Source organism: Ovis canadensis, chromosome 3, assembly GCF_042477335.2.
Source record: "Ovis canadensis isolate MfBH-ARS-UI-01 breed Bighorn chromosome 3, ARS-UI_OviCan_v2, whole genome shotgun sequence".
Lineage (NCBI taxonomy): Eukaryota > Metazoa > Chordata > Mammalia > Artiodactyla > Bovidae > Ovis > Ovis canadensis.
In genome coordinates, this window is record NC_091247.1 from 131,897,606 (window position 1) to 131,969,694 (window position 72,089).

A 72,089-nucleotide genomic window follows, 5' to 3' on the forward strand; every position below is an offset into this window, starting at 1 on the left:
CATCTTATCTCTGACTACAGCAGCAGGAAAGAGGAAGGAGGCAGAGACAGGCACAGCTCTCATTAGAAAAAAAAAATAGAATTTTTTCTTTTTTTTGTAAGAGCAGGTTTAGGTCCATGGCACAACTGAGTGGAAGGTACAGAGATTTAGCATATATCTCCTCTCCTCACACATGCGTTATCAACATGCTCCATAGTCTCCTCATTTTTAAGGACATTTTCTAGAAGTCTCGGTCAACATTTCTGCTTACCTCTCATTTGGTGAGAGCTTAGTTGTATGGGGCACTCATATATCTATGGTAGATTGAGAGGTGGCATCTTTTAGCTGTTGGGTAATGCACCTAGCTAAAGTGGAAGATTCTATCGTAAAAGAAGGGGAGAGTGGCTGTTGAGGGCAATGAGCAGTCTGTACAGAACTCTCAAGGCACTTCCAACATAGAAGCTGGTTGGCCAGTATAAAGAGAATGATAATAGTAGTCATCATGAGAGAAGGATGATAAGAGAGGTCCATACAAAAGACAATGGGCTTCAGAGAGCAAATGCAGTTGGGAGTCCTGAGATGTTTTCACAGCAGGAGCCATATCTGAAGACAACCTAGTCGGTGGGCAGTGGGTCAGACCCTATTGCCCACCTCAGTTCTTTGTGCTCTCTCATTTCTGGTTGGTAGGCCACAAATTTGAGGCCCCCTGCTAACACGAAACCCCTCTTAACAAGCAGCTTTTCCAAAGAATGGAAAAACTATGTCAGTTGTAACCTAAGCCTCACTTAAGTTGAGAACTGGGGCTTCCCAGTGTTTCCCTGGTGGCTCAGATGGTAGAGAGTCAGCCTGCAATGTGGGAGGCCTGGGTTCCATTCCTGGGTTGAGAAGATTCCCTGGAGGAGGGCATGACAACCCACTCCAGTATTTCTGCCTGGAGAATCCCCATCCACAGAGGAGCCTGGCAGGGGCAGTCTATGGGGTTGCAAAGACTCAGACAACTGAGTGACTAAGCACCCATGGGGCTTCCCAGGTGGTGCTAGAGGTAAAGAACTCACCTGCTAATGCAGAAGAAGTAACAGTTGTGGGTTCGATCCCTGGGTCAGGGAGATCCCCTGGAAGAGGGCATGGCAACCCACTCCAGTATTCTTGCCTGGAGGATCCCATGGACAGAGGAGCCTGGTGGGCTATGGGCCCATGGGGTCACAAAGAGATGGACATGACTGATGTGACTTGGTAACACATGCTGCAGTGCAAGCTGAGAACTAAACATAAAATGAAAATCTTGAAGAGAAGAGCCTTTTAAAACACATCTGAAGGGTTCAGGGGATCTTGAACCCCAGGTTGAGAAACTGTGGTCTAAGACCATAAGAAGGGACAAAATATTTTCCTAACTATCAGGGGCAGTATGTTATGGTGCTGAAGAGCTCGGTCTAAGGCCAAACTGCCTACATTTAAATCTTAATCTTGTCTTGACTAACAGCAGGTTTCTGGGCACAGAAGTTAATGTTTTTATATTTCATTTTCCTCATCTTTGAAATGAGGATAGTAATAGTGTCCATTTCATAGGTTAGTATAAAGATTGAATGAGCCGATATTTATGAAGTTCCTAGAACAGTGTCTGACATACATTTCGTGCTACATTGTACGTGCTTAGTTACTAAGCTGTGTCTGACTCCGTGACTCCATGAGACTATGGAGGCTCCTCTGTCCATGGGGTTTCCCAGGCAAGAGTGCTGGAGTGAGTTGCCATTCCCTTCTCCAGGGGATCTTCTGGACCAGGAACTGAACCCACATCTCCTGCACTGCGAGCAGATACTTTACCCGCTGAGCCACTGGGGAATAAGTGTTAATTAAATATATTAAAAAAAACCTTCAGATTGTTTCCCCATCTACAAAATCTGAAATCCTCAACATTTTGTAAAGTCTGGTTTCTTTAATTCATTTCATATCCTCTTCTCCCTTTGTGTTTTCTGAGAATAGAAGATAGAACCTTTTGCTGCCTCATTCCCCTTAAGGCCTTACTTCCTCAGTCATACGAAGAGAACCTCAGAGACTCTGTGCTGAACCACTGCCTCTTGTTCTTCTCAGATTCTGCATTGGGGAAGAGAGGGAGTGGTTCATTCCTTTTCTTTGAAAAATGAGCAGACCTGGGTTTGAATGCAGGCTCTGCAACTTCTATCTGCAGGTTCCCTGAACCTTCTATATTTTAGTTTCTTCGTATGTCAAAGGGAATAGCAAGAACTCATAGGATTTGTGCTAAGAGTTAAATTAAAAATGATTCAAAGGGTAAATAAATAAATAAAGTGTGGCACCATCCACAGCATGGAATATTAGTAGGTACTAAAAACAAACAAACAAACAAGCTATCAAGACACAAAAATGTGGGAGAACATTAAAAGCATAATGCTACGGTTAATTCATGTTGACATATGACAGAAATCAAACCAATATTGCAAAACAATCATCAGTCTATTTAAAAAAAAAAGCTATGGAGTGATGTCAATTAATTTGTCCTTCCAAATGCTAAGCATGCAGTAATAAGTAGAAGCTGGGAAATCACAGAGACGTCAAAGAGAAATCATGGTAGCTAAGGAGATGAGACATTGAGGGAAATCCTGATGACAAATCTGCCTTACAAATTGTACACTCTTAGCTTGAATACTAAACGTAAAAGGAAAACTGACTGCTATATTTTTTTCCAAAGAGAAGTTTTGAAATTATGCAAAGATCAAAACTGAAATTTGGGCAAAGTGAATTTCTGATCATTTCACGAAGTGGAAACAATTGCTATGATGCATAATATGAAAACTCCATGCAGAAATAATGGACTTTAACAACATATGAAAGTGACATTTCAACTTCTATCTTGAAATTTCTGGGCAGAAGTGAGAATACCCTCAATATAATAAATTATGTAAGGAAATTAAAAAGGACAAAACTGTCTTCTGCATAGCTAATGAATTCCTATAATAAACAGATAACTCCATAATGTGCTGTAGCTTTCTTTCATTATTTTGGATTCACAGATCCTTGTGATATAGAAACAGATACCATTCTCCTTAGTTGAAACCAAATATTGGTCTGCTATTAGATTCAAGTTTTCTCAGATGGCATTGGAGAATTAAAAGTGACACAGTGTACCATACTATCTAATTAATATTTTCTTTCTTAAGTTCAGAGGGACATTTACAGAACTGTATCTTTGGAAACATCTATTGCTGTGATGAAAGGCTGTCACCATGGGATTTCCATCATTCAGGGAAACAGTGCACATAGTAGCCTGAGGTAGAGGCCCATTATTTTCTTTTCTGCTTTTTGATCCATGCCAGAAATTTCTTGGGGGAGGTTTAAATAATATTCAAGTTCACTTTGTTGGCAAAGGCAAGATGTTAATGATTGACACAGACACGTAGTGTATAATTTCTAAATTTTTTTTTCTGTATCATCTCCTTGAGTTATTTTTGACAAAGAAAAATTAATACAAAATTTTATTTTCTTATTATTTTATGAAGAGGTGACTCCTAAAACATTACATATTTTTGGTGCAAAAAAAGCACACGTGAATTTGCTCTGAGTAGTACATCTGAGCTTACGATGGCATTCGCCCTACAGAGGACAAAATGCCCAAACTATTCTTAGATCTCTATTATGCAGCAGACAGGACAATGTTAGTATAAAACACATGGTTAAAGCTGAACAGAAACAGTCAGAATAAACTGTTGTGAACCTTCAATGAACTAAGAAGTAACAATTTCCACCAAGAAATTGCTCTGTCTGGGGCCAAAATGATAGTTTTGTTAAGGAAGAAAGAGTTCACCAGATGGGAGGTTGCTGGAATTTACAACCATATATATCTTTTTCTTCTGCAAGAAAGAGGCATTTGTTTCCTGACACATTATCAGAAAAATTGTTCATTTTTATTCTTCATCTGTCACTCAAAGTTGTCGCTACATTTAGTGGCTATTTATTCTGCACATCATGCCTACCTCTAATAGCGCTGTCAGCCTGACTGGTATTCATATGCCAATAACACATTTCTTTCTACTTCAAACACAACTTCTGGAGAGTAACTTCCTCCTTCTGTTATAAATCCTAAACGAGTCATTGCAAGAAGTTCCAGTCTGTTTACCCTCCTTTCTGTTCCTCATTTTTAATCAAAATAGGAACTAGTGGCATTTTCCATGATTAGTGGGGCTTTGTTTTAAATTGTTCTTTGAGTTGAAGTGCTTGATTCAAACTAATCTTTCCATGCATTTCCGCTGAGTCTTCTTTGGGACAAATGACACAAATTCAAATTTGAGTAGTGGAGGCTAAAGCTGCAAATTGATCTGTAATCTTCATATCATAAATGTTTAAATCAACGTAGCTCAATAGAAAATATTCAGAAATGGTAATATCAGCTTTTATTACTCATTTCTTTCACATTATCTGAGAGCTCAGAAGCATGCCCTCCTAGGGTGGATGTAGGCTGAACAACAAGCTGGGCATTAAAACCAATGCATAATTTAAAAGCATTTGCTTTGCAAAATAAAAGCAAACAAAACCAAAAAACCAAATTCAAAACAAAACAAGAAAACTGAGTACTGGAATCCTTTCTTTACCACTAGTGTACTGCATGATTACAAATAAGTTAATTAAACTCTCCATTCCAGTAATTCTTTTGTCAATGAAGGGAACACCAAAGTTACTACATAGAACAAAAATACTTATTAAGATTTTTCTTGAGAGAGTTTAAGATTTCCTCATCTAAATGTCTGTTATAATAATCTGTTTACCAAGACGAAGTCTTAACATAATTATTTGAAGCAACGATGATAATATTCTGAAATGTATTATCTAAAAGAGCTCAAAAGTAAAAAATGCCAGATGGCTTTAGAATTCCCACTTCCAAAATGGAATTTTAGTGTTTGATCTTGTCTGCCTCAGAGGACAAGTGTTTCATCATATATTACTGTAGCAGTTATTTTCTACCTTATGATTTAGTGAAACTGGTTAGCACAGTCGCTAGATACAGAAAGGCTCAGGTTTGTCCTTAGAAAGAAATACTCTGCCAAAGAAAAATTGAGTCCTTCTCATTTACATAATGGTTGCGTTGTGCGATGCTGTAAAGAAGCAGTGGAATACCGGTCAGGAGATGGAGGATCCAGTCTACTCCTGTCATTACAGAGTCCCTGGACCACTTTGGGTCTCACTTTCTTCATGTGTAAAATGAAAAGGTTGGGCCAGGTAATCCATAACATCGCTTCCAATCTAGCTGCTGCTGCTGCTAAGTCGCTTCAGTTGTGTCCGACTCTGTGCGACCCCATAGACGGCAGCCCACCGGGCTCCCCCGTCCCTGGGACTCTCCAGGCAAGAACACTGGAGTGGGTTGCCATTTCCTTCTCCAATGCATGAAAGTGAAAAGTGAAAGTGAAGTCGCTCAGTCGTGTCCCGACTCTTAGCTACCCCATGGACTGCAGCCTACCAGGCTCCGACGTCCACAGGATTTTCCAGGCAAGAGTACTGGAGTGGGGTGCCATTTCCTTCTCCCTTCCAATCTAGAGATTTTATTTAAAAATTTGGAAATGGATTTATATTGCATACAAAAATGGAAAATATAGTAATAATAATAGTGTAAAATATTTAAAATAATAATTTAAATAATTAAAATTATTTGAATAATAATTTAAAAAGTTGAGATGGTAATTTTGAATGTAAGGTGAAACAAACTGTGTTATATGACTGGTATGTAAATGGTGGTATTCTCAGTCTTAACAATAAAATCTATACTTTGCCTCAGATAATAAATTGGTAAACAAACCAACCACAAATAACACAGGCAATGCTGATAACCTGACCTCAGAATAACTTTTTTCCTGAACCAGGATTTCTCAACTTTAGTGCAACTAACATTTTGAAATGGGTACTTCTTTGCTGTGGTTGTGGGGGGAACTGTCCTGTGTTTGGGTGTGTAGGATGTTTAGGTAGCCTTCCTGGCATCTGTCCACTACATACCAGTAACATTCTTGACTCCTCAAATTGTGATAACCAAATCTGTCTCCAGATATGCGTCTCTACTTGATAGTCACCGCTATAAAGTGAACTAACCTTCTCTGGCTTCCTGCCTTGTCCTGTGCTCAAGGTACAAGAGTTGTCAGGATATTTCAAGACCTCCTAAATAGGTATTTCTATGAACCAGAGCACCAAATATGAGAATTATTACTATTAGTATGGGAGTTATAATAAATGGATGCTTACTTGTGCCAGGCACCAAACAATCTTTACTTCTTCAAGCCAGTATCCATTCAGTTAACTCCTCTACTAGATGGGAAAGAGAAGCTTTATCCCCAAAGACCTTACTTGATGGCATGGGAGACACACAATCCCTGAATATACACTGGGCCTCAGACCATCTACAAAGTAGGACACTGATGAAGTAAGTGTGACTACAGAGGGTGCCGAGTGAAGGGCTGATAAGAGTGGATGGGAAGGGAGGTGGCCGAGAGGAGTAGAGTGACCCTTACCAGGGAGGTTCCGCTGGAGACGAGCCTTGCATTTTATTTTCCAGGATGGCAGTCCCAGGGTGATTTTGTAGTGTTTCCTTTCCACTCCCACCTCAAAAGGTGATCAGTATGGAAATTTATGAGCCTAAAAAAAAAATAAATAAATTTATGAGTCTAACAAGCCTTATACACAATCGTTTCAGAGCAGCTAAATGATTCTGCGACCAAGACTGTGCAGTAATTATGTCTTTGTTGCAGGATGGTGGAAAGTGCCACACTTCTTGCCAAATAAATGCCAAAGACAGCAATGCCAGAGTTATTCAAAGCAAGAAACCATGCAGAATACTGACCAGAAAACAAATGGTGTGGTCATATGGATTTGGTCTCGAGTCCCGACTCCCATCACGTGCTATTTGTGATCCTCTATTTTTCCTTCTGTAAAATGGAAATAAGAGGTACGCTTAAAGGACTCATAGTGCATTGAAAATATTAGATAAATCGATTATATATAATTTATACTATAAAGCATTTAGCAGAATCTCTGGTGCCTACTAAGGAAACAATAATACAAGCTACATTATTATTCATTTTAAAATGTAAATACTTCTCTTTCAGGGTTCTACATGTGTACCAGAATCCCCTTGAGGTTGCTTTTCACATGTGAATATGTGAATCCACAAAATGAGAAATTTTTAGTATATGTTCTGCCGAAGAGAGTATGAGAAATTTTTAAATAAAAACAAATTGTATGAGAAGGAAGGTTTCAATTATGCTTGGAGAATATAAAGTGATCAAAAGGGCTTTCTGGCATAATGAAAAGGTTAGAGAAGGAATGAGCAGATCAGGTTCTGAGTTCCTGAGAAAGGGTTACATAGAGAGGATAGGCTGAGGCAAAGCTGATGCATTGCAGTGAGCCCAGGGCGCATGTGGGATGGTGCAGTCCTGCTGAGGGGGCCATCTTTTGGAAGGACTGTTAACTGAATTCAGGTTCAACACTTGTAAGCCCATCCTCTAGAGATAAGTGTGAGTAGGAAAGGAAAGTCTGCTTTATTCCGGAGGCCAGCAACCTGGGAAAAAGTTGGACTCCTGTAGGCCAACTCCCAACTGCTTTTTAAGGGGAATTTCAAGGACTTCCCTGGTAGTCAAGTGGTTAAAACTTTGGGCTTCCCAGGCAAGGGGGTGTGGGTTTGATCCTTGATTGGGGAACTAATATCCCACATTCTGCCTGGTGTTACAAAAAAAAAAAATTAGTAAAGAGGAATTTCAGGGTCAGGAGCGTACAAGTGGAAGGAGGGGACAATGTGCAGAATAGCACAATCATCTTGGTTATGCGGTGGTCTAATCAGCATCACCTTGACTGTTTTAATTTCAGTTCATCTTTAGTTCTGGGGCTGGTTTGTTTTCATTTCTCTAGGGACAGTTCTTGAAATTGTGCCAGGTGGAGCACACACCATGGCTACAACCTGGTCATCGTGTAGTTAACTTCCATCTGCTTCAGCTCTGCCCCACTCTTTGTAACATTATAGACTGTAGCCTGCCAGGCTCCTCTATCCAGGGGTTTTCCCAGGCAAGAATACTGGGGTGGGTTGCCATGCACTCCTCCAGGGGATCTTCCCGACCCAGGGATGGAACCCACGTCTCTTACATCTCCTGTATTGACAGGCAGGTTCTTTACCACTAACACCACCTGGGAAGCCCCCTCTAACTGGTGGGAATTTCAGTATTTGTAAAACAGCTCAAAGGATATGGCTTAGAATATTATCTATAGCCCTTGATGAGGAACCAAAAGGTCCCTGACTTTGTTTAATGCTAAATTATTATGATTTTCATTGCTTGACTATTTTCCTTTGTTTCTACATTTTTTCTAAATTTACTCTTTGACTAAGGTGACTTCCCTGGTGGCTCAGACGGTAAAGCCTCTGTCTATAATGCGGGAGACCCGGGTTCAAGCCCTGGGTTGGGGGGATCCCCTGGAGAAGGAAATGGCAATCCACTCCAGTACTATTGCCTAGGAAATCCCATGGACAGAGGAGCCTGGCAGGCTGCAGTCTATGGGGTCACAAAGAGTCGGACACGACTGAGTGACTTCACTTCACTTCACTGACAAGAGGCAGGTAGAGCAAATGGGGAGTGGGGAGTGTGCTCTGTCCTGGGAAGGCCCCTTTGGGTTCTACTCTGTTACAGGCGTTTTCAGTACTTTTGGGCATCCCTGAGGGTACTGTTTTCTCCATATTGTTTTCTGAATCCCCTTCTTCCTCAACTCCAAAATAAATAGGAAGGATTTTGAGCTGCTCAAACATATCTTGCCACTTTCAAACCTGGGAAAGAATGTTCTTGTTTAAAATGAGCTAAAGACATATAAGATGGAAAGGAGTGAGATATCTCTTGCATGAGTGAGGAGGTGGCTTTGGATATGGTAGTTTCAACCAGAAATCCAAGGATTCTATGAAGAATATAACGTGAGTCAAACTCATTAACCAAAAGGGCATCTGGCCTGCTGTGAAACTAGAGAATGCGAGTTAGGGTAGATAGGAGAGAAAGACCCAACTCCAAGATCAAAAAGTTGCTGGTTTTCAAGGAGTTGAATGAGAGGTGCTGGTTTACCAAATCCAGTGCCTTCATCTTTTACAAAAACTTTTTATTTAGTATTGGGGTATAGCCAATTAACAATGTTGTGGTAGTTTCAGGTGTGAGTTTCAGACTCAGCAATACATGTGCATGCATCCATTCCCTGCTCCCTGCCCCCCCACCCCGCCCAAACTCCCCTCCCACCTAATGCATTCATATTAATCTCTTGGATCTATGTCCAAGCTGCCAATCTGTGGCTCTTGAGTCATCAGGAGGGATAAGCAGTATCCTTCCATTTGAGGCAGGTCTCGTTTCTTCAATAGTGCCTTATCTTGACCTGATCTCTCGGGTTTCAGGTTTTTTGTCTGACTTTGACTCCACAGTTGCTTCTATCTTTTGGTTTTTATATATCTCTGTCTCCAGGATGTCTGTTCAGTGTGTTCTTTTAATCTGGTTCCAGCTTCTTCCTTAGTTCATTTTCTGCTACAGTTCTCCTGGCTCTGGTTTATAATCCTTCATTTCACAATCCACGGTTGCTCAAGTGTCGGCGTAACGAAGGAGGAGGGTCTATGGAACCTCAGAAGAGACTCTTCAGCGTTGCACAAAAGAGGAACACAGGCTGATCATCATGAATACTGAACTTCTGTGTATCCTTAACACTGCTATAACTTAGTTGAGTCCATGAACTGACAGAGTGTGCTAGCCTACAGTGTGTAGAACTTGTGATGGGGGGAGGCAGTGGAAGAGGGGATCATTCAGGAAAGACCCGATGAGACAGAATTGTGTGGTTCTAAAGGGAAGAAATCTTCCCTACTGTCCTTGCCCTTTCTGCCCACCTTCCTTGCACTCTGTGATGGTTATGCTGGAGCTCACTTGAGCTCAATCTGGAAATGAGATGGACTCCTTATCTGCTTTATTACTCAGATGTCATCCTGCCATTTGATGTTCATTAAGTATGGCATCTTGTTACTATAGAGGACACTTTCCAGAGACCAAGTGTGACAGCAAAAGTTTGTTCAGGTCTCACATACATCATTATTTTGGAAAGAATATAACCTTTTTCACTGTTTAATTCCTGTCCATTCCTTCAAATGAGTAAATACTCTCTGACTTTCTTAAGATGTTTTTAACTTACTTAGAAGTACAACTGTATTGTTATATTGTCTGACAGCATATAGAGATAACATGATTCCATGCTGGCCCTGTATTCTGAGCTGTTACCCTTCATCTCTTTCTCCTCGTTATCCAGTCTGTAAGTATATGTCATGTTGGTCAAAATGTTGCTTTTAACTAAAATACATCATTCTCATTGGCTAAAGTTCTCCTAAAAGTGAAAAACTATGAGTATAAATATAAAGGAGTAAGAATAGGTAAGGGGTGAAATTCAGTTATTATGCATGTATCTTATGGATAACAGACAACCATTAAAAATCACGATTTCAGAAAATGTTTAATAGCATGGAAAATGCTTATTATATAATCTAAGAGGAAAAAAAACCCCAAGGTGCAAAACCACACAAATTGTATAATTTAAAATAGGCAAAAACATAGATTACGTATGAAGAAAAACATTGGGAGGAAACACCAAAAGTTAACAGTGTTTATATCTGATAAAATATGAGCTGACTGACTTTGTGGCTGAGTTTATGTTTTTTAAAAATTTTTTCAAATTTTAAAGTGTGCATTGTATCATAAAAAAGCAAACACAATAAAATTTTCCTTGATCAGGTCTTACTTATAACAATACCCTTTCAAGTGACAGTTTCTTGTTCTACAATATTCCTGGAAATCTCCTCTCCTTTATATTAATTGCCCTTTATATATTTTAAATAGGCAAGCATTTATGTATATCTAAACAACTTTCACAGTAATATATTTAATGCTATTTCTTTGTGTAAATAGTTTCATGCTTCTTTCATAGTAAACATTTGCTTGGTATACAGTCATCAGAAGGGCACTTCTGGTTTTTTGTTTGTTTAATCTTGGTGTCTACGAAGCAGAACTGCTAAGGAGGTGCAGGTTTTAACTTGAGTTGGCAGTCAGCAATCAAAATAAAATGCCATGTGGAGAGAGAATGGGTGGCTGTGGGGTGCTCTACACTAGGCCCTTCCATGAGTGACCTCATTTTCTTTTTAGACCCCACTCAAGAGGTAGATGTTCACGCCTAATCACATATGAAGCTCTAAGACTTAACCGAAGGCACACAGCTAGCAAGGGCTTCCTCTTCTAGGCCTGTTTTCTCGATTGGACTCTTCTGCTTTACCTGTTCGTAAACACATCTGTCTAGCAATATCTGGATACTGAGAGAGCAACCACATAACTGAAAATGTAACTTTGTGAATGCATGACAGGAAAGTATATGTACATATAGGTTTTTAATGCTTGTCATTTCACATCACAGCAATTTGTTATGTGCATCTTGCATATAAGTTCCTTGTTGTCAGAGGACAAATATTTTTGTTCCTTTTTAACTCCCTACAGTTAACAGTATAAATGCCTTCAATCTAGATTCTCAATGGGTAATCCCACCTAGCTATTAAATACTTATACTCATGGCACACTGCTATTGTGGATCCAGAGATGGTTTGATGAATTTCATTATGTTTGGACTTCATGCAGGCGGATAATAGCTAATGAGACAACAAAGACTTCCAGACAATCAAGACAATTAATGTGGGAGCAATAGCTATAATCTCACGTGTACCTTCATAAAATTGAGAGAATTAAAACTGGACAATTTTGTGGCTCATTTTTAGACAAGAATGGTGGAAAAATAACGTGTTATTAATACTACTTATATAACTTCCTAGCAAAATGGTCTCTTAAATTAGTGATATTTTTTGAAGTGCTAAAATGTAGCAATAACCATTGAATTTCAGATGTATTGCTGAAATGAGAATGTTTTGGTAAGGTCAGTAAGCAAAGTTGTAGTAATTAAATCACCACTGACTAATGTACATGATAGTTCTTAGATTCCAATATATTGCTGAATATGTCAAAGATCAATAAAAATGATAATATTTAAAATACCACCAACAAAACCAAAGCTACTTGGCTTTCTCTTCCTGAATTTTCACTCCTTTTATTTTGCAAACCTTTATGTGTATCCTAGAATGAATTGATTGATTAGCTAACTAACTGAATGTATGATCATGTCCCAGGTGTTCTGCCAGATATAACTCAAAATACAAAGGTAAAAAAGACACAGTTCCTGGCATCAAGGATGTTAGAATCTAGCACATTATTTTTATATCAATGAGGACATAAATAACAGTAAGTGAAGATGGGGAAAGGAGAAGAGGCGATGTGGTCTGAGTATAGAATGAGTCAGTCTAAATGGGTTTTATCGTTTCATCCAGGGGCAGCAAATCGTGCTGGCCAGATGATGGTGAAGGTGGTTTTCATAGCATTTCACCTTAAGGTGTGTAATGTTTGTAAAGCCATGAACCATGCAGTTCTGTCCTGGAGCAGGACTGTACGCTAACAAGCTCAGTTACCAAAAGTAATCTCAGAGCGTCTCAAACACTGCACTTGTGTTTCTCAAGTACTATAAAGAGTACAAATATCTCTCAGAAAATCTTCCTCAAATTTCCCCTTTTCTCTTTCCCACAAGCTGCCGTCACACCCCATAGCTTTACTCACTCCTTGCTTCTTTTCTGAGCCATTTCCTCTGCCCCCAGTTTGGGCTGTTTTTATTTTTCTCTTCCCACCCTCTCTGGCTCTTTATCATCATTTACTCAGTTATGTCTTCCTCTCTTCCTACCACCTCACAGACACTGCTCTCTGTTCGTCCTCTGATGATTCTCCATTACCAATGCCCAAAGCATCACTTTCTTTTCGCATCTCTTCTCAGAAGATACAGGAGGGAAAGAAGCAGCACAAAGTCAGAATCTTCTTTAGCAGCCTGGAAAGACTCTTAAACAAGTAGTTTTGGCATTCTTATGGAGTGTCAAAATCTTCTCTAAACCTACCCCATCTGAGGTCCTACACGAGTCCTTTAATCCCTTGCCTATAGAATCGCTTTGTCAGAGTGCTGTTGTCGATATCCTTTCATACCTCAGAAGCTGCACATTTCATTGCAGCTGTGATTCACTCAGGAAACAGCCTTCAACTATAGAAATGTAGGTCAGGATCATACATATGTAGGATGTTATTCATATGGAAGATAAAAGACAAAAATTCCTATTGTAAACTTCCTCTTTTCTTAATTCATTCTGGTATTTTCCAATACTGGAGGCCTTGGTACTTTCATTGAACTTGGTTTCAAATGGAAAAAAAGTGGATTCTTTCATATTAATATTCATAGAACTAAGTACATGTTATGAAACAATCAATAAACCATCATTAAAAAGATTATTTGTGAAGAAATGACCATTGCAAAAGACCCTAATGCTGGGGAAGATTGAAAGCAGGAGGAGAAGGGGATGACAGAGGATGAGATGGTTGAATAGCATCACCAACTTGATGGAGATGAGTTTGAGCAAGCTCCAGGAGTTGGTGATGGACAGGGAAGCCTGGTGTGCTGCAGTCCATGGGGTGGCAAGGAGTCGGACTTAAATGAGTGACTGAACTGAACTGAACTGAAAGAGATTATTTACCTTACTGTATTATTTTCCAAAGTTGATCCAATAAGTACTGAATAGTTATGATTTTAGCATATGTATTATAGGAATGAATCTGATAAAGCATTCATGGGTTATGGACCAAGGGATAAATTTTCGAGTAGTTAGAAGGCTCTACTACTGTGACAGATTACTTATATATATATGTAACATACTATATACACACCCAATTGTTTTCATAATGACATGAGGCTGAATAGAAAAATAATTGCACATGTATTATAAAGTATTTTATCCAAGTCCTCTTCCGTTAAACTCGTCTCCAAACCAGAAATGGAGATATGAGCTTTCCCCAGCTCTTTGTTTCCTCTTTTTCTTGCAGGAAGTGTCAATGAACTGAGGGCTTACACAAAATCTAGCACATCGTTGTCACTCAAATTTTTACTGAGTGAAAAATGAAAACCCCCAAATCAGAGCACAGAAGGATATAAGGTAGGAGGGGGCTGAGTGCATTCTGCTCATGTGAACTGCATAAGTGTTCCCTGCATGATCACAGAGTGGCTGAAGATGATTCATCTGAAAGACCTATTTAAGGAAGGAAGTGAAAGTCAGAGGCTAAAAAATGACCCATAATCAGGTGCTGACAGTTGTGTGCTGAAAGGTTCTATGTAAAGCCAAACTTTCCAACCACAGAAAGGGTCCTGTTCTGTTCAACATTTTGGAGTGAAGAAATTAAGGGGAAAGTTGAGGTAAGGTGAAAGGCCTAGAAATCGTTTTAATGTTCTTGCTTAACACAGAGAACGAAAAGAAATCTACTGAGTAGATTAAACAAATAAATGTTCAATCATGCATTTAATTTGAGGTCCCATGAAAATCTGTAGAATTTGTCAGAAGACTCCAAAGTTTATTTTTGATACAACGTAGGCCATCTCATCTGCCTCAAATTGAAAAGCCTTATAAAACTGTGTACAGATGACTTGACAATTCAGGGCAGAATGTTCAGATCATCTGTCCTTCCCTGCTGCTTCTTTATAAGTTAATGTATGCACTTTTTCACTCATTCATTTATTTCTTTTTTTAAAAAACTCAACAGATAGTTCATACTTCATGCTGAGCATTGTGCTAGGTTTGGGGGATATAAAAAAAATGTGTTTCCCTCTGTTAAAGTACTTACAGTCTGATTTGTAAAACAAGAAAATAGACTGTATAGCTGTACAGTGCTATGAGTGCAGTGACAAAAAATAAGCCCAGAATGTGAATTCAGACTAGGGGGTTGAGGAAGCCTTCCAGGAAGTATTAATGCATGAGCTGTGCTTTAAATAAAAATGATTGTAATCAGATGAAGGCAAGGCACTAAAGCATGGGTGCTAAATGCACAGGTTCTACAGCCAAGCTGTCCAGGCTCAAGTCTTGGTTTTGCCAGAAACTAACATAACTTCAGGCAAATGTCCCTCACTTTTCTTCATGAGTGGGGATAACAACTTTATCCACCATCTACTTATCCATCGCAGAGTTGTAAGGATGACTATATGACTTAACATTCCAAAGCACTCAGAACAGAGCCTGTGTCTCACCAAAGTGTTACATAAGTGTGTAATGAATAAAGGTGTTAAGTGTCCTAGGTAGTAAGTAGAGCTGGTAGAGTGGCCTGAAAGGGCATGCCTACTGCTTTTAGGAAAGAGTTAAGAATAGAGTGTAGGGTCCATACCGAAAAGAGTTGAAAGATAAGGCCAGAGAGATATGAAGAGTCTCTTATTAAAGAATGTGTGTATTTATCCTAGACACCAAGAAGAGTCATGGGATGTACTGATAAGATGAGATTTCTGTTTTAAACAGGTCACTCTGGCAATGCTGTGGAGAGTGGATGGTAAGGTAGGTGGCAACTCTGGTGTTTTGGAGGCAGAAAAATGTTTCCCCATATTTCCTGGGGTGCTTTTAAAGCATGCATATTTCCAGGCTGCTTTCTGGGTTATTACAACGCAGAAGATCTGGGGCGGGCCTGGTAATCTATATTTTTAACAAGCATAAAAGCATATGCTTCCTGTCTTCAGATGATTTTTGTCTTCACAGAGATTTTGCAGACACTGAGTTGAGTAGTAGCTGCAGACATATAGATGAGGACTAGGGAGGATCTGAACAAAAGCAGTAGAAACAACATCGTTGGAAACCAGTGGGCTGATTTCAAAAGTCCTATTTCACTAATAGGACTTAGTGACTGACAGGATGGAGCCAAGGATGACACTCAGATTTCTAGCCTGGGTGACTGGGCAGATTGTGGAAGAAAAGTAAGTCTGGCAGTGAGGTTAATGAGATCAGACTTGAAGAGGTTGAGTATGGAGTGTCAGTGGGGAGAAAGCCCAGTCAGAGGTTCCATATATAAATGCCTGAAGTAGAGGAGAGAGATTTGGGCTGGAGACATAAAACTGGAAGTCATCAGTGCACAGGTAGTAACCAAAGCTTGGCAAAAATCCAACATTTAATTTGTTGGGTAGGGGAACAAAATCCTGTTCTATTTGTTCATTCATTCATGGATTCAAGAATTCATTCAAAAAACCATTTAAATGCTTATTTTACATAAGACACCACGCCACACACTTTTTCCACAAAGGAGACTGTGAAGAAATAGCTAAAAAGAGGACTGTAAGGAAAACAGTAGTGTTATCAAAGCCAACGGAGAAGATTGTGTCAAATGACGCCAAGATGTCAAATGAAATGATGAGTGAAACAGGCTTCCCAGACTTAACAAGAAACAAGTTTATTGGTAACTTAGAAGAGAATAGACTCTGCTGAGTGATGGGGAAGGAAAGTGAACTTGAGGTGTGGCTTGAGGCATGAATGGGTAGTGAGGAAGTGGAGGTGAGGAAGTGGAGGTAAGGAAGCAAAGAGGTGGATGTGCTAGCCTGCAGAAACATGGTTACACGATCTTCCCCTACCTGAATGCATGTCCCTTTGCAGTATTTCTTTATAGTTACTCCCATCAGGAGGTGGAGTCTGTTTTTTCACCCCTTCATCTGGGCTTAGTCATGTGACTTGCTATGACTAGCAAACGTTATGCAAACGGAAGCTCAAAAAGTCCTTAAACACTGGAGCTTGCCTCTCTTGCTGCTCTTAGGAACCCTGTGGCTGCAACCAGGTAAATATAACCTGGAGTGGTTCGCTGGAGACCTGAGGCCTGCCATCTTAATCACCCCACTGGGAGCCAACATCAACTGACAGCTGGCACCAGCCACCAGACACTGAGGGAGACATTGAATCAGCCCTTAGCCAATCTACCCACTGACGTTAGCACCAGAGTGAGCCTAGCCAAGCCTAGCAGTAAATGCTAACTTAAATCACTGATTCACAGAGAAGTGATATTGTTTTAAATCAATTAGTTTTGGGAGTGGTTTCTTACACAGCAGAAACTAATGGATAGAGTAGAATAGTGTCTGAGTATCAAAGATTTCATGTGTCTGAGCCGGATGGGAGATTAGAAAAGCTTTGGTTTTTCTCAGTCTCTTTTTTCTTGTTAACACACTGCCCCAGGCAGAAATAATAAAAGTAGTATATAGGAGCAGAATGGCTAGGTCGTGCAGTATTATTGATTCATGCCAAAATACGGACAAGTCTTAAAATCATCACACTGAATGAAAAAAGGCAGACCACTGCCCCTCCCCAAGTACATACTGTGTAATTCCATTTTTATAAAATTCTAGAAAATGTACACAACAGATCTATAACAACAGAAAGCAGATCAGTGGTTGCCTGGGATGAGATGAGGAGGAGGGGATGGGTTACAAAGGGGCACAAGGAACTTTTAGGGATAATGGGTATATTCATTATATTGATTACAGTGATAGATTTATGGCTGTATACAGTATGCCAATGTCAAAACTCATAAAACTGTACATTTTAAAGATCTGCAGTTCAATGTACATAAATTATACCACAATAAAGCTGTTAAAGAGAAAAAGAGGAACAAACAAAACCTTCTGTGCTTTCTATTCATAAAGGAAATTTCAGAATAATGTCCTCCAAAGGTGTTACTTGCTTTATCTCTGGACCTGGGGATGTAAGCATGTGGAAGCGGGTTAAGACTATGAATGTTTTACTTTACCAGGCAAAGGAGCTTTGCAGGCGTAATCAAAGGTATGGACCTTGAGGTCAGGAGATTATCCTCGGTTAATTGCACAGGCACAGTATAATCATGTGAGTCCTAAAAAGGGAAGAAACTTTCCTGGATGAGTCAAAATATGAAACGGAAGGGGAAGGAGGTGAGATATGTAGGACTCAACTTGTCCTTGCTGGCTCTGAAGGTGAGGGAGGGGGCCATGAGCCAAGGAATGTGGTGGCCTCTAGAAGCTGGGAATGGGCCTCAGTTTACAGGAAGCAAGAAGACAAGACTTCAGTCCTCCCTCCATCACAAAGAACTAAATTCTGCAAGTAACCCAAATGAACAAGGAACAGATTTTCCCTTAAAATGTCCAGAGAGAAATATAGCCTGTAGACACCTGGTTTGTAGTCTGGTAAGACCTACACTGGAATGCTGACCTACTAAACTATGAGATACTTAATTTGTGTTGTTTTATGCTACCAAATTTGTGGTTATTTGTTATAGCAGTAATAAAAACTGAAGATTTTCATGGGCAGAAAGTCAAACTTATCAGCTAAAGTAGCTGTTTGAATGACCTGTATTTCCCAGCCATAAAGCACAATCAAGAGATGATTGTATTTTTGCTTCCATTTACTTCCATTTTACTAACTTTAGACTTATTCCTCTTTTAAAACGCTGCTCTGGACACGACAGTTTGGGGCCATAGGCTGGTTGTGGAAGCCTAGTTCTTCTGATCCTCGACTCAAGACCATAGCCAGGTGACATTTTCCAACTATAGTTATATCTTCTCAGTAAACACTGGTCCCATCCAACAACACTGTTGTAAATTGTCATTTTTTGTGTGCAGGCTTTGAAAGGCAACAGGCTCTAAGGGGAGCTATTATAGACGTTTCCAGACACCGATTTTGCTCTTGAGGCTTTAAAACCTGAAAACAGATTGCCTGGATTTACGAACTGGCACCACTCTACATCTTATGACTTGCTTGGGCAATGGGGGACAGTAGTGGTCTACTGAACATGAGGCTTAGGAGAGTTTATCCACGTAAACCCCTCTAAACAATGCCTGATATATATAAGCACTCAGAGGGTGTTGGGTTGCTGATATGATGATGAAGATGATGACCATGATGTCTTTGGGGCCAAAAGGAAATTTCTGTCTCTGTAGTGGATTTGTATGTCTCGATTTCATGGGTCCTAGGAGAAGAGAGCTCCATCTGTCTTGCTTGTTTGCTTCTCCTGCTAAGATGCACATCATTTCCTCTGGCTTTCTTGCCCTAAAACTTCCTGTCCTTTTTCTTTTGAAGTAGAAGCAGGAAGACAAAGTCACACAGTGACGTTTGCTGATCACAGTAGAATTCTGTCCAATGGTTTTTTTTTCTTCCCGCAATTAAAAGGGTGTGCTGCCAGTACAGGGATTATTTTCATGTTCCTCGTGTTTTCAGCCTTTTCCTGGATGGCTTGGATGTCCATGTTGAGCCTTTCCTCATCACTACACGACAATGAGCCAAAAGATTCCTGAAATTCAGGTGTCTGAACACAGCACAGAACATTCTGACCAAACCGTTTACAGTCTTATTACATACCAGCTTTCCTGTGTGATATGTATTTGAGGAGAGGCCCTCTCTGATATGAGGGACTTGGTTTTATATAATTAAATCAGACAGATTAAAATGACGGACTGAGTCAGGAGAAGAAAAAGATACAGTATGTGATGGAAGCTATTTTTAATGAGCTTATTTTCATGGCACCAAGCACACAGAGGAGAAAACATATGGATGATATTGCTAATTTAGTCCTGTGTGTGCTTCAGGCTTTATGCGCCGTTTTCTAGGTGGGCAGCCAACTTTCTTCATTTTTTAATGGAGTGCTGCAAGAGATGCTCCCTGACGTATGGAACAGTCAACTACAAAAAAGTAGCAGAGTTAATGCAGGCGGTTTTTTTCACTGTGGTTACAAGATGACAGGGGCTTCCAATTTTGCACACTGTACATTGAAGTGGAAATGGGTGTCAGATCTGTGAGCTCTGTGTGGGCAGCCTGGACTGTGGGTATTTCAGTTTGAAAATTTTTTAGTTGCCATAGTAATTGTTACAATCATGTGGTTTCTGTGGTCTTTGTGATACCAAACACCTATTAGGAGCACCCAGCAAGCAGAAGTGGTTTACTTTTTTTTCCCTCTTGTGTATACTTACAGAGAAAAATAATGTGTAGTCAGATTTTAAGTTGAATTACAAGCATAACAAAAAAAGATCACTTGCGTATCTTTATGTAAAGCATGTTCATTTCCCAATTATTCTTTTTAAAATTATTATTCTTTTAATTAGTTATTATTAGTTATTATTCTTTTAATTAGCTATTATTAGATATTATTCTTTTAATTAGTTTTTTCTTCAACAAAGAATTTATCAGGAAGTGATTTTTTTTCCCCCTAAACAAGGAGTCCCAGAAACCAAGGTTATAAAGTTTCATAAAAAGAACAGGAAACTCCTCTCTTGTTATGAATGTGTTGTGTCAGCATGATGCTGCTCAAGTTCAGACTGAAATTTAAGCAGAATCGAAAGTAGCTGGGTATGTTACTAATCCCTTTGCAAACGGTGCTCACCATTTGTTGCTGATCAGTTGCTAAGCCATGTCCGATTCTTTGCGACCCCATGGACTGCAGCACACCAGGCTTCAGTATATGCTCACCATGACCAGGTATCACTTAGTCCCTGGATGCTATTCTCAAAGCTAGATTTTGCAGGTGGTTTTTGAAATATTGACAGGCATTATTTGGCTAAACAAAGTATTGAATATTTATATTTTATTGCTATAAAAACTTGAATGCCATGGCTTAATCTTCACAGCCCTCCGTCTTTACCATAGAATTATTATTTTATCTATTTGAATATTGATTCTGAAGTTAAAGTACAGATATAATAATGATAAAAACAGGAATGCCTTTTTTTGGTTATTTTATTTTAAAATTTTTTCTTCTAGTTTTGAGATATTAACATATAGAACTGTATAAGTCTAAGGTATACAGCATAATGGTTTGACATACATCATGAAATGATACAATAATTTTAGTGAACCCCCATTATCACGTATAGATCCATCATCAAAATTAAAGAAATAGAAAATTTGTTTTCCTGGTGATGAGACTGCTTAGAATTTATTCTCTTGACAACTTTCATGTATAAAGTCTAGCAATGTTAATTAATTTATCATATCATACATTACATCCTAGTACTTATTTACCTTATAATTGGAAATTTGTACATTTTCACTGCCTTCATCCACTTTCTTCTTGCTCCACCCACCTCCTGCCTCTCGTGATTGCTCTTTTATGAATTTGTTTGTTTTGGAAGTATAATTGACCTACAATACTATCTTTGGTACAGATGGAAACTAGACTTATGGAAACTAGACTAGATCATTTTGAAATGTACAGAAATATCAATTCACTATGTTGTGATTTGGCTATATATTCTTATTTTAATCAGAAGGGGATAGAACTGGCTCCAGCCTTTGGTTGAGCCATAGGACGTAGAAGTGTAGTGTCTCCATTGACTTGCAGAGCTTGTGAGAGGAGAAGGTGGTACCAGCGGTTTGTTTGGAGCTGGGAAGACAGTGCATGCATGAATGGGGCAGTAGGAATTGACCACCTCTGACTATTTACAATGAACTTTCCTGAACAAATTTGGGATGAATGATAAAAATATCATTTCTTACATTTAATACACTAGACATATACACTGATTAATTAAAAATTGGCAACATATCACAACACGGGAATCTTTGACCAGCTATGGATTTCACTGCCTTTGAACTTTATTGTCAATAGATGTGTTCTAAGTGAGCTTTTACTTATTATTAAAGATACTTTGGCCATAAGAATCCTGCCAATCAGAAAAGATAACAAGGAAACTATATATTCAGCAAACCCCTCAGCAGGGAGGTGGGTGAAACATTTATAGTTGAAAAATTATTAGTTTTATAGCCTGGCTCTAATATGTCCTTTCTTAATGGCAATATTTAGGATTATGGAAATGCTAAAATTCTATTAAAAAGGAAATAGTGTACAGTTAGATGAAGACTGATGCCTTCAAAATTTTATCAATAAGATAATGCAAAAAATTAAGAAAATGAATTAAATTTAAAAATTAAGAAAAACACAAGACAGTATTAGCTTCATTGCACTTTTTTCTTTTTTATTTAAGTCCTTTAAATTTAATTTTGAATAGATAATGAATCCTTGTGGTTCAGAAAAACATAAGAAGTTATAAAGTGAAAAGTGCCCTTTCGATCTATGTCTTTAATTTTTCAGTTTGCCCCCGAGGTCTAATCCTCTGTATAACAGGTGTTATTAACCCTAGAGTATTCATTTGTCATTGTTCAGTCCCAAGTCATATCTAATTCTTTGCAATCCCAGGGACTGCAGGAAGCCAGGTTCCCTGTACTTCACTATCTCAGAGTTTGCTCAGACTCATGTCCATTGAGTCGGTGATGCTATCCAACCATCTCATCTTCTTTTGCCCCCTTCTTCTCCTGCCCCCAATCTTTCTTAGCATCAGGGTCTTTTCCAATGTGTTGGCTCTTTGCATTAGATGGCCAAAGTAGTGGAGATTCAGCTTCAGCATCAGTCCTTACAATGAATATTCAGGACTGATTTCCTTTAGGATTGACTGGTTGGATTTCCTTGCAGTCCAAGGGACTCTCAAGAGTCTTCTCCAGCACCATAATTTGAAAGCATCAGTTCTTTGGTGCTCAGCTTCTTTATGGTTCTACTCTCACATCCATGTATGACTACTGGAAAAACCATTGCCTTGACTATACAGACCTTTGCTGGCCAAGTGATGTCTCTGCTTTTTAATATGCTGTCTAGGTTTGTCATAACTTTTTTTCCAAGAAGCAAGCATCTTTTAACTTTGCGGTTGCAGTCACTGCTGACAGTTATTTTGGAGCCCAAGAAAATAAAATCTATCACTGTTTTGACTTTTTCTCCTTCTATTTGCCATGAAGTGATGCGGCTGGATGCCATGAGCTTAATTTGAGTTTTAAGCTGGCTTTTCACTCTCCTCTTTCACCCTCATCAAGAGACTCTTTAGCTTCTCTTTGCTTTCTGCTTAATATTAAAGTGGTATTATGTGCATATCTGAGGCTGTTGATATTTCTGGCAATCTTGATTCCAGCTTGTGATTCATCTAGCCCAGCATTTTGCATGATGTAGTCTGCATAGAAGTTAAATAAGCAGGGTTACAATATAAGCCTTAACATACTCCTTTCCCAGTTTTGAACCAGTCCATTGTTCCATGTCGGGTTCTAAATGTTGCTTCTTGACCTGCATACAGGTTCCTCAGGGGGCAGTAAGATGGTCTGGTATTCCCATCACTTTAGGAATTTTCCACGGTTTGTTGTGATCCACACACCAAAGGCTTTAGCATAGTCAATGCAGCAGAAGTAGATGTTCTGGAATTCCCTTGCTTCTTCTATGAGCTAACAGATGTTGGCAATTTGATCTCTGGTTCCTCTGCCTTTTCTAAATCCAGCTTGTATATCTGGAAGTTCTCAGTTCATGTTCTGTTGAAGACTAGCTTGAAGTATTTCGAGCATTATCTTGCCAGCATGTGAAATGAATGCAATTGTATATTAGTTTGAACATTCTTTGGCATTGGCCTTCTTTGGGATTGGGATGAAAACTGACCTTTTCCAGTCCTGTGGCCACTCTGCTGAGTTTTCCAAATTTGACTGCAGCACTTTAAAAGCATCATCTTTTAGGATTTGAAATAGCTCAAGTGGGATTCCATCACCTCCACTTGCTTTGTTTGTAGTAATGTTACAAATATTTCATTTAAAATTACTTTATGCATATACAAGAAAATATAAATATATTATTTTCTCTCCTTTTTACTCCAAAGATGACATACTACACTCTCTATTCTCTTTCACTTAATGAACACTATTCAAGTTTTGCTTAATTACACTATTTTCTCCTAATATACCTTGGATAAGACTTGATATTAGTACACAGAGAGTTTTGTTTTCAGTTTTTAATAGCTACCTATAATTCAATTTTATGAACATATCACTATTTAGCTTATTGCATGTTAATAGACATTAGTATATTTCCAAAATTTTTGTTGCAAAGACTATAATCTTGTACAGGTAGCATTCTATACATCACTAGCAGTATCTGGGTTTTCCTAGCAGTGAAACTGTAAGTTGAATAGATATTAACACATTGCCCAATTTATACTCCCATCAGCAAGGCATGAGAAAATGCTTTTCTTCCCCTCAGAGTCTTTGAACAGATTATGTTACCTAACTTTGGATTTTTGCCAACAGAGAGGTAGAAAATGATATTCTGTGTGGTTTTAATTTACATTCTTTTTATGGGGGAGGTTGATTACCTTGTTACCTATTTAAGAGCAAATTTCATTTCTTTTTCTGTATTTGAAATGGGTAATGGTCTTATCAAATTGTATATTAGAGATTTTAGCTCTTTGTCTGTGACAAGTTATAACTTTTTCCCACGATTCGTTTATTTTTAAACTTTTTTCATACTTTTTTCCTTCTAATTAAAAAAAAATTCTTGTATGTCCAAATTTACCAATAAAATAATTTATGACTTAGGGATTTTGAGTCACAAAAGTTTAGATAGATCTTCCTGAGTGAACTCCGGGAGATGGTGATGGACAGGGAAGCCTGGCGTGCTGCGATTCATGGGGTCGCAAAGAGTCAGACACGACTGAGCGACTGAACTGAACTGAACTGAACCCTAAACTTAAAAAGTAATTGTTCCAACTTTCCTTCTTACTGTTTTATGGTTATGTTAAAAAAATTAAATCTTTGGTACCTTCGGGATATGTTCTGCCATATGAAGTAATACATGGATATTATTTAATTTATCCCTAAGCCATTATTGACCAGTTGCTTTTCTTCCTAAAGACTTGATACAGCATCTTTTTTGTACACTTAATTCCTGTATGTACCTGATACTTCTGGAATTTCTGTTTTGCTAGTAAACCGCTACACTGCTCAATTATTTAGGCCATTAAAAATGTTTTAATGTATTTGAGGGCTGTCCCCTCCTATGTTTATTTTTCTTATGAAATTTAGCTTCAAACTTTTGGGCTTTCATTGAGATCATGTTAAATTTACAGATTAAATTGGAAAAAATTAACACATTTATGATATTGAGGCTTCTTACTTAACACCATGGTCTTCCTATTTATAAAAAGGCTATTTTGTGGCCGTCAGTATTATTTTTAAATTTTTAACAGGTTTCACATTTTTGTTGATATCATGTTTATGTATTTTATCTTTTCTGTTGCTGTTGTATATGAACTCTTTTCTCCAATTAAATCTTCTAACTGGTTGTTTGAATATATAAAAATGACTGATTTGCACATTGATTTTGCACTTCATTATTGCTGAATTCTCTTATTGCTTGTTATAACTTTTAATAAAATCTCTTGAATCTTCTAAACATACTACCATGTCATCTACAATTAGTAATATTTTTAACTCATCTCTTCCAATTTTTATATTTATAATCTTTTTCTCTTGGATAATGGTATTGACTAAAAATTCCAGCACAATGTTATATAGCAGTGATGTTAGTGGATACTAGCCGACAACAGTGAAGACATTTCCATAAAAGTCAGAAGCATTCTGATGCTTTGTTGTGAATTAAATACATTTCACTGTGACAAGGTAGCCTCCTGCTTCTATTTCAATATTTTCTTGGTTGTTTTGTCTCTCTGTTATATCAGGAAAGGCTGATAAATTTTGTCCAGTGCTTTTTCAGCATCTATGGAGAAGTCCTATAATTTTTTTCTTTAGATTTGTCAAAGAGTTTCTAGTATTGAACCATTATGATCTCATTTGGAAACAATTTTTTTGTTTGTTTGTTTTTGCTTTTTAAAGTCAGCTCCTAGTTTCTTTTTGCTAATATATTATTTAGAATATCTGCACCATTATCAATAGTGTGACTAGTTTCTAGTTGGTGTGATCAAAGAATGTTATTTCTATGATTATATTTTTTTAGATTTTATTAAATTTTTCTACTGGTCATTTTGGGGAAAAGAACTGCATTCTCTATTTTCAGGTTATGATGCTTATAGTATAGCAATCATCTGCATTATAGCAATTGTGATATTTAGGTCATTGTATCCTTAGTTATTTTTTTCTGCCTGATTAATCATGCACTGGAGAGATGAATTGGAAGTCTCCCAATGTTAGCATGTTTGTGTTTATCTGTCTTTAGAGCTCCTGTAATTTCTGCTCAATGGATGCTGTTATTTCTTGCATAGATATACTTAATTATAGTATCTACTGGAAATTTAACACTTTGGCATTATTAAGTTCTTTTCTTTGTTTTAGTTAAAACTGTTCTGACTTTCATTTTGTTTGATATTAAGATTTTGATTTCTGCTTTATATTTTTATTTTTGTTTGGCAGACCTTAGCTTTTGCTTTTATTTTAAGAAAATTTAAGTTTTTTCCTTGTGTCTGGAATGGAGTAAATTAGATTAAATTGTGATTTAATCTGTAAAAACAGCATCAAGACAATTTACATTTATTGATTTGATGGAAGTGTTGGGTCTTAGCTTTGTTATTACATCATGTTTTTCTTTTATACCTTAAAAAAAAGTCTATTACTGTGTGATTTTTTTGTCTGCTATTTCTTTCTTTTTTTAATTTTTATTTTTACTTTATTTTACTTTACAATACTGTATTTGTTTTGCCATACATTGACATGAATCCACCATGGATGTACGTGAGTTCCCAATCCTGAATCCCCCTCCCACCTTCCACCCCATATCATCTCTGCTATTTATTTTCAATGTGAAATTTTACAGAGACTTAAGGAGGTATATGTTTTTATTTTAATTTTTTCATAATTATATCGTATATAATGTCATTGGTCCTAATCTTCTTCAAATGGACTCTATTAGTTTCTTTTTTTGATGATAAAGATAGTTTTTTTTTTTTACTATCATTTTCTTGTTTCTCTCTCTTTCACTGTCTAAAGTTAATCAATGACCTTTCTTAATATTCTGCTTTGTAAGATTACGTATGCTTAAAAGTCAGTTTTAAATTATAGCATTTGGCTCTTGACTATTGCAGATGGAAGAGTTTACAATTCTACTCACTTTCTTTCCCTCAGTTATTATTTTACTGTCAGGCATGTACAATGTGTACTATGCTCCTTCTCCTTAACCTGCAGCTTGTGTTAGTCGTAACTGTAGCGTTAGACACACTTAGCGGTCACTACTGTGTTCTCAACTTGCATTTCGTCTGTGGGAAAACTTTAGCAAAACAGTAAATTCAATCAGAGAAGTGAGAAAATGCAGAAACAAAGGAAAACAGCCAAAGGAGGTAAATAATAATAGTTTAGTCATTAAGCAAAGTCAAGGACCTTTTAGTTCCTCCTCAAGGGCCATAGATAATATTCCGAGCCATAACCTGGGAGCTGTTATAGGTACTGAAACCCCCAGCAAGTGGAAGAAGTTAACTACATGGTGATCGGACTGTAGCCATGACATAAGCTGCCAGGACTCCAAGAATTGGCCTCAGAGAAACGGCCCAAAGATTGCCGGGAGAAATATCAATAACCTCAGACACACAGATGGCACCACCCTTATGGCAGAAAGCGAAGAACTAAAGAGCCTCTTGATGAAAGTGAAAGAGGAGAGTGAAAAAGTTGGGCTAAAGCTCAACATTCAGAAAACAAAGATCATGGCACCCAGTCCCATCACTTCATGGCAAATAGATGAAGAAACAGAGGAAACAGTGAAAGACTTTATTTTGGGGGGCTCCAAAATCACTGCAGATGGTGACTGAAGCCATGAAATAAAAAGACGCTTACTCCTTGGAAGAAAAGCTATGATCAGCCTAGAATTATATTAAAAAGCAGAGACATTACTTTGCCAACAAAGGTCCATCTAGTCAAGGCTATGGTTTTCACAGTAGTCATGTATGGATGTGAGAGTTGGACTATAAAGAAAGCTGAGTGCTGAAGGATTAATGCTTTTGAACTGTGGTGTTGGAGAAGACTTTTGAGAGTCCCTTGGACTGCAAGGAGATCCAGCCAGTCCATCCTAAAGGAAATCAGTCCTGAATGTTCATTGGAAGGACTGATGTTGAAGCTGATGCTCCAATACTTTGGCCACCTGATGTGAAGAGCTGACTCATTTGAAAAGACCCTGATGCTGGGAAAGATTGAAAGTTAGAGGAGAAGGGGATGACAGAGAATGAGACGGTTGGATGGCATCACCAACTCAATGGATGTGTTTGAGTAAACTCCATGAGTTGGTGATGGACAGGGAGACCTGGTGTGCTATAGTCTGTGGGGTCACAAAGAGGTGGACATGGCTGAACGACTTAACCTAACTGAACTGAGATAATACCAGTGGCTTGGCCAGGGTAGTAGTGGTGGAGCTGGTGAGAAGTTGTCAAAGAGCAATTTCTCTTTTCTTTCTTAACTTCAGGTAGTTATTGCAGCTAACTAACTAAGCATATTTAAACAAGGTCAGGGTTTTCCTGGTGGCTCAATTGGTAAAGAATCTGCCTGCAATGCAGGAGACTCTGTTTAGATCCCTGGGTTGTGAAGGAAGTCCCTGGAGAAGGAAATGGCAACCCACTCCAGTATTGTTGCTGGGAAATCTGATGGACAGAGGAGATTTGTGGGCTATAGTCCACAGTGTTGGAAAGAGTTGGACACGACTTAGCACCTAAACCACCACCACCATTTAAACATGCATGTGTATTTATAAGAAGCTCTTAATCTGAAATACACGTGGCCCATTTCAGTTCAGTCGCTCAGTCGTGTCTGACTCTGCCACCCCATGAATCACAGCACACCAGGCCTCCCTGTCCATCACCAACTACTGGAGTTCACCCAGACTCACGTCCATCAAGTTGGTGATGCCATCCAGCCATCTCATCTTCTCTTGTCCCCCTCTCCTCCTGCCCCTAATCCCTCCCAGCATCAGAGTCTTTTCCAATGAGTCAACTCTTCACATGAGGTGGCCAAAGTCCTGGAGTTTCAGCTTTAGCATCATTCCTTCCAAAGAAATCCCAGAGCTGATCTCCTTCAGAATGGACTGGTTGGATCTCCTTGCAGTCCAAGGGACTCTCAAGAGTCTTCTCCAACACCACAGTTCAAAAGCATCAATTCTTCGGCACTCAGCCTTCTTCACAGTCCAACTCTCACATCCATACATTTAGATAACACTTATTTATCTAAGTGGCCCATTTAGGTAACACTTATTTATTTAGCAGACATTTACTGATGACTTAGTGCCAGCACAGTGCTGGCACTAGCAAAGCGATGATGAAAAAACAGATGCAGTCCCTGACCTCAAGGAACATATATTCTTTCAGGTGAATATGATAATAAAAATAATAGATATAACTGATATTGAGCAAGTACATGTTCTAGGTAATGTTCAGAGCTTTTCTCACCTAATATCTCATTTATTCTTCACAGCTCTGTGAGACCGGTCTGATTATTACCCTTATCTTATAGGTGAAGATACCAAATACATTGTCCAAGTTCTCAAGCGGGTAAGTGGTGGAGCCAGGTTTAGCCTAGGTTAAATCAGTGAACAAATAAAAATATGAAGAAATGTGCAGGGAAAAAGTGGTAAACAGGGAAAGCATCTCTGGAGAAGTGTGTTTGAGCAGGTGTGTGTGTGGGAACTGCACAAGACCCAGAGTGAAAGCACTCCTAGGCAGGACGAATAACAAGCATGAAGCTTGAGACCAGAGAGAGCTTGAAATGTGAGGAACAGAAAGGAAGTCTGGATGCTTGGAGCATGGGAAAGAGAGAAGAAAATAGCACAAGATGAGACTTGAGATCCAGCTATGGATTGCAAGGACACAGCAAAATGGAAAACATCAGTTAGGAGGTTATTTATTGCAAGAGTTCATTTGGGGTATTGCAGCTTAGATTAGATAATGACAGTGGAGGTGGACAAAAGTGGATGAATCTGAGACATATTCTGGAGGTTAAATTAATATTCCTGTTAAAGTTAACTAATGATAACTCAGACTGCATGATCATCAAAATATAAAGTACATATTTCTGGTCCATTACAGAAAAAGTTCACCAAACCCTGGTATAGAGAACTAAGGTTTGAGTGTATGCAGCAAAGAGAAAAATTGAAGTGTTAAAAAGAATTGTGGCTTTGTATGCCTAGCAAAAAATAGTGTGAAGCAAAGAAACAAAAAATAAACCTGCTAATTAATTTGTTAAGAGGAATAATAGCAAAGAAAGAGTAAAATATAATTCTTAGTTTAAATCTGTAAGAATATCTGAACATAAATTTATTAGATGAATTGAATCAAAATAATTCAGACTTAAGCATTTGAATTAGTATGGTAGGAATGAAGGTGGAGCCAGGTGGAGATGAATGAAAGAAAAAAAAATTATTAGTTAAATACAGGACAGATATTTCACATATAGAATCTCCTTTTTGTGTGTGTTTAGTATTCATTCACTCAACAAATATTTGAATGCTGGGCAATGTCTTAGGTACTGAAGAAGACATAGCAACTGGAGGGGGAGAAACCCCAAAACCTCAGATTATCTGCTCTCATGAAATATACAAACTGGTGGGAGCGTACATTTTCTAACTGTATTAGATATTATAATAATACCTGCCTGTAGGTGTTCTTCTTCCTCATTTTTTAGGTGAGGACCCATGACTTCAAGTACATAAGTGATTCATCCAAGGTCATTTGAAATGCTTTAGTGTCATAGGATCTAGATCTGACTTTGATCTTTATGATTCTAACGTTCACATTATTCTTTGACTGTTGAGAATGCAATATCCATATATGGACCTAGATCACTAACACATAAATCAATGCAGATAAATCTAGGAATTTGAAGTTCTTCTACCGAGTGTGTTTGTATTTTTCTTTCTTCATTCCTGTTTAATTTAAATTTATGTTTAAATTCGGCATTTGCAATTACAAGATGCTGATAACAACCCTCTCAATTAGGACTGAAGAAGTATGTCTAACACTCTGGAAAACACATCTCCCAACCCCCAGAGTGCCTGAGTTGGTGTAAAACACAATTTTTTCACTGTCAGGTTTCCTGCTTCTCGCTTCACTCCTGCAGCTGTGTGTCTGAATATTCAAAGCAGGGTTGGAGGTAGGAGTCAATTATTTTAGGAGGGTTACTGTATCTGGACTGTTCACTTTGTGGTAGGGGCAAAACACCATGTAAGTAAAAAGAGTAATTTCGGAAATGTTTTGAGTTACTGTTCTGAAACTTCGAATATGAAATACATTTTTAATGAATTATCTCAGATTTTAAGGGCCCTAAATAATACATAAAGTACCAGAAGTCGCCTCTACAGGTAAGTAGAAAAGATTCTTCAGCTTCTATCTCCCTCCGGGTTTTCGAACAGCTCTGCGAACTCTTTTCCCCCTAATGTGAAACCCCATGCACTTCACTTTCTGACTTCCCCAGTGAGCCTCCTGGGATAAGAGCTGCATTTTGACTCATCACTCCTGATAAAAACAAGAGTGCTCCGTTCTTTGCTGACTGTGAAACCTTCCCTGTCATCTGCATATCCTCCTTCGACTCCTAGGAAACCCTTGGAGGAACGAAAAGGACAGGCCCACCACCACAGCAGAGCAAGTCCTGGCTGAGTCACCACCGTGGGATGAAGGCTGACATGGATATTGACAGACGCTCCTGGGAGTCAGCAGGCGGGCTGCTTGGAAGGCTGGCACGCCCCCACACTGTGTGGAATTTTCTCCTCAACTTGTTCTTCTAGCTGGAATGGAAACCTCCCTGTCTCCAACCAGCTTTTCTGGATGAAGTGGGGTGTGTGGAAGGAATGGAAGAGAACCCTCTTGACCATCTGGATTCTGAGAGGACCATTGCAGGAACCTGGCTCTATGGTCTGCTAACTGCAACCACCCACACTGGTCTCAACGGCCACACCCGAAGTGGCCTAGTCCCAAGGCAGCTGTTGGAACTGTTTGTGTGGTCATACCAGCCCTTAGGAAGAGATGGCCTGCCAAACCCTGGGGAACTTGGAGCTGAGGTCAACTTAATGCTTTCCCATTAGGCGCTGGGAAGAAAGAAGCTTTCTAACGACAGAAGTGCATGACAGTCAGCGTAACTCTGCTTCAAACATCTTCTGTTTAAGCTGTATTGGTTTCTGACCAGCTGATTTTTATGAAGACGTATTTTTTAGTACTAAACCTTAGTTTTATCTTTATGGCAAAATAAGGTATAAATAATAAGTAAAGTAAAGAAAGCTTTCTATTGGACAAAGTCTATAAATCATGTTGTTTATTTAACCAAATAAGATTAGTATCACTTGACTTTCACATATGTTTTATACATGTAGGATGGTTGAAAATAGCTAAGCACCTATTTCCAAGTTGGACGTGGGTCAGTTAGAGGATGAAGGGTGTGGGTGTGGTCTTTAGATGTCAGGCAGACCTGCGTGTTCAGTGCTGGTACTGCCCCTTACCTTGTGATCGCAGACAAGCTACTGAATTTCTCTAAGCCTCAATTTCCTAATCTAAAGAATGGAGATAATTATTATATAGCACTTGCCACACTGAATTGTTGAGAGGACTAACTGATATCATGCCAATGAAATGCTTAGCGTATTGCCAGCCACATAAAAGGCTGTGAGTGTCAGAAGTGATGTTGTTAATGAAGCTGATAACACCGCCTGTAATGGGTAATTTTACTTGGCTAAGGAATGCCCAGATAGCTGATAAAGCATTACTAGTGGGTGTATCTATGAGAGTGTTTTCAGAAGATGTTAGCATTTGAAGTGATAGACTGAGTATACAGGATTGCCCTCAGCAATGTGGGTGGGTATCATACAGTCTATTGAAGGTTTGAATAGAACAAAAAGATGAAGGATGGGAGAATCTGTTCTTTGCTTGAGCTTGGACACCTTTTTTTCTCCTGCCCTCAGATGTCTTCACTCCTTGTTCTTGAACCTGTAAACTTAGATCAAAATACACCACAGGTTTTTCTGGGTCTCTTGCTTACTAATGGCAGATTGTGGGTGCTTCTTAGGCTCCACAACTGTGTGAGTTGCTTTACATGTGTAGGTATACATCTATTTGTCTGTCTGTCTATCAATCTGTATCTGCTATTGGTTCTGTTCCTCTGGAGAACCCTAATATACCACTCCTATGCTGAGTGTTTCCTTTCTTATAGATAGATCCATAACCCTTGAGAGAGCTCAGACTATTCAATGATTGGGAATATGAGATTTTGGTCATTAGACAAAAAGAAAAAACTAGGTCACTGAATACATGAGGTCCTTCATAGACACATTTCTAATGCAAGAAATGAATTTTACCAAAGGTTTGATTAGTGTGCAGGTATATATTAGTGAAATGTTCAAAAATATGAAAATTTCTTCTTTTGTCAGGATCAACTTAGGTTCAATAAACCAAGTGTGTGTGTGTGTGTGTGTGTGTGTGTGTGTGTGTCTGTGTCTGTGTGCGTGTGTATTTGCTTTACTCATACTGTGAATACTTTTTCTCGCAGCTGATGTGGACGAATGACTCTAAAGAAGAGATATGCTGCAAGGAAGGATGCAGTTTTCAGCCATGGGTGCTATATGCTGTGCTTAGTCGCTCAGTTGTGTCTGACTCTTTGCAACCCCACGGAGCCTGCCGGGCTCCTCTGTCCATGGGGGTTCTCCAGGCAAGAACATTGGAGTGGGTAGCCTAGCCCTTCTCCAGGGGATCTTCCCAACCCACAGATCAAACCCAGGTCTCCTGCACTGCAGGTGGATTCTTCACTAGCTGAGCCACAAGAGAAGCTCCCATTAACAAGGAGTGCTCTCTCATGATTGCCATAATGAACACTGTTGGAATTCAAGAGGAATTTATTAATTTCTATACTGATCAGGGGAAACTCTACTTAGCGTTTAAAAACTTAAGGCCATGGTAATTTACTACTTCTTGGGATATCAGATCAACTATTCACTTTTAAAAATTGTTGATATAGGATATTACACAAGTTATAGGGTGTATAGCATAGCGATTCACAAATTTGAAAGGTTATACTCTATTTATAGTTATTACAGAATATTGGCTATATTCCATGTGTTGTATGCTGTATCCTTGTAGCTTATTTATTCTATACCTAGTAGTTTTTACCTCTTAATCTCCTACTCCTAACTTGCCCACCCCCCTTCCCTCTTCCAACTAGTAATCACTAGCTTGCTCACTATATCTGTGAGTCTGCTTTTTTGCTATATACTAATTTGTTGTAGCTTTTAGATTCCACATTAAGTGATATCATACAGTATTTTTCTTTGCCTGACTTATTTCACTTAGCATAATACCCTTCAAATTCATTGCAAATAATGAAATTTCATTATATATATACATATATATATATAGACAGAGAGAGAGAGAGCTGGGTAGTATTCCATTGAATATATATACCACATCGTTTCTATCCATTCATCTGTTGACAGACACTGAGGTTGCTTCTATATTCTGGCAACTGTAAATAACACTCTGTGAACATTGGGGCCCATATATCTTTTCAAATTAGTGTTTTTTTTTTTTTTTTTCCAGATATGTACCCAAGAGTGGAATTGCTAGGTCATATGATAGTTCTTAGGCTTCCTTGGTGGCTCAGATGGTAAAGATTCTGCTTGCAATGCACGAGACCCAGGTTCAGTCCTGGGGTTGGGAAGATGTCCTGGAGAAGGGAATGACTACCAACTTCAGTATTGTTGCCTGGAAGAATTCCATGGACAGAGGAGTCTGGTAGGCTACAGTCCACAGAGTTGCAAAGAGTCAGACACAACTGAGCGACTAACACTTTTACTTTTTTCACTTCATGGTAGTTCTATTGTTAGGTTTTTGAGAAAACTTCATACTGTTTTCCATAATGGCTCACTAATTTATCTTCCCTCAAATTGACTACTTACTAAACTTTTTACGAGAAAAAATTTTCCTAGTCTTCTCTGGGTCCTTCTGCAGATAATGTGATTTCAAATCTTTTGTGAACTTTCAGAATTAGAAAATCAGCCAAAAGAGTAAAAATCTTGCCTCTGAAGAATGGAAAGCTTCTTTGGAAAAGAAATGAAATTAAAGTTATCCAGCATCAATCTTGGTACCACAATATGCAAGAGCTGATGAAATTCTCTTTCCTTTGGCTGATAAAATTCTCTTTTCCTTTCATGTCTTACTGGTTGCATAATACCAAATTGGTATCTATGCACTATAAAAAACCAAAACAAAACCATCTTAGTTCCCAGTGCGTTATTGGTATCAATCCTTTCTGACTTTGGCATGTTGCCAACCAGTTTGACAGATGCACTAATCTGAGTGAACATGCTCCCAGAACATTGAGAGATGCTTAAATCTCCTGCCATCCACGAGTGGGTATTTCAGAATATCTGCCAGCTTTTGATTACTCAAGTATTGCTGACCAAGTCAGGATTACCCATCTGTCACTTTTCAGATACATCACTTATAAATTGAGGGTTGTTATTTTATGCTAATACATTCTTGGTAAACTTTGCCAGTCACTTTTCTTTCTAATAAATCAAAACTGTCTTTTCACTTAAATGACTACTCATAGATGGGAACTACCAACCCACAAACCCTGCCCCCCCGCAGAGCTAGTGCTTTATCTTGTCAATGATACCCAGAGCTCTATCTCCTCCCCAGAATTAAGACTTGTCAGAGTGTTCGTTGAAAAGGTTGTGACGCTTCTGGTTCAGTCTGCCCACAAGTGCTAGTGTTCTAGTGAGAGTTTCCAGATTTGGGAAACACTAGCCGTCAGGCAACAGGGCAAGGGGCCCTTCAAATGAGGGGGCTTTATTGAGTGGAAAGGAATGATCCAGAGAAAATGATATTTTATGACTCTTCTTGCTGCCCTCCATGAACTGAAATTTTACACAGATGACATTCGATTAGACAATACCTTCAGGCAGCCCAAAACGGGGAGAAGGAGAGTAAATCACATATATGAATGAATGGGATTACTCGATTCTCTATACTCTCATCGGAGAAGGCAATGGCACCCCACTCCAGTACTCTTGCCTGGAAAATCCCATGGACAGAGGAGCCTGGTAGGCTACAGTCCATGGGGTTTCGAAGAGTCGGACACAACTGAGTGACTTCACTTTCACTTTTCACTTTCATGCATTGGAGAAGGAAATGGCAACCCACTCCAGTGTTCTTACCTGAAGAATCCCAGGGACAGAGGAGCCTGGTGGGCTGCCATCTATGGGGTTGCACAGAGTCAGACACGACTGAAGTGACTTAGCAGCAGCAGCAACAGCTATACTCTCATAACCATTTAAGAAACTTATAGTTTACTATAACATATATCCCTTTACAACTGGGTATGTTTGCATGCTTACCTCTTCTGCTGAGCAGCATTTCAAATTCAAGAAGGTAGAACATGGCCTCTTTTGTTTTTGCATTCAGTATACAGTTCAGCCTGGAGGAGGACATGCCAACCCACTCCAGGATTCTTGCCTGGAGAATCCCTTGGACAGAGGAGCCTGGTGGTCTATAGTCCATAGGGTTGCAAAAAATCGGACGTGGCCAAAGTGACTTAGCAGACATGCATGCATATGGTTCTGCACAGTATCTGGTCAGTGGTGCTCAGTAAGGGTCTGTTGACTGTGTAGCTGATGAGGGGGCAGTATCATCCCTTTAGCCTTTGCCTTGGTCATGGTAGAAACTAGATGGTTCTTGTCAGAGTGTATATAAAAGCTACTGCCACACGTCTAGGGCATCTTTGCATTCTTCATCAGACGTCTCCCCTCTCACTACCCTCTTGAAGTTACCGTCAAGCTGCCACGCCCGCCAGGGCATTTTGAACAATCAGACCAAATCTGTTCACCCAAGTCTGCCATATTTTAGTGAAGCAGAATCCAAGATTCAGGACAAGGAAGAAATCCATGGCTTGTACAAGATAGACTGGTAAAGAACACCTCAGAAGTACAAGGCAAGAGAAGGGGACATTAGCTTTACAAGAATTGCTTGGTGAAGTGACTAAAAGAAATCAGGTCGAGAGGCACAGAACAGTGGAATCCTGCAACAGAGATGCAAAGACAGAAATGGACATCTGACTACATATACACACAGACACAAAACACATCATAGTGCCAGGGCTGAGCGTGTAAGCATGGTCTTTGACCTGGCCTCTTCGTGTGCTTTCACACCCCCTCCTGACTCCCAGCCTTTTAAAACAGAGATATTGCATTTGTGCTTTCTTTTGCAGGAGTGATTAAAAAAAAAATAAAAGCCCTGTCAAATAGGATGAGCTCCTCAGAGACAAATAACAGCTCTCATCTATGAGGTACTCCCTTGAAATCATTCTAAGTGTTAGACAGTGGTAAGAGATAGATGTCCAGATAGAGTCTGGTCACCTATATGCTAAATAAGCAACCATCAGTGGCTAGATGAACTGCTTTTTTATTTTTTTGAGATGCCCCCACAACTATTTCCTGTGACCCTTTCTCCTTAAAAATTTCTTTATGAAGGAAGTGAGGGTGGGAAAAGATCAGGTCAAGAAAGTAAAAGATTTTTTTAATGATACAGATTTACATGTAATACATCTTTTGATAAAGCCGTTTAAGGACAAAAGAGTCTATGAACATCTGTGAAATGTGCGTCTTATAAAAATGAATCAATAATGACATGTGGCTGCTCTGACTAGGAAATGTAATGGAAAAAGAAATCCTATGTTTGAAATTGGTTCTTATATGTGATTTTAAAGATTTGTTACCGTTTTTTTTTTTTTGTAGAAAGAATAGGTAAAGTTTCATTTTAGAAATTTTAGTTTGATCAATTTTACAGTTGATTAACTTTGTTACAATTAACACATTTTATTGGAATAAAGAGAAAGGAATATGTGAGCATATATACAAAAAATAGTAAATTCTGTAGCAGAAACTAATGAAAAAGTTACCACTTATTAGTCTTTTCTGGGTGATTTCCAAATAATTTAATTTTAAATGCTTTAAGACTACATTTCTTTTCAAGTGAATGAGACACTCCTAAATTCTAATTTTGAGTGATCCTTTTACCACTATCAGAAGTAACAAACATCTAAATATCCTCATCAGACATTTGGTGATGCAAGTCAAATGATTTGGGAAGGAGAGGAGCAAGTTGTTAATTTGTGTCAGTTAGAAGAATCTCAACTGGACTATAGGAACTCACAATTTGTAATTGATTATGACGTTTTTGATGAATGGGAAGAAGTAAAATAAGGGATTCTACCATCATCAACAGATGCATGGAACACTTCCTATTTGTTCTAAAAGCAATTACAGATATCAGAGAATGTTCCTGAGAATTCACTTTCAGCTTGACTCTTGCTGTATCAACATTTTCGTTACTAATCCATTAATTCATCATAATGATCCAGGCACAGAGGCACTGAAAGGTCCTCAAACACACACACCCCCTTATACACACACACTGTTACACACACACAAACACATCGAAAGTCATAGGTTCAAGTATTACTAATCCAGCATCCTTTAATTTAGGATCCAGAGTTTCTTATGTGTGAAAATACCACATTATTCTCAGACTATACTGAATGTATTAAAGAATAATGGTTCTTATAGCTTAGAAAGACTTAACAAACAAGAGTATTTAAATTAAAAAAAAATCCAGCTATCCCTCAGTCAATCATAAGTACACAAATATACCAGGGCATACCACTTTGCAAGCACTGAGGTTTTATTTGACCTCAATTCAATCTTCTGGTTTGGTTACAAAACAAAACACAAACAGAAGTAGCAGCTGTATCTTGAGCTACCACTTTTTGGGTGTCAGATCATCCTTGTACACCCACCATATAATTTTCATAATAGGCCTGTGAAGTTGAGATTATTATTCTGTTTCTAAAGATGGAGTCAGAGATTCAAGAAGGTTCAGAGCTGAATTTGAACTGAGTCCATTTCACTTTAAGCCTGTGTTTTGTGGTTTCAGAACTGCGGTTCTAAAACACCAGAGGCAGTCATGCCCTATTTACTGGGATATTTGCATTTTAGCCAAGTTTGTTATAAAATGCATTTTTTCTGAAGGGAACTCTATTTTGCCAATGATTTATATTACACTATTTGAGACTATTTACCAGTATTCAAGTCTTATGAGGACTGAGACCATGTCTTTTTATTAATTTTATTGCAGACACAGTGCTTGGCAGATAGGAGATAGTCAATAAATATTTGTTAAAGAAATTAACCATGAGAAAAAAGATTTCTTGAATATATAATAAAAACATAGTTATAAATTCATACAAGAATCAGTATGCATTTTAGTTTTAAAAAATGAATGTTACTCAAATATGGTTACACACTCAAAGTAGTAGTAAAATTCTTTGCTATATTTTAAATAATAAAGTATTTCTGATGGTCAAATATAATGTATATCAGGATTTGGGTATTATGAATGTGTGCTTTATGATTTTCTCCCATTATAAAATAGTCAAGCCTTAGAAATTGAGCAGTTTCAATAAGTGATTGACATTGATCAGCCTCAATTTATTTGAACATATATAATTTCAACTTTAGAATAAATTTCTTTACTTTTTCCTATCACTGAAACTTGCTGAACTTTTTTCCATTCTGATAAATTTTATAACCTGCTTTAATCTGCCTAAGTAATCAGTGATTTACACTCTGAATTCCATCTCTTTTTTATGACATTCTATAAGCATCTTAAATTTAGGGATACTATAGTATTCATCATTGTATCTTTAAGATTCAACAAGGATCTACTGTGGAGACATGAAATTCTTTTTTTTTTAATTTAAATTTTATTTTTTTACTTTACAATACTGTGTTGGTTTTGCCATATATTGACATGAATCCACCACGGGTGTACATGAGTTCCCAACCCTGAACCCCCCTCCCACCACCCTCCCCATATCATCTCTCTGGGTCATCCCAGTGCACCAGCCCCAAGCATCCTGTATCCTGTATCGAACCTAGACTAGCGATTCGTTTCTTACATGATAGTATACATGTTTCAATGCCATTCTCCCAAATCATCCCACCCTCTCCCTCTCGCACAGAGTCCAAAAGTCTTATATATGGAATTTAGAAAGATGGTAATGATAACCCTATATGCGAGACAGCAAAAGAGACACAGATGTAGAGACAAGAAATTCTTGGGGAGAGGAGAGGAGGAGTGTGAGAGATGACAGGCGGGGGAGTGGGGGAAGGGAAGGGAGAAGGGAGAGAGGAGGAAAAAAGAAAGTAAACTGGTTCTTGGATTAGAAGAGATAAAGCCAAGGATCAACAATGCGGAAACCTTGCTTAGAAACAGAGATCTCCTGCAACATCTACCAAGATGTTTATGTCTTAAAAAACCACCCAGAGTCTAACAAAGCCCATGAATAACTGCCACTTTTGAGTAAGACTTGTGTCTTTACTGATACTTCAAATTGGATTTTTTAATTGAGCCTAAGGAAGTGCTAATCATCTTCTGACATTTCACTACAATCCATAAATCATAGATTAGTAAAAATCATTCAGATGACTGTTATCACAAGAATACAGTTATTCATTAGGAGCTATATACCCTAGATTCTCCAAGTTTTAGGAACTTTTGACCAGTATTGTTTCATTAATTTTGACTCTGTATCATACACTCACACCACCTGCCATTGGGTAATACTTTTTTTATGTGCCTCTTAAGGACTCATATTTCCAGACCTGAACTTCTGTGTTGTTTCTATTGCTGGTACTAGCAAATATAAGGAGGCTTTTCAGAAAAAAAAAAGAAAGGGAATAAAAAGCAGAACACAAATTTCATGACAACAAATTGTAGAATTTCTCACCAGTAAGAGAACATTTATACCCTTCAAAATCAATCAGGCAGCAAGAATGTATTGAAAACCCAGAGAATGAACTGCATAAGGCTCTTAAATAACAATCTTCAGGACTATAAATGTCAGCCAAATATTTATTTTCTATGTCACTCAGAAGAGGAGTCATATGATGCCTTTTTGAACAGCTGATTAAAACACTTAACACTGATTTACCTTTCATCTAAAGATAAAATAAATTGAATGGGGAATTATTGAAGAGTTCTCAAATTTAGATTATACAAATATCTAGTGTTCTTATTCTTACTCTCAGGATGCAAACAAATAAGAAATTATTGAAGTTTCTTTAGCTTGAAAAAGTACAAGTACTAAGTAAATTATAAATCATTTTAAAATTCGAGAGTCATATATTTAGTGCTGATTATGTTGAATAGGGATGTGGGACAGGGACATTACAAATTTCATAAAAGTATCTGAAGATCCTGTGATTATGATTTTTACTTTAATAAAATTAAAAAAATTTATTTATTTGGCTGCTTTGGGACTCAGCTGTGGCATGCAGATCTTTGATGCATCATGTGGGACCTTTTATTGCAGTGCATAGATTTTCTAGTTGCCTTGTGTGGGCTTAGTCACTCTGCGGCATGTGGGATTTTAGTTCCCTGACAAGGGATTGAACCTGCAACCCATGCATTGCAAGGTGGAAAATCCATAGCCTTGACTAGACAGACCTTTGCTGGTAAAGTAATGTTTCTGCTTTTTAACCAGCTGTCTAGGTTGGTCATAGCTTTGCCTGCAAGGAATAAGCGTCTTTTAATTTCATGGCTACAATCACCATCCGCAGTGATTTTGGAGCCCAAAAACAGTCGGACACTGTTTCCACTGTTTCCCCATCTATTTCCCATGAAGTGATGGGACCAGATGCCATGATCTTTGTTTTTTGAATGTTGAGCTTTAAGCCAACTTTTTCACTCTCCTCTTTCACTTTCATTAAGAGGCTCTTTAATTCTTCTTCACTTTCTGCCATAAGGGTGGTGTCATCTGCATATCTGAGGTTACTGATATTTCCCCCGGAAATTGTGATTCCAGCTTGTGCTTCATCCAGCCCAGGGTTTATCAAGATGTACTCTGCATATAAGTTAAATAGCAGGGTGACAACATACAGCCTTGACATATTCCTTTCCATTTGAAACCAGTCTGTTGTTCCATGACTAGTTCTAACTGTTGCTTCCTGATTGGCATACAGACTTCTCAAGAGGCAGGTCAGGTGGTCTGGTATTCTCATCTTTAAGAATTTTCCACAGTGTGTTGTGATCCACACAGTCAAAGGCTTTGCCGTAGTCAATAATGCAGAAGTAGATGTTTTTCTGGAACCCTCTTGCCTTTTCAATGATCCAACCCATGTTGGCCATTTGATCTCTGGTTCCTCTGTCTTTTCTAAATCCAGCTTGAACATCTGGAAGTTCATGGTTCATGTACTGTTGAAGCCTGGCTTGGAGAATTTTGAGCATTACTTTACTAGGATGAGAGATGAGTGCAATTGTGCCGTAGTTCGAGCATTCTTTGGCATTGCCTCTCTTTGGGATTGGAATGAAAATTGACTTTTTCCAGTCCTGTGGCCTCTGCTGAGTTTTCCATATTTGCTGGCATATTGAGGGCAGCACTATTACAGCATCATCTTTCAGGATTTGAAATAGCTCAACTGGAATTCCATCACCTCCACTAGCTTTGTTCATAGTGATGCTTCCTAAGGTTCACTTGACTTCGCATTCCAGGATATCTGGCTCTAGGTGAAGGATCACCCCATCATGATTATCTGGATCATGAAGATCTTTTTTTGTATAGTTCTTCTGTGGATTCTTGCCAACTCTTCTGGTTCTGTTAGAGCCATACAATTTCTGTTCTTTATTGAGCCTATCTTTGCATGAAATATTCCCTTGGTATCTCTAATTTTCTTGAAGAGATCTCTAGTCTTTCCCATTCTATTGTTTTCCTTTATTTCTTTACATTGATCACTGAGGAAGGCTTTCTTATCTCTCCTTGCTATTCTTTTGGAACTCTGCATTCAAATGGATATATCTTTCCTTTTCCCCTTTGCCTTTCCCTTCTTTTCTATTCACAGCCATTTGTAAGGCCTCCTCAGACAACCGTTTTGCCTTTTTGCATTTCTTTTCCTTGGGGATGGTCTTTATCCCTGCTTCCTGTACAATGTCACAAACCTCCCTCCATAGTTCTTCAGACACTCTATCAGATCTAATCCCTTGAATCTGTCTCTTCCACTGTATAATTGGAAGGGATTTCATTTAGGTCATACCTGAATGGTCTAGTGGTTTTCCCTACTTTCTTCAATTTAAGTCTGAATTTGGCAATAAGGAGTTCATGATCTGAGCTATAGTCAGCTCCTGATCTTGTTTTTGCTGACTGTGTAGAACTTCTCCATCTTTGGCTGCAAAGAATGTAATCAATCTGATTTCGGTGTTGACCATCTGGTGATGTCTATGTGTAGAGTCTTCTCTTGTGTTGTTGGAAGAGGGTGTTTGCTATGACCAGTGCATTCCTTTGGCAAAACCTTACCCTGCTTCATTCTGTACTCCAAGGACAAATTTGCCTATTATTCCAGGTGTTTCTTGACTTCCAACTTTTGCATTCCAGTCCCCTATAGTGAAAAAGACATCTTTTCTGGGTATTAGTTCTAGAAGGTCTTAAAGGTCTTCATAGAACCATTCAACTTCAGTTTCTTCAGCCTTACTGGTCAGGGCATAGAGTTGGATTACTGTGATATTGAATGGTTTGCCTTAGAAACCAACAGAGATCATTCTGTCATTTTTGAGACTGCATCCAAGTACTGCATTTTGGACTCTTTTGTTGACCATGATGGTTACTCCATTTCTTCTAAGGTGTTCTTGCCCACAGTAGTAGATATAATGGTCATGTGAGTAAAATCCACCCATTCCAGTCCATTTTAGTTCATTGATTCCTAAAATGTCAACGTTCACTATTGCCATCTCCTGTTTGACCACTTCCAATTTGCCTTGAGTCATGTTCAGGTATTTGGTTAAACATTATTCTAGGTATGTCTGTGAGGGTTTCGGAATGAGATTAGCTTGAGTCAATAGACTGAGCAAAGCAGACTGTGTTCCTCAATGTGAATGGGTTTTGTCCAATTCCTCAGAGGCCTGAGTAGAACAAGAGGGAGGGTACTGGAGAATATTCTATTTTCAAGCTGAGACACTTGTTTTCTCCTGTACTTGAACTGGAAAACTTACACCATCAGCTCTTCTGATTCTCAGGGCTTCAGATTTGAATGGGGTTGTGGAAAAGATGGTTATTACCTGGCAGAAGTTAAGAGAGCTGAGACTCATTTCAGAAGTTGAAGCTGGCAAGTGCAGGGTTGGGAACTGTGATGGGAACCTGAAAAATGAGTATCATTGCCACTTTAAATAAAGAAGTTCCAAATGGCCTAGCATGACTTCATCTTACAGGTTCATTTCCACTTCATTCTGGAGTGGAAAGAAGTCAGGAAAAACAACCAAAATATTGGGAAATGGCAGAGGAAGGACCAGCAGTTACAGTCAGTACCTCATGACGTGCCATTTAAAGAGATGATGGAAGTCTCCATATCTCCACCCTGGTGCCACCCACTGAGACTTGCTCATCTACGAAGAGGCTATTTCACTTAGTGGATTTCTTTTCAATGCATCTCTGGAGTACTGCTGAGGTCAAACAAAGTAGTCCCTATACAGTCTTGACAACTCTCTCTCCTCTTTGCCCTAGGAGAGCATCATCTTCCAAAATGTGCTCAGTGGAATTCAGAGTAAAGTGTGAAAGTCACTCAGTTGTGTCTCACTCTTTGTAACCCCATGGACTATACAGTCTATGGAATTCTCCAGGCCAGAATACTGGAGTGGGTAGCCTTTCCCTTCTCCAGGGGATCTTCCAAACCCAGGAATCAAACCCAGGTCTCCTGCACTGCAGGCAGATTCTTTACCAGCTGAGCCACAAGAGATATTCTGTTGGGTAAAAAAGGGTTCTACTGACAGCCGGGTTTAGAAACAGTAGGTTAACAAAGATAAATGAGTTTCTTTATACCAGGTTTTCTCATATCTTTCAATACATCTGTGCACATTGTGAATCTGCTGGAAATGGATATATCTGAAGCATCTTCCAAAAAGTTTTGACCCTTGTATTAGTCAGGATACTCTTAGTTTTTAAGCTACAGAGGTCCAGCTTCAATAGGCATAAGCCATACTGGGAACCATTGGCCCATAGAACCAAGGTTGAATCACAGACATGGGTGAATCTGGAGGCCTCAAATGATGTCACCAGTGTCTCTCTCTTTCCATCCCTTGGCTCAGCTTTTCTCTGGGTTAGCTTTGTTCTCACAAAGTCTTTCTCTGTGCAGCTCCAGGTTCAGTTCAATTCAGTTCAGTCGCTCAGTTGTGTCCGACTCTTTGTGACCCCATGAATTGCAGCACGCCAGGCCTCCCTGTCCATCATCGAGTTGGTGATGCCATCCAGCCATCTCATCCTCTGTCTTCCCTTTCTCCTCCTGCCCCAATCCCTCCCAGCATCAGAGTCTTTTCCAATGAGTCAACTCTTCACATGAGGTGGCCAAAGTACTGGAGTTTCAGCTTTAGCATCATTCCTTCCAAAGAACACCCAGGACTGATCTCCTTTAGAATGGACTGGTTGGATCTCCTTGCAGTCCAAGGGACTCTCAAGAGTCTTCTCCAACACCTAAAGTTACACATTCCACTTTGGAACAATTCGTCATAGAGAATAGAACTTAAGTGAATTATTTTTTAATTGAGAAGTATTTATACCATAAGCAATTAAATTTATAATTATGAGATATAAAATATAATTTCTGAAGACCTTGTTTTTGCATAAAAATCTTCTTGATGACAGCCTATGGTATTGGTGCATGCTGATACTATGACAGTTCCTAATGGAAGCTGTCCCTCAGGGGAATGAATGTGCTTGAGAACTCAGCAATTGCTTACCAATTCCCTACCATTCTCACATTCCCAAAATAGTGCTTAATAATCTATGCAGTGTTTTCTTATTGCTTCCAACATCATTTGGAAACACCTTGGTTTAAAGAAGTAGGTTATCAACACATTACAGTAATAATTTGTTGTTGTTGTGTGTGTGTTCAGTCGAGCCCAATTCTTTGTGATCCCATGGACTGTAGCCTGCCAGGGGCCTCTGATGGGATTTTTTCAGGCAAGAATACTGGAGTGAGTTGCCATTCTCTCCTCCAGGGGATCTTCCTGACCCAGGGATCAAACCTGTGTCTCCCTCATCTCCTGCATTGCAGGTGAAATCTTAACCAGTGAGCTATCAGGGAGGCAACAATTTAATAACTACATACTACAGTATTTAAAGTGGAACCTTGAAAATATCTTAAGCTATTATTCTTATATTACTCTATAATCTCCAACCATGAACCTTTTTTAATTACATTGTTAAAAAAAGAAAAGTACAGAAGATATGCCCATTTGAAAACTTTCATTAGTTGACAAATTTGCTGTAAGTTTATGACTAGACTTGCAGATATATTCAACTGTGAATCACAGGATTCTTCATTAGTGTCTCAAATTGGCTCTAAATCATAAACATCATATCTCGACACTGGTAGGAATTGCTGAATAGTCAATATGAAAGAAGCTTCTCTTTAATTGGTCAACTAGTAATCATTTTAATTTTGAAGTGCATAATGGTAATGACTATTTTTACATATGGGATATTTTGAGGGATTTTGATATTTCTAACCTAAGGAAATTATTCCAGCAAGTTAGAAACTGAATTCCTTGGAGATGCTCATTATTTTTCCTATACATTTACTGTGTCTTTACAGTTAGGTAGGAAGAGAACTATAATGAAGGCAAACCACCTGGAATTTTTATAGCTGGAACCACGAACACTGTTCAATCTATTCCACGACACTGTTCAACGTTCTCCGATGACAATATCTTGAGAAATTTGAAGACTCTTTAACAGTTTCTGAATCATCAAAAGAGATCTTAGTATGCCTAACAAAAACCTAACAACTAAATATTATTTATTATATTGCTTGAAAGCTAGTTATCCATATTAGCATCATATGTGTAACTTCTTTGAACTGTTTAATGAAACAGATCACTCTGAAACATAATACAGTTTACAACACAATTGTCTGTCTTAAAGCTTTTGAATAAAAGGTTTATGTGTTCTTCTATATCAAAATATCTTTTTGGGAACATCTAATTTGTTTTTCAGTCATGAAGTTGTGTCTGACTCTTTATGACCCCACGGATGGCAGCACACCAGGCTTCCCTGTCCTTCACTATCTCCTGGAGCTTGCTCAAACTCATGCCCATTGAGTTGGTGGTTCCATCCAACTATCTTATCTTCTGTTGTCCCCTTCTCCTCCTGCCCTCAATCTTTCCCAGCATCAGGGTCTTTTCTAATGAGTCAGTTCTTCAAATCAGGTGGCTAAAGTTCTGGAGCTTCAGCTTCAGCATCAGTTCTTCCAGTGAATATTCAGGACTGATCTTCTTTAGGATTGACTGGTTTGATCTCCTTGCTGTCCAAAAGACTCTAAAGAGTCTTCTCCAGCACCACAGTTTGAAAGTATCAATTCTTCAGTGCTCAGCCTTCTTTAGGGTCCAACTCTTACATCCGTACATGACTCCTGGGAAAAACTGCTAATTGATAAATAGTTATTAATTGATAAATGCTCTATTCATATAATGTCATTTAATCCTCACAATGACTTAATGAAAAAGGTAAGTTTTTTTTAAACCTAACTTTGCAGAGGAGGAAACTGAGGCATGTGGAAGTTAGTTAAGTGCCTAATGTTACACACTTTCCAATGGCAGAGTAAGACTAGGGAATTCAACTCCAGAATTAGTGATAGTAACCACGGTTAATATAATGGTTGATTGCTTTACCTATGAGCAGATTACTTGACAACATGACCCAGGGCACAACTACAATGGGAACATCGAGATTTGTCTCCCATGTAGCAGAATCCTAGGCTGAGTGCACCCGCACACGTGGCAAGGCCTGCCTGTGGGTTCAGCACATTATGGTTACTGCATGGCTTTTGTTTTCTTGACTTCGGGTAAGAAGACTTTAACAAAGCTCCCATAAATAAGAGACCAAGTAAATAAAAATCTCATATTTGTACTGTTACACTAATAAGCTTAATAACAATAATCCACAAACATCTGCAATCATAAAATAAAAACTTCATTACCATTTCAATGCAGTCACTACAAATCCTCAGGTTAGCCAGTACACCAGCTGTGTCCTGGTGCTTCACAACACAAAACAGCAATTCATTCCAAATTACCGCTCTCTGTTAGTGACTCTTGCTCTCTGGCTCCTGTCCCAAACACTCCTGCTGTTCAGGTCTATTGTTTCTTCTCACTAGAAGCCTTTTTATTTCCTGGGAAAGCTTGAAGGATTGTCTTCAAGAAAAACTAGGCCAGTCTTCTAACTTCTGATTTCCTACTATAGGTCCTTCCAATATTCTGGGCATACTTAACCTTTCTTCCCCTCTGTCTAGTTGCCTCTAACATACATTTCTAGGAATGTGAATAGAATACATTACCCAAAGAATGAAACTGAAGGAGTTAAGAAAGCTTTTGCTCTTTTGTGGCTTTGTAAAATGAACTAGTCAAAGATTCAGATAATGAGCTTTAGTCTCTATCAGAGCTTTAGAGTTGAGAAAACTCTCTCTCCATAATTCCTGCCATGGGCCTCTAAGTCATCAAATTTCATATAAAATTACAGAGGACTTCCCTTTGAGAGTTTATGGCCTTTGAACAGCAGGTTAAAACCAGATTGGGGAAAATGAAGGACTGTCTTTGAACCACATGTAACACATATACCAGCTTATAGAAATTTTAGACTACTTATGAGATCATACTTACTAGGCAGTTTATTTTTATGCTGCAAAATACTTATCTATTCTCTTTTATCTGCAGCTTAAATGTTTTTGCAATCCTCAATACAATTGAAGAGAGGGAATGAGAAGATATCTGATTTTAGCCTTACTGGTGATATATAAGATTTCAGGAAAACACCATCTTTTGCACTAACTCTTTCAGTGTATGAACATAACTAAGAGATTTGTTTCTGTTAGGATATGGAAATCCAAGTCTACTAACTATCAAAAATAGTGGTCATTTATGATTTCCAGTCAAACATTAGAAAGCACTGGAGAATACTTTTTTTTTTTTTTGTACTATCTTTTGTTTTGTTGTCGTAACCTAGTATCTTGTATAGATGATTTCATATTGTTTTTCTGGGGACCTGGGGATCTGTTTATAAAGCCTCTTTAGATCATCATCGGGGAGCTTTTTATGGGACAGGTAGATATCCTACTGGAGTGTGAGCTGGCTTTGGAGACTATCTTCCCCTTGGAGTATGGTAACTGATTAAAAATGAGATTAGTCTAAAGCTTGTACCACAGATATTTCACCTCTCTGGTGATGTGCCTATTTTGACCCCGTCAGTAAAAGAGAGCCGCTCTGCCTGCTGAAACACAGTAGAACTCTGCTGAGAAGAAATGTGGCAGCCATTCATAAAACCATACATCTTTTCAGCCTGTTATACAAATGAAATGTCTGTACATGGTAAATTAACAAGGGCAGAGGTAAGAGAGCAGAAGAGATTGTCTACAGGGTTCCATTGTACATTATAGGGACAGATATTGGAGAAAAATTGGTTATAGACATGGTAATGGACTCATTTTCATGTGAGCTCATAAATCTTCTCTAGGGCTGCCTTTAAATCTTGACCACAAATTTGCCACGAAGTAGTGGCAATGTGATATGAAGAATGTAGTAAATGGGATGCTCTGAGAAGTTGATTCATTTTGAACACCAAGCTAAAGGTAAGCTAATCTATTTCTTATTACTTCTATGTAATCTCTCTGGTAGCTAGCACATGGTACTTGACATATTTGTCAAAATAGAGAAATAAAGCAACATCTGTTTAACAGAGTTCACTGGCAGATCCATAAGTTGTGAGCAATTGATTTCTAAAAATAGATTGAGGACAAATGTAGGCATTCTTTGGCCTGGTTAGAGTCATCACAGAATGCCTATATGATCTACTCCTGGCACCTGAATACCTATTTTTAGGAGGCGTCAAGGACTGAGTTGTAGTTACTGTGTAGACATCTATGAAGTCCCCCATAATTCTTAGATGATGGATTTCAATTCTGAACTCTCAGAAATAAGATTCAACTTCGAGGACTGAAAACACTTATTAAGCACTACCTTGAACATTGTTTCACCATTGCAAGATATTGTATTATAACATACCATTGCAAATTTCTGTGATTATGGTTTTGAGTCTGTCTGCCTGCTGATAAGAGGCTTTTGGAAGCTTGCTGATGGGAGAGGACTGAGGGGGAAACTGCCTCTTTTGATGGGTGGGGCCCTGCTCGGTAAATCTTTAATCCAGTTTTCTGTTGATGGATGGACTTGTGTTCCCTCCCTGCTATTTACCTAGGGCCAAACTACAGGCCTCTTTGTTAGCTCAGACTGGTAAAGTGTCTCCAAACAATGTGGGAGACCCGGGTTCAATTCCTAGGTTGGGAAGATCCCCTGGAGAAGGAAATGGCAACCCACTCCAGTATTCTTGCAGTCCATGGCATTGCAAAGAGTCGGACACGACTGAGCAACTTCACTCACTTCACTTAAACTATAGGTGGAGGTAATGAAGATCTAATCACATGGACCACAGCCTTGCCTAAGTCAATGAAACTGTGAGCCATGCTGTGTAGGGCCACCCAAGATGGACGGGTCATGGTGGAGAGTTCTGAAAAAATGTGGTCCACTGGAGAAGGGAATGGCAAACCACTTCAGTATTCTTTCCTTGAGAACCCCATGAACAGTACGAAAAGGCAAACAGAGAGGACACTGAAAATTGAACTCCCCAGGTTAGTAGGTGCACAATATGCTACTGGAGAAGAGTGGAGAAATAACTCCAGAAAGAATGAAGAGATGGAGAGAAAGCAAAAACAACACCCAGTTGTTGATATGATTGGTGATGGAAGCAAGGTCCGATGCTGTAAAGAGCAATATTGCATAGGAACCTGGAATGTTAGGTCCATGAATCAAGGCAAATTGGAAGCGGTCAAACAGGAGATGGCAAGAGTGAATGTTGACATTTTAGGAATCAATGAACTAAAATGGACTGGAATGGGTGAATTTTACTCACATGACCATTATATCTACTACTGTGGGCAAGAACACCTTAGAAGAAATGGAGTAGCCATCATAGTCAAAAAAAGAGTCCAAAATGCAGTACTTGGATGCAGTCTCAAAAATGACAGAATGATCTCTGTTAGTTTCAAGGCAAACCATTCAATATCACAGTAATCCAACTTTATGCCCTGACCAGTAAGGCTGAAGAAGCTGAAGTTGAATGGTTCTATGAATACCTACAAGACCTAGAACTAACACCCAAAAAAGATATCCTTTTCATTATAGGGGACTGGAATGCAAAAGTAGGGAGTCAAGAAACACCTGCAGTAACAGGCAAATTTGGCCTTGGAATGAAGAATGAAGCAGGGCAAAGTCTAAGAGAGTTTTGCCAAAGGAGCGCACTGGTCATAGCAAATACTCTCTTCCAACAACACAAGAGAAGACTCTATACATAGACATCACCAGATGGTCTACACCAAAATCAGATTGATTATATTCTTTGCAGCCAAAAACGCAGAAGCTCTATACAGTAAAACAACACCAGGATCTGACTGTGGTAAAGACCGTGAGCTCCTTATTGCCAAATTCAGATTTAAATTGAAGAGTAGGGAAAACCACTAGACCATTCAGTTCAGTTCAGTTCAGTTCAGTCGCTCAGTTGTGTCCAACTCTTTGCGACCCCATGAATTGCAGAACGCCAGGCCTCCCTGTCCATCACCATCTCCCGCAGTTCACTCAGACTCACATCCATCAAGTCCGTGATGCCATCCAGCTATCTCATCCTCTGTTGTCCCCTTCTCCTCCTGCCCCCAATCCCTCCCAGCATCAGAGTCTTTTCCAATGAGTCAACTCTTTGCATGGGGTGGCCAAAGTACTGGAGTTTTAGCTTTAGCATCATTCCTTCCAAAGAAATCCCAGGGTTGATCTCCTTCAGAATGGACTGGTTGGATCTCCTTGCAGTCCAAGGGACTCTCAAGAGTCTTCTCCAACACCACAGTTCAAAAGCATCAATTCTTCAGCACTCAGCCTTCTTCACAGTCCAACTCTCCCATCCATACATGACCACAGGAAAAACCATAGCCTTGACTAGATGGACCTTAGTTGGCAAAGTAATGCCTCTGCTTTTGAATATACTATCTAGGTTGGTCATAACTTTTCTTCCAAGGAGTAAGTGTCTTTTAATTTCATGGCTGCAGTCACCATTTGCAGTGATTTTGGAGCCCCCCAAAATAAAAGTTTGACACTGTTTCTACTGTTTCCCCATCTATTTCCCATGATGTGATGGGACCAGATGCCATGATCTTCGTTTTCTGAATGTTGAGCTTCAAGCCAACTTTTTCGCTCTCCTCTTTCACTTTCATCAAGAGGCTTTTTAGCTCCTCTTCACTTTCTGCCATAAGGGGGGTGTCATCTGCACCATTCAGGTATGACCTAAATCAAATCCCTTCCAATTATACAGTGGAAGTGAGAAATAGATTTAAGGGACTGGATCTGATAGACAGAGTGTCTGATGAACTATAGATGGAGGTTCATGACATTGTACAGGAGACAGGGATCAAGACCATCCCCAAGGAAAAGAAATACAAAAAAACCAAAATGGTTGTCTGAGGAAACCTTACAAAGAACTGTGAATAGAAAAGACATGAAAGGCAAAGGAGAAAAGGAAAGATATATCCATTTGAATGCAGTTTCAAAGAATAGCAAGGAGAGAAAAGAAAGCCTTCCTCAGCGATCAATGCAGAGAAATAGAGGAAAACAATAGAATGGGAAAGACTTAGAGATCTCTTCAAGAAAATTAGGGATACTAAGGAAACATTTCATTTGAACATGGGCTCAGTAAAGGACAGCAATTGTATGGACCTAAGAGAAGCAGAAGATATTAAGAAGAGGTGGCAAGAATACACAGAAGAACTATACAAAAAAGATATTCATGACCCAGATAATCATGATGGGGTGATCACTCACCTAGAGCCAGACATCCTGGAATGTGAAGTCAAGTGGGCCTTAGGAAGTATCACTACGAACAAAGCTAATGGAGGTGATGGAATTTCAGTTGACCTATTTCAATCCTCAAAGATGATGCTGTGAAAGTGCTGCACTCAATATACCAGCAAATTTGGAAAACTCAGCAGTGGCCACAGGACTGGACAAGGTCAGTTTTTATTCCAATCCCCAAAGAAAGGCAATGCCAAAGAATGCTCAAACTACTGCACAATTACACTCATCTCACATACTAATAAAGTAATGCTCAAAATTCTCCAAGCCAGGCTTCAACAATATGTGAAGCATGAACTTCCAGATGTTCAAGCTGGATTTAGAAAAAGCAGAGGAACCAGAGATCAAATGGCAAAGAGTCATTGGATCATCAGAAAAGCAAGAGAGTTCCAGTAAAACATCTACTTCTGCCTTTCACTGTGTGGATCACCACAAACAGAAAGAGATGGGATTACCAGACCACCTGACCTGCCTCTTGAGATAGCTGTATGCCGGTCAGGAAGCAACAGTTAGAACTGGACATGGAACAGCAGACTGGTTCCAAATAGGGAAAAGAGTATGTCAAGGCTGTGTATTGTTACTCTGCTTATTTAAATTATATGCAGAGTACATCATGAGAAACGCTGGGCTGGATGAAGCACAAGTTGGAATCACGACTTCCAGGAGAAATATCAGTAACCTCAGATATGCAGATGACACCACTCTATGGCAGAAAGTGAAGAACTAAAGAGCCTTTTGATGAAAGCAAAAGAGGAGAGTGAAAAAGTTGGCTTAAAACTCAACATTCAGAAAACAAAGATCATGGCATCTAGTCCCATCACTTCATGGCAAATAGATGGGGAAACAGTGTCAGACTTTATTTTTTGGGGCTCCAAAATCACTGTAGATGGTGACTGCAGCCATGAAATTAAAAGACGCTTACTCCTTGAAAGAAAAGTTATGACCAACCTAGACTGCATATTAAAAAGCAGAGGCATTATTTTGCCAATCAAGGTCTGTCTAGACAAGGCTATGGTTTTTCCAGTAGTCATCTATGGATGTGAGAGTTAGACTATAAAGAAAGCTGAGCACTGAAGAACTGATGTTTTTGAACTGTGGTGTTGGAGAGGACTCTTGAGAGTCCCTTGGACTGCAAGGAGATCCTAAAGGAAATCAGTCCTGAATATTCATTGGAAGGACTGATGCTGAAGCTGTAACTCCAATACTTTGGCCACCTGATGTGAAGAGCTGACTCATTTGAAAAGACCTTGATGCTGGGAAAGATTGAAGGCAGGAGGAGAAGAGGACAACAGAAGATGAGATGGTTGGATGGCATCACCGACTCAATGGACATGAGTTTGAGTAAACTCCGTGAGTTGGTGATGGACAGGGAGGCCTGGCATGCTGCAGTCCATGGCGTTTAAAAAGAGCTGGACAGGACTGAGTGATTGATCTGAACTGATTGAAAATTTAGTAGACTCACATGTGTGGTTTGTATAGGCTGGGTTCAAAGTACACTATTCTGCAAAGGGACTTGGAAAGTTAACTGATTTGAATACCACCGGTCAGGTGGCAGGACAGGTACCCATGTCAGTATATGACAGGAGAAGTCAGATTCCGGGAGGCAAGACAACTTTGAATAGCGATTCTGTCACTTATTTGATGGTTCCCCCTTGTTACAGGGTGTGACATTCAGCGCCTTTTGTAGACACAGAATAGAAAGAGTGGATAGATGGATAACTTTTCTGGAATATTTAGAATACTGAATTAAAAGCTGGAAGACCCTTAACAGAGACAGAACCCTCAAACAAACTCTTCACCAGGAAATATACTATGTGCTAAGTCGCTTCAGTCATGTCCGACTCTTTGCAACCCCATGGACTGTAGCCTGCCAGGCTCCTCTGTTCATGGGATTCTCCAGGCAAGAATACTGGAGTGGGTTGCCATGCCACCATGCCATGCCACCATGGAGGGGATCTTCCTGACCCAGGGATCGAACCTGTGTCTCTTACATCTGCTGCATTGGAAGGTGGGTTCTTTACAACTAGCGCCACCTGAGAAGCTCAGATGTACTATAAATACACACACACACACACATGCACACACATACACACACCATGTGCAATATTTTTTGTTTAGAAAATATCCATATATTTGAGGTAAATTAAATATCTTCATGCAGTTGACAATCACCTAAGAATAATACATAATAAACCTAGCAAATAAAATCCATATTAATCAGAATATATGGTTTAGTTTAGAGGACAGGATACTGTTAAACACCAAAGTGACACAACAGAATTCTTTATGAAGAATATCTTGATTCAAGTAAGCAAATAATGTTGATGCTTTATCCAAGATAGAATTAGGTTCAAATTTCTTGTTTTTGTGATGATCTCTAACAAGTCTTTCTATAATTTGGTATTTTCTTCATCCTTTTCTCTCTTCACATGTTATCTTGACTTACATCCTGATATTGGTGATAAATACACTTTGAATGCTTGCATTCTGTCTTCTTGATCAGTAGATTTCTTTAATATAATCTCATTTTCCAAAGGCCAGGTAAGTTGTCCTATCATTAAAATGTCTTTTGATTTCTAAAGATAATTCATCCTAATTTGAAAATCCTTCTCAACTGCTCAGAAACTCAAGGGTAGACTAAATTGGCAGTAACTGAAGAAAAAAAATGTGTGAATATTAAACTCAGCTAAAGACAATCTGGGATTTAGGGGTGAAGGCAGAACTGGAAGTGGGGGCAGAGGAAGGGGATAATTAAAACCACTTTGATTAAATTCAGCATATTGAAATATTTCAGCAAAATAAGAATGATCATTCATGCCCCGAGGGAAAATTGCCATTCCATTCTGGATGGAATTCCTATTTTTGAGAACTGCAAATTTGCTAAAGTAGTAGATTCATCCAAAATTAGCTTGTAAAATGCTTGCAATAAGCAACAACTCCAAATCATGGTTGAATGGCATTTTGTTCAGATATTTCATGATGAAATATCTCATGTAGGTTTAAGCACAATTATGAAAATGTCTTCTATTTCTTCAGGGTTTTATTACCACATTTTGTAAATTAATATCATATACTGTGCTAATATTAGCCAAAAATAATATACCTCTAGGCTTGGCAAGGATATGCAGCTTCTTTACTTGAGAACCAAGGGAGGCTGTCCCTAAAAGTGTGTAAGATTTTTCATTCAGTGAAACATTGTTAACGTCATGGTTGGTCACCAGGCTCATAACTTATCTCAGCAAGTCGAATGAGAACTATTTATTAAATGATGGTAGTGTGCAAAATCCTGTATGATAATGATTGAATGACACAATATTAGTTTAATAAAAAAGAAAAGAAAAAAAATTGTAGTACAGGGTGACATGTAATAAGCGGTCAGTAATGATTAATTCCTTTCCTTATTTTTAATGTGGAAGGGAGGTTAGGATAAAGAGAAGTAGGAAGAAGTTAAGTGGTATTCAAGGAAAGGCCCCATGGTTTGAGGTGTTCTCAGGGTCAAGGAAGGGGTTACACTGATTTGCACTCTTCCTTTCAGATCTATGGGTAAATCAAGGTGCAGGTTCACACTATAGCCAGTTTGCCTTAGCGGTATAGTGAAAGCAAAGATTGACCTCTCTCATGGGAGCTGAGCCCACAGTCTTGTCCTCTCTAGACATTATTCCAGTAAAATATAAGAGCAATATCGAAGAGTGGTGGGTTTAGAAATTATGTTTAACTTTAACCCTTTGATGGAGACATCAGTGTAATCCTCTCTTTCTTAAGAACTATACCTAAGTGACCCACTATTCTTTCATTTGGAAGAATCTGTTGGAAAATTATTAAGGTTATTTTGACATTTATATAGTTCAAGGTAAATCCCCAGTAGGGTTATAAACCACAGGTATTTTTCAAACCTACATAGCCCCCTGACCTTTAAATAGTCCCAAGGCGCCCTAGGCCACCTTGAAGTTAGAATCCAACCCGAGCATCTGAGAAGTTCTCGATCTTTTCCTGCCTTGCTAGGTCGCTTCAGCAGTGTCCAACTCTGTGCGACCCCATCCAAAGGCAGGGAGTCAGGTCCTCTGGTCTCTAGTGGGATTGAATCTACTGAGGGAAGGGGCTTTGTAAACAATGGAATTAGTGCCCCAACAATAAAAACTTTGATTTATTTCTCCTCTATAGATATGGTGAATTTGGTACTGTGATGGATCACGAAGAGAGAGCCTTTTCTCTTTCTCCTTGAATTGAGTTCATCTTGATATATTTTGGTGACACAATGTGGTGGAAGTCATGCTGTGTAATGATGCCTCTTGGAACTCTGTAAGAAGCCCAAGAAACATGAAGAGATCTTGTGGAGGAGAACCCAGGTGCTCAGTCACAGACCCCAGCTGAGCCTCCAGCGGCGTGTGAGGGAGCCATCTTGGATTCCCGCCCAGGCCAGTCCCTGGAGTGCAGCCCCAGCTGACAGCATGTGCAGTGGAGGAACCGCTTAGCTGAGGCAATCAACTCACAGTATCTTTAGGGAAAAAATGATGACTGTGGTTGTTCTAAACACTGAGTTTGGAGTGCTCTGCTATGTATCAAAACCCATACAGACATGAATACTCTACAAGTTTGCTTTGCGTCCAATGGCATTGATTTGTAAGATGGCTGGCAGTGGAATAGCTATGTTTTTGAAATATTTTTTCTCAAATGTAATTTCTGAGAGTGGATAAAAATCAAAGTTGGGGCCATGATGGGAAGAGCTCCACGCATACTTAAATCACTGGAAAGGGGTGAATACGAATGCTTTGCAGACAGTGAGTGCTGCTGGGGAAGAGGTGTCTGTGTGGGGGAGGGCTGCGGCAGTATTATGTGGTCACTGTTATGGCTAGTATGCTCTGGGTGAAGTTCCTGGACTTCAAGCTTCTGCCCAGATTTTTTTGAGTTGCCTGAGTAGATCTTCATTCTTTTATTATTTTCATATTGAATTAGAAGCTCTTTTACATAAATGTAATTTTCTTCAGCATCTGTTGATTTTTTTGGACGGTGAAATTTAGCAGGATATTAAAAGCATGAAGACTTACATGGCATAATGCTGAGTTATGCAAGTTTGAAATAAAACTTTATCTAATTCTATCACAGAAGTCTGTGTTTTAGAAGCATAAGGCCTGCCAAACTCACATATCTTACATTTACATTTGTGAATGCCACCTCATTCTCCTCCCAAGATGCTTCTTTGGGCACCAGTGTGGTGGGCCAGCAGAAAATGCATTTGCCAAGAGCCTGGGTCAGGTGCCAGCCTCTTTTGGGCTCCTCTGATAGCCATGTCCCTTCTGGAGAGGACAGGTTGCCAAGGAAGTAGCAGAAGTCAGAACTGAGTCAAGGTCAGGAGACAATGGACATGGAATCAACTCTAGTGGAAACGGGCAGAGTTTACCATGGGATGCAGACATTAGGTACAAGGCCAAGAATTTGACCAGAACTATTCAGGCTGGTATTGATTTTTAGGTCCCTGAGTTTCCTATTTATTCTATGATTAAGCAGTTAAATTCTGGGAGAAGAAATGGGCTAGAAAGTGTATGAGGTTATTTTTGTGCCTACTTAGAAGTAAAAAGCCAGATCTCAATTAAGGGTGCTTGGCTTTTGAGCATTGAGCCAAGAGGACTGATGCTAAAGTACTGGGTGGATAAAACAGGTAATAAAGGGAGGTGTGATGTGTTAGACCAAAGAAAGTAGGTAGAAACCAAGAATGCAACCAGTCATGAAGGGATGGCAATAGAGAGACAGAGAGTTCAGGTTTGGGAAGCAGAACTTAGAAAGATTCCTGGATGCAAATTGGTACAAATCCTGGAAGATTTTAAAGTATTATCTATAGTCAAATCATGTGGGAAAGCAGGGAGCAACAATAAGCATCAGAAAGATTATTGGATTGAGAATCAAAAAGGCTGTAATATAAACCTAGTATCAGTTCAGTTCAGTTGCTCAGTCGTGTCCGACTCTTTGCGACCCCATGAATTGCAGCACGCCAGGCCTCCCTGTTCATCACCAACTCCTGGAGTTCACTCAAACTCACGTCCATCAAGTCGGTGATGCCATCCAGCCATCTCATCCTCTGTCGTCCCCGTCTCCTCTTGTCCGTGATCCCTCTCAGCATCAGAGTCTTTTCCAATGAGTCAACTCTTCGCATGAGGTGGCCAAAGTACTGAGTTTCGGCTTTAGCATCATTCCTTCCAAAGAACACCCAGGGCTGATCTCCTTTAGAATGGACTGGTTGGATCTCCTTGCAGTCCAAGGGACTCTCAAGAGTCTTCTCCAACACCACAGTTCAAAAGCATCAATTCTTTGGTGCTCAGATTTCTTCACAGTCCAACTCTCCCATCCATACATGACCACAGGAAAAACCATAGCCTTGACTAGATGGACCTTAGTTGGCAAAGTAATGTCTCTGCTTTTCAATATGCTATCTAGGTTGGTCATAACTTTTCTTCCAGGGAGTAAGCTTCTTTTAATTTCATGGCTGCAGTCACCATCTGCAGTGATTTTGGAGCCCCCCAAAAATAAAGTCTGACACTGTTTCCACTGTCTCCCCATCTATTTCCCATGAGGTGATGGGACCAGATGCCATGATCTTTGTTTTCTGAATGTTGAGCTTTAGGCCACCTTTTTCACTCTCCTCTTTCACTTTCATCAAGAGGCTTTTTAGTTCCTCTTCACTTTCTGTCATAAGGGTGGTGTCATCTGCATATCTGAGGTTATTGATATTTCTCCCGGCAATCTTGATTCCACCTTGTGCTTCTTCCAGCCCAGCATTTCTCATGATGTACTCTGCATATAAGTTAAATAAGCAGGGTGACAATATACAGGCTTGACGTACTCCTTTTCTTATTTGGAACCAGCCTAGAAGCTAACTAACTTACTTAATGTTAATTACTTTATGTTAGTTACTTAATGACTTAGGTCATTTTGTGCCAAGAAATTAATGGCAGAATGAAAGGATTGGTACAACCAGGTAGTTGCATAACAACTGACTTTGAGTATCCATTTACTATTAGAATCTGTGGTGTGCTCCACAAGGATGAGCTTCTGGGATGAATAGGCTATAGATCACATATTCAGATTCTAAACAGAGTCCCATCTTTGCTGTCACTGAAATCTTCCTATATCTAAAACCCCATTTAGCTATGACTCTACATGCTTCCCTGGTAGCTCAGATGGAAAAGAATCTGCTTGCAATACAGGAGACCCAGGTTCAATCTCAGGTTGGAAAGATCCCCTGGAGAAGGAAATGGCAACCCACTCCAGTATTCTTGCCTTGAAAATTCCACAGACAGAGGAGCCCGGCAGGCTACAGTTCATGGAATCACAACCACTGATAATATCTACATGCCTATTTATTTATTCATTTTTAGTCTTGAACTTAGAAGTCAGAGTTTATTTTCATGATTGATTTGACTGTCAACCTTCAGTCTATAGGAAACAGTCTAATGTTATTGGTATTAGAAATGTGGAAACAACTCTTGTCCTCACTCAAGACCAGGATTCTTAAGTGTGGGTTAGAATCTGGGAATAGAGTCCTTGAACCATCCTTTATGAACCAAAATGAGGGAGGGCTGCCATGAGTGTGGGTCAGAGGGGTGGGATCTGCCAAGACTCGGGGATCAGAGTATATGAACCTCAACTCTGTGTCTGGCAGTCAGCATGCAGGGGCTTGTTTGAGGGTAAAGGATTGTGGATCTTTAGCTAAAAGACACATGTTATCTGTAGGACAGAGGTCCTGATCCATCAGAGTTCTTTAGTAGTTCCCTTGAGACAGACAGGGAACGCAGAGGGCAACTGTTTTACATGGACTAAGAAATATATTGTCCTATGTACTGGTCTCCATTTGTCTTTCAAGAGGCAAAAACGTATTCTACTTTTCTCTCCCAGATTCTGCATAAGAGTGTCTGAGATGTGTTTTAAAATGAAATAGTCTTCTCAGTTTCCTCTTCTCATTCATGGAGAAGATGGAGCAACAGGCCCTGGGCACAGACTGAACTTTGACTTTATAGTTAACAAATATACCATCAGTTTTACCAATATATACTTCTAGGTAAATTACTAAGGATCATTCTAATTATGGTCAGCAACATGACTGCAAATCCAAACTAAAGGTGCTTACTCCACACCAGGCACTATACCAAGTACCAGCGTAGTGTAACTCACTGAATGCACCCAAGAATGTGATACCATTGGTATTATAGTCCCTATTCTCATATATGAAGATTTGGTGGATGGGAAAATGCAAATTGTTTAACAACTAGTCCCACCAGATCAGTGACAGATCTTAAGTGGTGCACAGATATCCTAGTATTAACAGGTTGAAAAGTAGCCCTCTCTTCTCCTTGGCTTTCTTCCCAGTTAAGATAAGATTCTTTTTTTGAGTCTCAGTTTAACTGTTACTTCTTCAAAAAGGGCCGTCCACTGAGGGCCTGCCTAGTGTTCCCTCTGAATGTCCTCATAACACTGTCCCTGTGAGTGAAGCCCATCATATCCCTAAGAGCTTAGGGCCTGTCACTCTCATCAGAACAATATCCTTTTAATTATGTTCCTCATCCTACCCCTCCTTTGATGAATGGATGTATTCTTTGGGGAGGGGTCTATCAGTTTTTACCAAGATTAGTTAAATTTTGTATTTTCATATGATTATAACCATACACACATACATATGCAGATGTGTATATATATATTTCCAATTTTGTTGGCACCAAATAATAGCTGAGTTGTCATGAGTTAATGACAGTAGAAGAGAGGTGATCACAACATGTAAATCCCAATATTTGTGCCAAGTAATGATCAAATAGCTTCACATTTATGCCACCTAAAGATTCATAGGTGTTCATGCAGAGAACATGTGTGGGAAAGAGTACAGTTTTTTTATGGTACTGGAACACACTTGAGTCACTACTGGTTTCAAAAGAGTGGCCCTTAGGATACTCAGTGATGCTAATTTGAATTTTACTGGTGTTGAAATTCTGCCTCCATTAATGTTGTAATGTTGATGTATTTTTGTAAATGCATGAGCCAGGAGCAAAATGTATTCATACCTGGTTTTATATTTATATATTTTTATATAACATTGTAGTATAATTAATTTAAATCAACACTAGGTGTCTGGGAGGATTTGTTTTGGCCCATAAAAAGGAGATCTTTGTGTTTTCCAAATTTGAAAAACATTGGATAAGACAGTAATTTCCGTGAAGTCAGGACTTCTGTTTTCTCTTGTTCACAGCTTTATTTCTACATCTAGTAGTCTGTGTAGTCTGTGCCCACTGCTAAAAACGTGTGCATACATGCTTCAGTCATGTCTGATGCTATGCAACTCTATGGACTGTAGCCTGCCAGGCTCCTCTGTCCATGGGATTCTCCAGGCAAGAATACTGGAGTGGGTTGCCATGCCTTCCTCCAAGGGACTTCTCCAACCCAGGGATTGAACCTGAGTCTCTTCGGGCTCTGCCCTGGCAGGCAGGTTCTTTACCGCTAGTGCCACCTGGGACTCCTACTAAAAACACAGTATGTTCTTAATAAGTACTTGATGAATGAATAGAGGCTAGATCTTTCATCTTACTGATGAATTCTTTCTTTTCCTCATCTGTCCTCTTGTGTGAGGTCCATTCTCTGGGCTTCACGAGGAACGAGCATTGGCTTATCTGACTTTCTCTTTCTGCTAACCTGATGCCGTGCCCTGTATTGTATCTGCTTCTGACAACACCCTTGGTAATCCCCACACTGCTGTCAGTCTTGCAGAACCTCTCAGAAAAAAACAGGACATATTGCTTTATAAAATCAGTGATCACCAGTCTCCTTTTCATACCAAACATTTTTAGAGCACTTTGTAATATAATCCAGTTTTCTGAAAGTTTTCAAAAACTTTCAAAGAGCACATCTTTGCATGACCATATTTAGAACACTGTATCTGGTGAAAACTGAACATAATAACACAGGAGATTTCTTTGACATGAAGTCATTGAAGCCCCCAAATAAGAGATAGAACAAAATAGGCTCACTCTTTTTTAAATGTCTTAACAGTGAGACACATATCAAAAATATTTTATAAGTACACAAAATATTAGGAGATACATAATAAAAAATGTTTATAAAAATGTTCTCTTCTCCACCAAATTTCTAAATAATCTGCATTGAAATAATCAGGTATCTTGTTCTTGTCTGTCTCTAGGGATAAAAGAATGTAGAGACAGAAGTTCGGTGAACTTGCATTAAGTTTTGATGTATCAGTTATTTCTAGACACTGAGTTTCTTTGGGTCTCTTATTTAATTTTCACGTGGTTATTGTGAGATGATATAATGTGGAAGTTTTTTTTTCTACTGGAAAAGACTATATTTATTATAAATGTTTTGAAAACAACTGAAGTTATTTGATTAGCTAGCTCGTAATGACCTGCTACTAACTGATTCTTTTAAAACTAGCCAGTTAAATTACTCTCCTACCACCTTTAAATGGGTTTAATAATTATACCCGGCCTGCATGACTGTCACAGAGGTGGCCAGAAGGTGAAGTGCATTGTGGTGTCCATTTCACAGGCCTTTATCATTGAGTTGGAGTATTGCGTGGAGAGCTGTGCCCCTGTCTATTCGGCATCCATTAAGATTGTTTTGGAGTTATCATTGTATGACACCATCTAGACTATACAGATATTAAAAATGCAGATTAAAGTGTCTATGAAGTAAGGCAACAGAACATATCGCATAGAAGGCATTTTTTTCTGGAATGTGTTATTTCTCCGCGATGAATGAGGTCTGTGACAGATGGGAGATGATACGGGTCATCTGGTGGTGGGAAGCTGCCACTATGACGAACACCTGTTCTGGGGTGTTATCCTCTCCCTCTTCCTCATAGTGGTAGAGGAATCAGTTCAAAGGAAATATTTCAAAAGAAAAACACAAACAACTACACAAGAAACAATGGAATTCTTTGTTGCGTTTTTATGTGGTTCTTATACTACCTGAGTCACTGCTGTGGGGCAATGAGACCAATGGGATCCTCTGACAAAGTGGAGTCAAAAGAATTGTGTTCTGGACCACTCTGCCATTTACTATCAGAGATCTTAGGCAGTCACCTAATTTTTCTATATCTCAGTGTTCTTAATCCTATGTCAAAGGTTCGCTGAAAAAATGCATATAAATTTTCTAAAGTGATATGAAATCTAAAATTTCTAAAAATTTTCTAAAGCAATGTACAAAACCATCAAAGTTAAAGAAGTGTATTGAAGCAGGATTCCCTAGAATGTGTCATATGCTGGCAATGTGTATTAGTCACATCAAAGAGAACTAGCATTGGGCATTTCTCAAACTTATTTGTGGAGGGAACTTTTTCATCTATTAATATAATTGTGTTCAACTGAGACTACACATCAAAATCACCTGAGACGGCATGGTGGTCTTGCCTAGACCCTCCCCACATTTCTTAAGGCAATGTGGCTAGTGCAGAGGTAGTGGGGGACCAGCCTCCCCTGGATGGGGAAAGTGTTTCAGTGGTTGGAGGGCATTGAGCTAGAAAGGGATGACTGAACAAGAATTAAGAGAAAGTCCTAAACAGAGTTTTCTATTTTGACATTTTTTCACCACTTGACTCCTTAATAATTCTAATGGGAAGAGTTTTGAATAATGTTGAATTTACTATAATACAATCAGTTTTTCAGTTCAGTTCAGTTGCTCAGTTGTGTCCGACTCTTTCCAACCCCGTGAATTGCAGCACGCCAGACCTCCCTGTCCATCACCAACTCCCGGAGTTCACTCAGACTCACGTCCATCGAGTCGGTGATGCCATCCAGCCATCTCATCCTCTGTCGTCCCCTTCTCCTCCTGCCCCCAATCCCTCCCAGCATCAGAGTCTTTTCCAATGAGTCAACTCTTCCCATGAGGTGGCCAAAGTACTGGAGTTTCAGCTTCAGCATCATTCCCTCCAAAGAAATCCCAGGGCCGATCTCCTTCAGAATGGACTGGTTGGATCTCCTTGCAAGGGACTCTTAAGAGTCTTCTCTAACACCACAGTTCAAAAGCATCGTATATAATTTTTAAACTTTGAAAAAATTTAAAAATAAGACATAAAAATACTGTGTAGTGCCTTTTCCCTGAGAATCCGTGGTTTTTTTTTTTTTTCAGGTTTTAAAGGATTAATATTTATGGATGTGGGTTTATAACAGAATTCTGTGGCTCCTTTTCCTATCAATACCTTTCAAGGTGGTGAGAATTCAGATTTATTTCTGTGTATGTGCACATCTCATTGACCCTTCATCCATTTTCCAGATTTTGCTATAGTTTTTAAAATTTCAGGTTTCTAAATGTATGTTACTATAAAGTAGGTGCTGTAATCAGTGCCATGTGCCTCTGAGTGTAAAGTTTCAAAACCGTATGGAAATGCCCACAGATAGTTTCCATCTTGACATATTTAGAAGCAAATGTTTAATTTTCAGAAACATTTAACAAGATTGAAGCGAAACACACTTGTTTAAGGATATTTCAAGTACTCAGCATTTTCAGAGGAATTAATAAAGTTAGTTATTTGATATGAGATTGTTTATAATGAATTCTCAGAGTTTAGAGTAACCAAATGCATGAAGAAACAAGAAATGGTTAAAACAGTGATTCAGCCGTGAAGATGACTCAAGTGTTTACTTTTAGCTTTGAGTGACTCCATTGATCTGACCATTCAAATTTGTAGGAGAGAACCTCCATTTTAAGCAGCCCTTCCCTGGCTTCAGACTTCCCTTGTGGCTCAGACGGTAAGGAGTCTGCCTGCAATGCAGGAGACCTGGATTCCATCCCTGGGTTGGAAAGATCTCCTGGAGAAGGAAATGGCACCCCTCTCTAGTACTCTTGCCTGGAAAATCCCATGGACGGAGGAGCCTGGTGGGCTACAGTCCACGGGGTCGCAGAGAGTCGGACATGACTGAGTGGCTTCTTTTCCCCCTCACCCTTCACCCATAGACTGTCAGCTGCTCCTCTCTTTCCCCCCATCTTCCTTTGGCTCTTAGGTTTATTCTCTGATCACTGAGTGGCCAGAAATGATAAAGAGTGTTGGCAAGCAAAATGCTATGCCAATTCCATCAGGAAATGTCCCTAATAAACAGAGCGGATGGCTAAGTAAACACTGGATGTCTTAATAAATGCTACGTTTTAAATGTCAAGTATTTACAAGTATTTACAGGGAGAAGAGACCAAAGAATGGAGTATTTCAGTGTAGAAGGATTCAGCCACAAACACTGATAATGATTTAGTTTTTGGAACCTAGACCCAGGCTCCCTTTTGGCTATTCTCTCTAATCCTCATCCCTTCCCCTGCTTCTAATTCCGCTGGGTCCCCTCCCCTAGAAAAAGATGTGTTATCCAATCCCCCCAAAAGGACTGGATCAAAATGAGTGAATCTGTGACTCCCTGAAGTCACAGGTTTATTAGGAAAGGGTCATCTCACAGATGGCCTCTGCAGGAGCCCTGAGAGCTATTTTCATAAGTTGTTTAGACCTAGTGCTATTTATATCGGTTATGTGGTCAGTGTAGTGTTTGGAAAACATTAGTGGAACCTGCCAGGCCCACCATTATTAGAAATGTGAAGGACTGGAAAAATTAGGTTATTTTTTAAACTGTTTTTTTTTTTTTTCATTTCTAAGGATTCCCCATGCGAATATTTTCCGATTTGGGGGCGGAGGAAAGGAAAAATGTAGAAATTTTCCTGACATATTTTTACCCAATCTTTGGGTCACTAATCAGTATGGATCATGTAGCAGTAACACCCCTCAAAATTTCCAGGGTAAATGTCTTCAGTGTGTTTGCCATTTTTTGTTTAAGGATGGCAATGTTAGCTTAGGTCTGCGGTTTCAGGGCAAAAAGCTGCTTTTAGAAAACACCAGATTCAGCCTTTATATTGGTTGATAGGAAATATGCTTGGAGATTCTGTTACTTCTGACAAAACAGCTGGCTACAGCTGTAGCCTAATTTATATAGATACGACAAGTCCAGCTGAGCAACCGCCAAACGTAATAGATTGAGCCTTGCTAAAAACTAAGGCAAGGCACTGCAGGAAAAATTCTCTGTTCACTGGGTGACCTTGTTCAAGTCACTTTTTAGAGGACACACTGGTTTTCTCTCTGGTTACTGATCGTCTATTGCTATTGATAAATATCAATTAAGGTCCGCAAATTTCTTCTTAACGTTTTACTCCACTTTCTGACTTCTCTGTCTTTACTTATTTGTGTTATTAATTATTTGAAGGCTTAAGACTGAGAGGAGGCTTATTTTCTTGGGCTCCAAAATCACTGCAGATGGTGACGGCAGCCATGAAATTAAAAGATGCTTGCTCCTTGGAAAAAAAGCTATGACCAACCGAGACAGCATATTAAAAAGCTAAGACATCATTTTGCCAAAAAAGGTCCATTTAGTCAAGGCTATGGTTTTTCTAGTAGTCATGCATGGATGTGAGAGTTGGACCCTAAAGAAGGCTGAGCACTGAAGAATTTATGCTTTTGAACTGTGGTGTTGGAGAAGACTCTTGAGAGTCCCTTGGACTGCAAGGAGATCCAACCAGTCCATTCTGAAGGAGATCAGACCTGAACATTCATTGGAAGGATTGATGCTGAAGCTGAAACTCCAACACTTTGGCTACCTAATGCGAAGAGCTGACTTGTTAGAAAAGACCCTGAGGCTGGGAAAGATTGGAGGCAGGAGGATAAGGGGATGACAGAGGGTGAGATGTTTGGCTGGCATCACTGACTCAATGGACATGAGTTTGAGCAAGCTCTGGGAGGTGGTGAAGGACAGGGAGGCCTGGCGTGCTGCAGCCCGTGGAGTCGCAAAGAGCGACTGAACAACAGTTCCAAGGCGTGTGTGCTCAGTTGAGTCTGACTGTTTGTGACCCCACAGACTGTAGTCCACCAGGCTCCTCTGTCCATGGGATTTTCCAGGCAAAAGTACTGGAGCAGGTTGCCATTTCTCACTCCAGGCTCTAGTCTAGTACCTGCACTTTAACAGAAAACTAGGCTTAAGAATGCTCAGTGACTTGTCCAATGTCACAGAGTTAGTTTGTGGAAGAAGCCGGACTCCTCTCTGAAACGGACCTTTGTCTCACATGGAAAAGCCCTCCCCACGCAGAGACAGTGCCACAGTTCAGCCGTGCATCCTCCAGCTCTGTTTTCATCATGTTTGCTGCCAGGGAGGCAGATACCAGAGAGAGCACACGGAGTGAATGGGAGAGGAGGGAGGAAGATAAGGAACAAGGCAACTGCTGTTTACCCAACTATAACAAGGGCTACCTTTTCTTATCAGTCTTAAAGAAAGAACAAAGCCTTCTTTCAGTGGGAGTTATTTATGGCACTCCGAAGGCTTTGCCAGTTAGAAGGGGATTTCAGAATTGAGTCTCCCTCCCTGCTTTCCTCTGATTTCTGAAACTGGGTTCTATGTATATAATATGGTAATTCATATGACTCCACTGTGGGTGTGGAGTTGATAGAAAGGTGGGAGATGCAAGCCACTGAAGCAAAGGGACTAAGAGAAATGTAGATTACTCATACTGGGTACACAGCTCTCTCCAGGGAGTTTCTGCTAGAACGTAAGGTCCCTGGGTGTAGAGACTGTTTGCTGCTATATCCCCTAGTACGTAATGGATGTTAATAAATATTTGTTGAGTGAATGAATTAAAGAAATGGCCTAGGTGTAAGGATATTCACATACACACTGCTAACCAAACCCCAAACAATCCAGAACATATACTTCTCCCCTGCTGCACTCCTTTCCTCTTTCTTTCAACGACTCAGGCAATCATATGATGACACTGACAATTAAGAGCACGCACTCTTTGGTCACTGAGATGCCTTCAGCTTCTCTGGAGCCATGCTTCTCTGCTGACATTTTAATTAAAAAATTATAATTCCTCTCGAGTGGAATTGCAGTGACAGCAAATGAAGCCCTGCCTTTCATCAGGAAGTTCTGACACTCTACTCTCCACTGATGTTCTTTCCATGGGATCATTATTCCATGGCTTTCCTCGGAAGCTTTCAGTTCTATGTCCAACCGAAAAATGCAGAGTGACTGGCTTTCCATTTTAATTTTGGCTAGGAAACGAGTTCATGCTTGGGGGAGGTGTGCTGTGAGTAGGACGATTTTGAGAGTAACCACCAGAAAACATGTATACTTCAGCTGACATTTAGCAAAGTTCTAGTAAAGTAAGAAAGAAACATTACTTTCATTACCAGCGTGTCAGTATTGGGGATATTAATTATACATATGTAGAGCAACACAAAGGCACTTTTCTATTTGTGAATTAGAAATACTTTTACCCCTACAAGGAATAGATATTATGGGAGTTGCCAGAAGCCAAGAAAGAGCATAAACACTTCTGACTACTGAGCAAACAAGCTCAGAAACGGGATGTATTCCTGGGGTGAGCTGGCAAGCTTAGTTAACTTGCATAGTATCACCCCTTCCTCTTTACCAGGTTTCTTGAGAATGCAGAACTGGTACCCACAAGTATGTTACAGCATAAATCCTCCATTCCTTTTTGTAAAAGTCAGAAAAGTGATCTGAAGTGCCTTTTAGCAGACTGTTCCTGGCATCAAAGCCACAGAAACATGTTTTTAGGTGCATGAGAGTTGGGAGTCCTTTTCTAGATCAGTAGGAACGGAAATATAATGTGAGCCAAATATACAATTTAAAACTTCCTAATAACCACATAAAAAGTAAAAAACGGGAAATGATGTTAATGATGTATTTTATTTAACCTATGATATCCAAAATACTCTCAACACGTGTGCTTAGTCACTCAGTCATGTCCAACTCTTTGACTCTGTGGACTGTTGCCCGCCAGGCTCCTCTGTCCATGGAATTCTTCAGGCAAGAGTACTGGAGTGGGTAGCCATGCCCTCCTCCAGGGGATCTTCCTAACTCAGGGATAGAACCCAGTTCTCCTGCATTGCAGGCAGATTCTTTTCTGCCTGAGCAACCAGGGAAGCCGACTCTCAACATATTCTCATCATAAAAAGTATTCAAGAGATATTCTGCATTCCTTTTTTCATACTAAGTCTTTGAGATCTGGTGTGCATTTCACACACTAAATTTTACACATCTCATTTGGGACCAGCCATATTTCAAGTGCTCGATAGCGCGTGGCTACCATATTGGACGGTGCAGTGCTAGCTAGTCAAGGTTCAGTATGGCTGATGTAAAATATATAATCATTTGACATCCACGTGGAGCTCTTTTACTCCACTTGAATGTGCACCAACTCTGAAGGTGGTTTTATAAGCTAAGAAACCAAGTTTAGAGACACCAGTGAATTCCCCAAATCCTGGTGGTGACTTTTTTCTTCACTTATGCTGCCTTCTAACTACTCGTGTTCAAGAGAACTGCCACATCACCTTAGAAACTCTGGCACAACAGGCACCGTGGATAATACGTGACATTAAGAGTACTGACAGGTAAAGATCGCCTTTACACCTGTCAGTTGTTGGACACTGTAACACAGGGTAGGTATTAATGGTCAGTAACCCATGGTAACAAGCAGACCCAGTTAGGAAAGGTGGAATGTGGGTTCTGTAAGAGGAGGAAATAATCTGCTAATATTTGGGAAATACCAGCCTGTGGACAAAGAAATAGCCATGAACATAATTTCACTTATTTGTAGAACATGTCAGCCATAAAATGACAGATCTTGTGTTGGATACACAAATTATCCAGTTTACTGATGCTGATCACTAAATAAATAGTTGTACATAAACTCAGCACATTTCATCACCCACAGGTATGAACTAGACTCCATGGGAGCATAGAGGAGAAAGTCCTTTTGCTTAGAAAAAGGGAGGAGATAAATTTGAATTGAATCTTAAAGAAGATACATTTTACTAAGTGAACATGGCGGGAGAAGGTTTTTTCAGGCAGAGGCAACAGCAAGTATTAATAAAGCTAACACTTTTGCAGTGCTTATATGTTCCAGGTACTATTCTAAGCTCTTTACAAATATAATCTAATTTTATTCTCAAAGCAACCCTATTAAACATTTAATTCTAAGTGCAGTAGGAAGCAAGTGGGTGATTCTGAATATGCTTTCCTTTATATTAAAAGAAAAAAAAAAATCACTCTGGTTGCTGTGTAGAGACCAGGCTGAAAATGGTTCGCAAGAACAAAACAAGGAGGCACATGAGTGTGAGTTTGAGAGATGGAGGCAAGAGATGATGAGTTTTGGATAAGGGGTTTTCAGAACATCTAGGTTTGCTTTTTTTGAGCTGGAAAATCTGAAGTCAACAGTACACTGCATAGCCTAATATAAGGGGGAAGGAAAAGTGGGGGGTAAGTTTCAATGTTGGCTGACCAAGGTATTTTAATAAACCAGGGGCGGAATCACTTAAATTCTTCTGAGTTTGAGCTACCACCTATGTCTGAGACAGAGTCAAAAGAGAATACACTATTCTTTGATGTTCCCTAAAGCCCATATAATGAAAAGAATTAAAAAACATATGCACAGTATTATATTTAAAGTAGATAACCAATAAGGACCTAATGCATAGCACGGGCAACTCTATTCAATAACTTGTAAAAACCTAAATGGGAAAAGTATTTGAAAAAGAATAGATACATGCATATGTATAACTGAATCACTTTGCTGTACACCTGAAACTAATATAATCTTAAAAATCAACTATACTTCAATATAAAATAAAAATTAAAAAATAAAGAAACCATAACCACACACACAAAACAAAAACACTTGTATTTTGTTTTGAATGGCCACAATAAATTTGCTGTAGAAATAAACTGTGTAGTTTGGATTGCTAAAGCATTACATCTCCCAATTATTTGTCAGACAACAGCAGTCTTATTTCTATCATGCTTCCTGTTGAAAGTATCAGCAGATCTGATTTAAATGGGCTCATGAAATGGAAACTTTCAGAGGCAGATTGGCTTTAGGAAAGGCTTGATTTAGTGATCTATCAAGGTGACTAATGGTCTGGCTTCTTTGGCTTTCTGTCTAGCGATGTCCACCAGCAGGTCCCAAAGCTACTTGCTTTCTTGTTCATATCCAAAGCCTCTGTGTCCCAGGATTTTCAATAAAATCTTAAGGTTCAGCAGATCTTCTTTATCTCTGGACTCATCACAGAGGCAGGAAGATGCAGTCCTCTGAAACTAGGTCTGGGTCAATCTTACATGATTCATATGGTTGAAAATGAGTGAAAGGAGGGATTGATTTCTCCTAGGAAATTTGGAATTCTCTTCCCAGAAGGTAGAAGAATAAACACTGGGCAACCAACAAGCATCCTCTGATTCAGATGATGTCTTTTTATCACCATCGTATTTTGCCTCTCTACATTATGTTAGCCTGTCTCCTCTTCTTTGAAAGAATCTCGTTCCTTGATTTAACCACACCCATCATTCCTATTTCTTGCTACT

At 39.2% G+C, this 72,089-nt stretch overlaps 1 long non-coding RNA gene across 2 annotated transcripts; it reads left to right on the forward strand.

Annotated features, from left to right (window-relative positions):
• The first annotated feature begins 20,207 nt into the window (after window positions 1-20,207).
• On the forward strand, window positions 20,208-57,798 carry LOC138437245 (uncharacterized). Of its 2 annotated transcripts, XR_011255839.1 has the most exons (4): window positions 20,218-20,380; window positions 29,162-29,238; window positions 49,271-49,385; window positions 56,863-57,798. It is a non-coding gene; the product is annotated as an uncharacterized lncRNA (long non-coding RNA). The 2 variants fall into 2 exon arrangements; XR_011255840.1 differs by lacking the exon at window positions 29,162-29,238 and having other exon boundaries at window positions 20,208-20,380.
• The last annotated feature ends 14,291 nt before the right edge of the window (window positions 57,799-72,089 follow it).